At 28.9% G+C, this 72,089-nt stretch overlaps 3 protein-coding genes across 3 annotated transcripts in view; all 3 read right to left on the bottom strand.

Annotated features, from left to right (window-relative positions):
• Osi16 (DUF1676 domain-containing protein Osi16) overlaps nucleotides 1–1,367 on the bottom strand; it is a 12,108-nt gene extending 10,741 nt beyond the window's left edge. The window contains exon 1 of the mRNA XM_088258725.1: nucleotides 799–1,367. Within this exon, the coding sequence (XP_088114851.1) occupies nucleotides 799–1,360 (562 nt within the window). The 5' untranslated portion in view covers nucleotides 1,361–1,367. The remainder of the gene's footprint in view (nucleotides 1–798) is intronic.
• An 18,253-nt stretch (nucleotides 1,368–19,620) lies between these two features.
• On the bottom strand, nucleotides 19,621–46,125 carry LOC148310300 (uncharacterized). The gene is made up of 4 exons (XM_088258722.1): nucleotides 46,104–46,125; nucleotides 45,127–45,378; nucleotides 21,509–21,664; nucleotides 19,621–19,862 (listed from the first exon to the last, which is right to left on the bottom strand). Exons 1-4 carry the CDS (start codon nucleotides 46,123–46,125, stop codon nucleotides 19,621–19,623), a joined length of 672 nt encoding a protein of 223 aa, XP_088114848.1.
• A 2,635-nt stretch (nucleotides 46,126–48,760) lies between these two features.
• LOC148310299 (uncharacterized) lies at nucleotides 48,761–59,645 on the bottom strand. The gene is made up of 4 exons (XM_088258727.1): nucleotides 59,365–59,645; nucleotides 53,611–53,816; nucleotides 50,195–50,397; nucleotides 48,761–49,497 (listed from the first exon to the last, which is right to left on the bottom strand). Exons 1-4 carry the CDS (start codon nucleotides 59,622–59,624, stop codon nucleotides 49,306–49,308), a joined length of 861 nt encoding a protein of 286 aa, XP_088114853.1. The 5' UTR covers nucleotides 59,625–59,645; the 3' UTR covers nucleotides 48,761–49,305.
• Between the last annotated feature and the right edge of the window lie 12,444 nt (nucleotides 59,646–72,089).

Here is a 72,089-nt window from a genome sequence, read left to right as displayed (position 1 = left end):
CTGACGAACATCAATCATAGTGATTTTGATGTATCTAATATCAAATTGATGAGATGTTTGATTGTACCACACATCAAAACGAGATTATCAGAGTTCAGACTGGAAAAAATTACAAGAAATTATGTTTACAATTTCATCAGGGTAATATGATCTTTTGGCCGCCTCCGTAGTGTAATGATCAGCACACTTGGATACCGTACTGGATGTCCCGGGTTCGATTCCCAGGGGGAGGGGTCAAATAAATAAAAGTAATATTTCACTCTAATATTTATTCAATATAACCCTGGACTGGTACCTGAAGTGTAGGAGTGATCACCTAACCTTTATGTAAGTAACGATCAAAATACTACGTTTATGATGCAGTGCCTTATGCACCATTGGGTGCCATAATGGTAAGATGAAGAAGAAATAGAACAGAATCTTTTTCTTAAATAAAGTCTTTTGATTTAAATCGACTACTTCACATATATTTTTCTATACCAACGCATGTTTGCAAATAAAAATGAAATTATCTTGTATATAGAAATTAAAATCAAGTCATAAATCATATTTTGTAAAAAAATATATGATTTTAATTTTATCATATATTATTAGGTTTTTAGTATATGTTTCGTATCATTTTGAAATACAAGCCTATTTAAAATTATGCTTAAATACGATATAATTGTGATACAATATTTTACTCACAACCTTATGAAATTCTTAAATTTTGCTTCGTTATTTTCAAAATCCTGTCTGATGTACTCTTTGCGACGTTTTAGAAGCTATATAAAGATTTAAAAAAAAAATAGTATGTACCTTTCATCATCAAGGCAGCTGCCATCAGTCCTCCCATTCCTCCCTTCTTTCCGCCGCCGCCGCCGCCGCCACCCCCAAATCCACCGCCTCCTTTCCTAGCCTCCCCTAACTTCTCAATCGCGCCATCATCGACAAGCTTCATCCTCAGAGCGTGGCTGTCCAGATAAGAGCTCAGTTTGTACATCAGGAAGGAGTCAAGCCTCTTCTCAGGATCGTTGGGGAAGCTCCTTGCTAAATCGGCCACGACTTCAGCGGTCTTTTGGTTGTTTCCTTTGGTTTCTTTGACCACTGATAATCCAGGAAGAATGCTGTAGTCAGGGTTTTCGGACATCCTTTCGATGAAGGAGACTATGTCTAATTTTAAACAAGTAGGGCTGTAGTTGCTGTCGCAGTCCTTAGCCAGCGATCGCTTCGTGAATACTTCGGCGCTGTCTTTCGTTTGCTGAGGGGTTGAATCGATGCCATTTTGGTAGGATGGTTCCTTCGTTGCCGCGGCCGAAGCGTTTTGAACTACGACCAGGACTGCCAAAGCGGCGATGATAACTTTCTGCTTCCAAGTCATCTTGGAATGTTGCACTGCACTGAACGGAAGACTTGACTCCTCTGTGGATGCTCACAACCGAATGATGGTGTGCAGCGGCCTGCGGTGTTTATATACTGATAGCAACGAGAGTAATAAGAGTTAGATTGGCGGGCGCTCGCGGAAAGAGGTGAATAAAAAATGACAATAGAGAAATGACTCAGCAATGAGATTTTTAATGTTCCCGCTGTTTTTTTTCGGACGAATCTTATATTAAGTATTAGCCGCACTTATCATCTCATCAAATTCAGATTTCAAATATTTAAGCTAAGTTCACACGCGAGTGAACGTTTTAATGATTGAAATAAAACTAAACGCTGCAACGTCGGGAAATATGGAGGATTACATTAAGTTCAATACACACATTACATTCAAAAGCTTAAAATATATTTGTACATTTTTAAAATAACTTTATTAAAAAAAACTTATTTGTTTTTAACCTCTTTTTATTTGTACTTTTCTCCAACCGGTTTTGACAAGAACCTTGCGATAATCAGGGTTAAACACTAAATCTAAATCATTGAAATATTTGTAGTTACATAAGTGAGACAAACATTCAAAAAACTTTTTTTTTCAATAGAAAAATACAATCTAATTACTAGTTTTAATTAAAAAAAAAATGATCTGTAAAAAACATCGAGTCTCTGGTTCATTTCCCGGGAGGTATTAATATGAATATTTTTTTCAACTATTTCCACATAAAATAACGCTTTTGAATTTATTAATGTTAATACAGATCAAAAGGTGAAAATACAAAGAAAATTGTGACTTAGAAAAATAAACCGATATACAATTTTTGTAACATTTACAAAAAGAGAAAATTTCTTAAGTAATTAATGTGTGTTAAGTGTGTAATTAATAATTAATTTATTATTACCAATATAACGAGCAATGATCTCAAAATTAATAGTAAAAATCTGAAAAAAATCATGATATTATTAACACAAAAAATATAGAATCGTCCAGCCGAAAATAAATTGAATAAATCTAATGACGAAATGAATATTTTTTTGATTTATGGTAAGATCGAAAAAAAAATCGCAAAAACGGTTTACGAATTTCATATTTTCTTTAAAAAAAAATCTTTTTCTAAACTGAAATTACTCATATCAAGAAGCATATTAACGTGTTATGATCGTTTTTCGCGATGAGTTTTTGCGAAGTTATGTGTAATGTTACCAAGTGTGGTGGAACCTTTATGCCGCATTTTTATTTTTATTTTTGGCATTTGTATGTACGCTAAAAAAGCCAAAGATCTTCACTACACGCGGTCCAGATGCGGTAAAAACAATTATTGTCAATCTCTTGGATACTTGCTGCACAATAATTATAAAAAATAAAAATAAATAAAACATCAGACGCATAGTGAAAAACCAGGAAAATTGGAACACGGTAATATGGAACTAAAAAATAAAAGTTGGTTCTAATACCGCAGCTAGCGGCGCCTATTATCGACATAAATTTAGATTGAAACTTGATATTTGAGGCCATTCAAATAAAATCGGCAAAATTGAGCTTCTGTAAAGAATATTCGTTTTAAAGCTGAATCAATCTTCCAACTTACCAAAAAGAGGCTTTTAATAGTGGTCTAGTTTTGGAAGGAGTGGTAGTACTTAAACACATATACACATAAAATTAATAAAACATACATTATTATCAGTTGCAGTATGAATTATTATGTAATTACAGTATTGTGAAGAAATTATGTGATGGATATGTTAGGTATCAAGGAAACATTTCAAACGTTGCTTGAAGGTTTTCAGAGAAGGTTAATTTTTCTTCATTTTATCTACATAATTAAAAATTGTATATATGGACTATCCTAATAAAAACGTGGTTCACAAAAACGTATTTGCTCTAGATTGATTTATAATTTCAAAAAATACTTCATTATATGTCAACAAAAATAAGTGTACGAAACTCTATGAAGTAATTGACCATCAAAAGTAAAGCTCAAGATATTATCTCTTCATTCGAATGAATATATATAAATATTTTTTTTATTATTAAAGACAATAAAAATGTTCAGTGATAAACTTAGCATAAAAAGTTGCCAATTGTATTTTATAAGCATTGTTATCATAGTGGATGGTAAAATAACAATCTCATTATCAGTCATCGTTCATTTTGTGTGATCGAACGAAGAATGATAAAGAGAGTTTCATATAAAGTTTCATAAATTCTTTAATTTCTTTAAGATATCTAAACAGATGTACATCTATATTTTTTTTTTAAAATTTGACGTACATTGTTTATTTCACCACATTACTTTAGTACATATTCGATCACTTAGAATAACATCGCCTCATTTAGCAACCCTTATAAAAACATTTCAATAAATGATTATTTATATTTAGTAATTTATTAATTTAAAATCAATAATTTCACCTTGAAACGCCACAACATTAATTTTAAACATATCTAAAAATGGTTTACAAAACACGATATTAGGATGCAGTACCTAACCGTAAATACGCGATTCAAGTGAGAGTTTTGTTCAACCACAAAATATCTGAAATACTCAAATTTCTTGTAGCGTTTTGTTTTTTTTGTATTTCACTACTGCTAATGACGCTCATCAATTCAACGCTCATTCAATATAATTATTGCTTATAAAATTTTATTTGTATGATAATACATTCCTTGATATCTTACTTGAAAAAATGTGTTTCAATCAGTATTTTAATATAACTAATAACCTTTTTATTCTAAGTGAAGTGTATTCAATATAACAGACGATATCTCATAGGAGATAAAACAGACTAATGGGTCTGAACTTTTAACCATGAGAAGTAATAATAATTAACATTTTGAGTGTGTCCAAAACTTGTTCACTAATTGTGGCTGGGTTTCTCCACTTAGGAGTTATTTTTGTACATTTTGTTGACATCTCAACATAGATGAAGAAGAATATGAATGTCCAAGTATTTACAGGGCTTATGACCTGCAGCTATAAGCAGGGGAAACATTCACCTTTCTACCCATGATTGATAACCACACTAATCAAAATTTTAAAACTCCTAGATTTATTGATCAATCTCATGACAAATACATATGAGTTCAAAACAGCCATCTATGTTGGACTGAGGAGAGCTTTTCTTAGGGAGTGACATTTTATTTTTATGCAAGGTCCCAATCCTGGATTATATTCACATACTATGATTTCAATGTAGGTTATAATTTCACCAATTATTTTCTTTACAACAATTTGAGTGTGACCAAATACTTGTTAAAAAAAACATTACTTTCCATTTATAATCAAAGTTTAAAATATAATAAAAAAAATTAATAAATATAAAATAAATTAATAAAATTAAGAAACCACTCCTACCTCCTCTTCAACCGTCAACGTCCCAAGGACCCAACTCAAAAATTTAGAATTAGCTTCACATTCGGTGTTTGAAAATGATGCGGAATGCATCGAAACACGTGTCATAGTAGATTTTTAAGAAATAGTGGTATTTACTAAGTAAAACTTCGATTAAAAATGGAAAGGTTTTACCACAAAGTGACTGCCGAATCAATAAATGAAATCATTACTGTCATCTACTTAATAATATTTTATTTAGCAGAGATACATTCGGAGAAAATCAAGATGTGTTGACAAGTATTTGGACACACTCAAAATGTTGTGCATATCGTTTTTGTTAGTGAGGAATAATAATTCCATTTTAATAATATACTAAGTTAATTTTATCCACTTTCTCCCAAGTTGTAGCGAAATCTAAGTTATGGCGTTTTGAAGGTGGTCCATTTTTTAATGAGCGTTGTCTTAAACCTTTACGCACGATGTCACCTCAAGAAGAGCAAAGAAAACATTGTATTGAATTTCTTTTGATCCACTTACAATTTTTAGATATAGAGAGAAGTTAATTAATATTTTTTAGACGCGAACACAGATTTCCAGCGGCCGTGACGAAATTTGAAGACAAGAGCAATGAGCGAGATTTTTTACGTAACAAAAAAGGTGATTTATTGTTTAAAAATAATTACATATAAATTTAATAACAACATTTTGAGTGTCTCCAAACACTTGTTCACCAATCTGGATTATCTCCAATTAAAGGGGTTATTTTTTTTTAAATTTTGGTGATTCAAGTACGTTATATATTCAATGTTTTGAAATTAGATCATAAATATAGAACTTTTAAGAATTTGAGTACTGTGGTTGTCAATCATGGGTAGAATTGCTGAATGTTACAGTGTGTAAATTGATAACTTAAACTAGCCTATGATGGTCGTCTTAAAAAAAATGCACAGTCTTCCATATTCTTCTTCATCTATGTTGATATCAAAAATGGAAAAAAAATGTACACGTGCTTTAAACTAAATTAAACTGAAATAACCACCTAGAAACATTTCAACATGATTAGGCAGAGACAATTGTATGCCACATCAATCTGTCTTTGCAAACAATTAAGCCTATTTCACATTCGTACATTCAGTACATAAACCCTGATGATGACAAGGTTCTTGTCAAAACCGGTTGGATAAAGTGTACCAATAAAAAAATTATTAAAACAAAGTTTTTTAATTTTATAAAGTTTATATCCTTTCCTTATTTCACCATTCAAACATTTATCATACATCGTTTTACCACACATTCACCTAAAAGATCACACTTTGACTACATTCAGTCTTCTTTCATGATTTTTCGCCACTTCCCTTCACTTCGATGCATGTAGTTGTGGAAAAACCCAATTTCAAGATAGATCACTTGAAATCGTTTTTTGACTCAAGTACCTACCGACACGTCCATCTAGTATTTATGGATTCAATACGATTTTTTTTATATCGCTCTTTTTATTATTATTCGATGTGTCAATTTATGAATGAATAAAATGCTTTTATTCTGAATCTGAAATTTCAGGTAAAACACAATTTCACAATAGGTACATACAAACACACTACAAAAATGTGCAATTTGTTTTAAAAAGAAATCGAAAATCAAAAAACCATGTAAAAAATTTCATACACTTATGGTTTTCATATATTTTTACATATAAACAAATTTAAATAACGATTTGTTCAAAATCTTAAATGTCCTTGAGTACCTAATGCACCCATTTTAATACAACGTTGCATGAGAATTTGCGCGTGTTTTTAACGGTGACATGGAAAAATATGCTTTATTAAAAACAGTTTTTTGACAGCAATACCACGTCATTTGTTCAACGCGATAGCGACAGATGCAATACTCAACATTGCTTAGTGCGGACAGCTTGCTTCTTGACAGCTGCTGCCACATTTTCGTTTGAATTGTTTCATACATTTATTTTGTATATCTTCATCGCTTACAAGCATTGCTAAATAAAACACATTTGAAATAAATGCTTGCAACGTTATTTCTTTTCCATTTACGTAGACAGCAATGCATTGCTGAAGAGCTAGTTATTTAAATAAATAAACATTTTTGAAAAATACTTGTATTTTTTTCCTTCGTGTGTATTAATGGATAATTTTTCACATGTGTTCTTCTTCTTTCTCTAAACCTTATCCACACCCAGTGCACGGGGTGTTACCTGTTCGTAAATTGCATGAATAATATGACAAGTTATTTATTGATTCGGCATTAACTTTGTGGAATGAGATGATTATTTTATTAAAACTAAACACTTGAATATACCATTTTATCGAGTTTTATTTTTATTTACGACTAGTTTTGAAAACGACGGATGTTTTCTTCTTCTGGTACAAATTAAAGCTTTAATTTGTACTAGAAGATGAAAACATCTGTCGTTTTCGAAACTAGTCGTAAATAAAAATAAAACTCGATAAAGTGGTATATTCAAGTGTTTAATTTTAATAAAATAATAATATGGCAAGTTAATCAGTCTACTTTCATCCTTCTTTTTTCACTTTTACACACTAGGATTGGGGCCAAGACTCCGTTGTGTACTGCCAGTTTAGCTTTTTTAATCTTACTGTTTTCATTGTAAAATTCTCAAATAAATAAATAAGAAAGGAAATTATGCATTTTATTCTAATTGCAATAGTTATATGAATACTGCATGCAAATAAGTGGGGAAATAAATCTGTGGGGAGTCTAAGTGTATTACATTGATAATGATAATGTTTACAGATACCGTTTATCCCATTCCCACGTACTCATCTTTATTCTTTATCTCCAGTTCATACAAAATGCATTTGCATAGAAATGATCATTTTAATGCACGTTTTTAATTTTTTGTACAAGTATAATGAGGTTACATTAATTTCGAGTTGACAGCGTTGAAAGTGATATTAAACAATTTCATTCTCTGTGTTTGATTCCATAATTCAATACAACAATTGAATATTATGATATTTTATTTATTGTTTCGGCATTAACTTTGTGGTAAGACATGTAACAATGATTAAAGAAAACACTTCGTTTTATACCACTTCAGTTTTATTATAGACTACATGTTTCAGAAGTTAAACTTCCATCATTCAGGTCTGTAAAATAACTATTATTATTGTTATTATACAGACCTGAATGATGGAAGTTTAACTTCTGAAACATGTAGTCTATAATAAAACTCAAGTGGTATAAAACGAAGTGTTTTCTTTAATCATTGAATATTATGATGTTATTTATTTAAATTTAGGAAAAAATGTATACATTTATGAATTTATATTTGCAATTAATATTTTTATTCAAAGACCCACTAAGTCACCTTATGTGCCTTGTTGGTGGAACTCTTTTTGAAATATATTGTTTTATTTTTATTTGTATTATTTTGATCAACGTATTTTAACATACTATATGTAGAACTTATTTTTACAAACTTTTTTTAAAACTTTCTAGTAAAAGTTTTATACCAATCATTTTATTTTGCCTTTGGTCCCTATTTTTGTTTGGCCTCTTACCTCTACTGGCGACAAATTGAAAATTATCATCAAAAGCTTCATAAACATTAAAAATCATGTTTTCAGGCGTTTTACAGTATGTAAAATAATTCGGATACGACTGGCATACAATAAAATAAAAAGGGTACCTGCTAAATAAAAGCTTACTCAAATCAACCATGGATACTGCCGCGAACTCACACATGAAGTGACGTGAGAATTATATGAGTAAAAATTGAGTAATGTTTATTTTAAAAAAATGAGTACTTTTAGTTATCAATCATGGCTAGAATGGTGAATGTTACAAATGATTAAAGTTATCACTTAAACCAGGGTATGATAGGTCGCAAGCCCTGTAAAAATTTTTTTTCTTATTATTTTTTTGACATCTCATCAAAGATGAATAAGAAAATGGAAGTCTGGGCATTTACGGGGCTGACGACCGTCATAGGCTGGTTTAGCCCCGTAAATGCCCAGACTTCAATAATATGAAAATAACTCCTGTAATTGGAGATTATCCAGATTTTGTATTTGGACATACTCAAAATGTTGTAGATTTTTTCTTGTCATGTTGAGATGTCAAAAATGTAAAAAAAAACAACTAAGTGGGAAAACAATCTGTGAACAAGGATTGTTGCACACCCAAAAATGTCAAAATAATTTATTATTATTATTTATTTAAGTATTTTCATTTATGCTTAAAAATCGAAATAATATCGTGCTTAAAAGTGGCATGAAACAGTTATATATTTTTAAATCTTATTACACAAAGTTAATGCCAAACCAATGCTTTGAATGTTGGTAATCATTAAGGATTTAAACACTCAAAATTTGACATAATTAATAATTAATCAAACAAAATTTTGCTTGAAATCTGTCATACTTACATCTCTAAATTATACATCAATTAACGGTTATTAAGATTTTATTGGAGGTTCAGAAATTTTTATAGTTCAATTTCAAGTAGATGACATTTTAAGTACATATTTTTGTTAATTAAAGATAAAATTGTGTGTTGATAATTCTAATTATTACAGTTTATCTGAATAAATACAAACCGGTTCGTTGTATTTTAAAGTTGTTCTTCAGATGCAAGGTGACAGGGGTCAGCAACCTAATATCTAGCGTTTTTGTTTTAAATATAAAAAGTAAATATTTGTATAAGACCACTTTTGAGTTTATCAATGTAAACAAGACTTGTTTCGTGAATTACTGGTGATTTCATCAATAGGAAAACAAATGATTCTGACTATCAACTGTAGATGAAAACATCTATTGTTTTCGAAATTAGTCGTGTTTATGTTTATAAACTCAATGATGAACTCAATCATATTATTCCATAGTACGTTATTCCAAAGGTAAAGCCAAAATAATAGTACTAAAAAAAAATTCATATTATTTTTTGACATCTCATCAAGATTAAGAAGAATATCGAAGTCTGAGCATTTACGGGACTGACGACCGTCATAGGCTAGTTTACTTAAGTGATCATTATACACACGTGTAACATTCACCGATTCTACCCATTATTATTATTGTTATCTTGGTCGTCAGCCCCGTAAATTCCCAGACTTCCATATTCATCTTTGACGAGATATCAATAAATAATATGAATCATTAAAACTTACACCTACAATTCGCCTCAAGCACCTATTTTCATAATATTAATTTCATTCAAACCCTCATCTGCATCCGATGATGCATAGGGCACTGCATCATATAAAAGCAGTGTTTGTCTTAATCATTAATACATGAAGGAAAGGCAATCAGCTTTCCGCTTCAGGTACCAGTCCAGGGTTATATTGAATAAACATTTTTAAAATTATTTTTATAATAAGTAAGGGTTTTTTTAAATAAGTAACTAGCTCTCGTGCCAGCACTGTGTGACCACTGGACTAATCGAAGGTACTAATATCTTCAATAGTTGATAGATATGGATCAAAGGTACTCGGAAATATTTTTAAAAACTAGTTCAGTATTTCGTAACTCGAGAAAGGTGGTATTTTATACCGCATTTCTCACTGACAAAAAAATCAGGTCCATCGCGGATGAAGGAAAAATATATGCGTGAATGTAGGTTAGTATCTAGGTATGTTAAAATGGTATACCTTCATATTTTTCTTCCAAAATCTCCATAATAAATTATTCATGATTCACAGACTGTGTTTTGAGATGCAAATAATTATGGGTGTATAATTTTAATTATAAAATAATTGGGCAAAGAAATATTATATACAAAACTAATTAAATGAAAGTGTTTTCATTAATATTTTTACACATGGCTAACGGTCTGTCAATACAAGCTTAAGAAGTTATTTTAAATACCGTATTCATAAAATAAAAAAAAATGTAAAAAAATCTAAAACACTTTTTTCGCCAAAAATGATTATGGCTCGGTTTGAATGTAAACATCTAAAAATGATTTCAAAATTTATCCCATTTCTTTTCGTCAAATCGTTCGTAATTTGGCACATTTATTTTATTTTGTTCTCTTATTTTCATTTTTTTTAAATAAAGGAACAAAGGGGAAAATATTTTTTGTACATTTAAAGCATTGTTTACTGTATGGTTTGGTAATATTACAGTCTCTTTATCATTCATAGTTCTTTTTGTGTAATACTTCTTAAAAAAACACTAAAACATAACTATTTTAATTTTGATTTTAATTTTTGTATTGTCAGACCGTAACAATTTCATTTTAACATACATTGACCTGATAGAATGATTATTCCAAAACCAGTAGTCACGAAGTAGTGTTTTTTAAAGTGGTATCACACAAAGTGAATGATAAATGATAGGAAGATGAAAATGCGGTGACTTAGTGTATTAAATATTTAATATAGAACAGGAAAATTTTGTGGCAAGTTAAAATTATAAAAAAATATTGATTATGCATATAAACTTGTAATCTTTCATCAATTTTATATATTTGAATTTAAATATATTATAAAATAAAAACAATGTAATTTTTTCCACATAAATTTTATTTAACCAGCAACCGGGTTTCGTCGTTAGCGACATCATCAGACTGGTGTGAGGCTAGATTTTATGTTATATACACAACAAGGTTAGTTGAAAACCATGATTTTATATAATTTTCTGAATTTATTTGATTTTTTTTTAAATGTCATGTTGATAAGAAGTGACTGCAGAAAATGTTGTTGTTTCAGAGAATACAGGACTTCCTCATACTAATAAGCAGTAGAGGAGGTCTTCAACCAACATTTTCAGAATTAAATATGCATATTTTATTTAAATTCACACGCTAAATTCATTTCTAACATATTATTATTAAATCAAATCATGCTTAAAACCTTTAAAATAACTAATGTGTGATTTTTATTACAATACAATACTTAAACTGATTAAATTTTAATTCATTTTATCAGAAAATTATACAAAATAATGGTTTTCAACTCCTGTTTTGTTGTGTATACAACATAGAATTTTTTCTAGCCTCACACCAGTCTGATGATGTCAGTTACGACGAAACCCGGTTGCTGGTCAAATAAAGATCCACAAAGAAATGTCAGTACAAAACTTAAATCTATGAAAAATAAATATATACCGATTTTAAACAGTTATTTCGAGACAACATTGAGTGTGTCCAAATACTTGTTCACAAAATCTGGATTATCTCCAATCACTTTTGAGTTTTTGCTCAATAATAAGCTTCTTTTCATCTCAGTAATAGATGTCTCTAGTGAAGTTCTAGTGATTCAAGAATAATGTTGCAAAATTGGTTCATATATATAGAACTTCCAAGAATTTGAGTTGTGTGGTTGTCTATAATGGGTAGAATTAGTAAATGTTACACGTGTGTAAAGTGATCACTTAGACCAGTTTATGACGGTAGTCAGCCCCGTAAATGCCCAGACTTCAATATTCTTCTTCATCTTTGGTGAGATGTCAAAAAAAATACTATGAGTTATTTCGAGAACTAGTCTCGTTTTGCTAAAACAGCATGGCAGTATATTAAGAGCCTCTGCGAACATCCATCCACCTAGATAATCAACGCAGTTGTGTCCGATTAGTTTTGTTCATTTTATTTTGGTACATTTGCGAATCCAGAACACTTTCCAACGGCATCTGTGAATGGAGTGCCTCGATCTCCAGTGAAAGAAAAATAAAACAGAAAAATGCCACTACAGTTTTTTTTCATTGTTTGAATGAAAGTTCCTATCGGCTCACTACAGGCAGGTGTAATTGCGCGCCGTGGAGAGGAATCACGAGGCATTTTGTGTAATATGGGGAATCATCCAATAGAGTGATGCGCTATTAATGAGGATAATTTAAGGCGATTGATTGATGCTGGGAATCGAACCCGGGACCTCCAGCACGGTAATCTAGCGTGCTGACAATTATACTACGGAGGCGGACATATATACATTCATAAATATACAAACATATTTTTTTTGGGTGACCCACCAAACCACCTTACGTATCATGTCAAAAGAGTTGGTTTTACATACTTTAAAAATATATATACTTATTTGCCTTTTCAATGCGCAGAAAAGAAAAAAAAACAATTTATACAGTATTATCTCTCACTCATTTCTATATTTTTCCTTTATTCCATTTTTTTTGCCCTCTTACCTCCACCGGCAACAAATTGAAAATGTTCGGAACCATACATGTATTTTGAAGTGTTTCTTCTTCCATATGCATAATACTTCCATATTTCATTCTCTCAATCAAATTTTTAATGATAAAAAAATAAGTTTCAAAATTAGAATTGAACTTTTATCAAATCATGGGAAGTCGATCTTTTGATAATTAATTGGGAATTTTTTTTTTTATACCATTGGCGAGAATCAAAATAGTATGACAATATCTGTTGAGTAGATAACGACTATGCCTGTCAATCAAACGCGTTTTTTGTCAAAAAACATTATGTTATTTACTTCTGTGATTTTACTACTTTTTTCTATAATTGGGACTTTGATATCTCAAAACGAATCTGACCCAAAAAATTGTTCGTTGCATTTTCAAGTGTGTACTTTTTAAAATAACTCTATTTGAACGAACACATAATAATGTATTTATAATGTGTATATCAAATAATTCATTAAGATACCATGAACAGACTATAATTAAAACTAATCATCTTTGAGTTTTTATGTGGTGTTTGTATTTCGTTTTCTCAAATGTAAACACGAAAACGACTTGAAGTATTATTAGACTCACATTAAATCTAGTATTTATGTTTTAATAAAATTAACATGAAAACCAATTAAACATTCTGGTATATCGTTGTATTATATGTTCATTCACCACAACATAACGTAAATAAAACAATATAGATATAGTAAGTAGAACATAATCCGGTAAAATATTCTTGTACAATATCACTCACTCCTTTCAACAACGTCATATATAAAAAATCGACAATTTTCAGTTGTGCATATTTTCGGAACGCCCAGAAAATGTACTATATCCCAGCAAAAGCGGCATATTTTAAACTTAATATTTACGCGCTATAAGTGATTTTTTCACTCTAATATTTATTCAATATTACACTGGACTGGTACCTGAAGTGGAGGGCTGATCACCTTTCCTTCATGTGTAAACGATCGAGATAACACTGCGTTTATATGCAGCACTGCCCTATGCACCATTGGGGTGCGGTAAGGGTTTTATTACTTTATTATAAGTATTAGTGATTTTTACCCTCATATTTGTTTAACATCGCCCTGGACTGGTACAAAAAGCGCAGAGCTGATCAACTTGCCTTTAACGCTCAAGATAACGCTTCATCGCTACGATGCAGTACCCTATGCACCACTAAGTGCGGATAAAGGATAGAAGAAGAAGAATGTTTAAAAGGTAATTTGTATTCATATCTTAAAATAGTGATTAATTATTATACAGAAAAATATATTTTTTTATGATAAACCTCTATAATAATAATAACAATACTAAAACAATGTCAAAAAATTTGCTCCATGGGCATCTGAAAAATACACATGTAAGTAGTTAGAAAAGCATTAAGACAATAAAAACACTGTCTCGAAAGTAGATTTAGATATGTTTGAGATAAAATAGTATCCATAATAGCTTAGTTCATTGTTCTGTGTGCATTAGTAGAAGAGTGGCACGTGAGAAATAATGTGCACTCGCTTTTTTATTTATTTTGAATCGTAATTTCATCCTGTATCACAACATGTCATTCGACCTTTACGATTGATCATCATTATTACAATAATATAAAAACCCGTAGAGTTTTGTTCTAATTTATTGTTTATTGTATTTTAAATGTGCTCCGTATAAGTCGCTTAGGTATTACTTATACGAAGACATGGGATGTTCAACGTATGAAGAGGTAAAGAGAGTTTCGGAAAATATATGAGAATGGCAAAGAAGATGTCATTTGTTGCTGCAGACCAACCCACAGGATTGAGACCAGGGAAGTAGAAATTTTCTTCAAAGAGCAAGAGAAGGCAAACACTTGCTGACTGATATCAAGGTCCGGAAGGTGTTTTATCTGGAGCATGTGCTGAGAGGAGAGAAGTACAAGCTATTGCACCTTATTTTTGCCAATTTTTTTCCCTCATTGTGAAGGATAGTGACCCCCTCTGGAACCTCGGATAACACTCCGCCATTGGTCTCTGCTGATCATAGAAGAAAAAATAAAGGGTAAACGAGGTATGGGCAGAAGAAATATCTCCTGGCTCTGGAATAAACGAGATTGGACGGGGATCAAGACTGTCGAGGCGCTGATCAAGACTGTGTAGTGTTTACTTACAACATTTATATTTTCTGGCGTTTCTCATGTGTGTGATTACAATCCAGGATTCGGACCTACCATACTAAAAAAAAGGTTTTTGCTCAATAAAAAGCTTTTTTTCATCTCACAAATAGATGTCTCTAGTGAAGTTCTAGTGATTCAAGAATAGCGTTTCAAAATTGGTTTATATACATATATAAAACTTTCAAGAATTTGAGTTGTGTGGTTGTAAATAACGGGTAGAATTGGTGAATGTAACACGTGTGTAAAGCGATCACTTAAACCAGCCAATGACGGTTATAGCCCCGTAAATGCCAAGACTTTCATATTTTTCTTCATCTTTGATGAGATATGAAAAAATAATATGTTTAGTGTTGCCCAAGAAAAGGACAATTGCCTTCAAGTGATAGTCGACATCCGGGAGACTTGACATGATACGCACAGAAGTTTGTTTAAAAACAAAATTATTTTGAAATAGTGGATTTTAGATACTTTAGGTTAATATTGATTGATTTTTAAAATTTTAATTGACATAATTATTACTAAAGCGAAACATGTTTTATAAAAAATTATAACCATAATTTACTCTTATTACAATTTTAATAAAAAAACATAAAATTTTAGTGCGTTTTCTAGGTAAAAGACTAACTAGTCATTAAACTCCTTCCCCGTGGTAGGCAGAAAGAAAATAAAGCCACACCACTCTTTGGGAACTTCTTTTTACGTCTTTACAAACATTTTCCCCTTCTTTCAAACAAACGAATATTGACCTTTCTATTTATATAGATAAATTAACCTAGTGATCAATTACATAAAATATGGAATCTTTTGTGAGTGTATTCGTTTTTGTCACGATGTGGATGCTTTTTTTAAATACGCATCTGTAGGTTTAAAATCCACTTTTACATACACATAAGCGACCGGAATTCGTCTACCTTAAGGATAGCCGTGCAGACCATCACCAAAGAAATGGATTGGTAGCTGGGAATCGACATCACAGGAGGCTAAATCCCTCTTCAAAATAGGCCATAAGGCCTACACCAAGAAGAAGGAGAAGACATGAAAGCATGCATAGGAAACATCATTTATTGTGACAATAAACGAGGTAATTACCTTACATTATATCTACATTAATATCAGACTCGCTGGGAACCGAATCTGAACCCCATGCTTGTAAGTCGAATCCCATAAATGCTACACAAAGGAGGCGGAGGGAGGTGGTCAGTGAAAAAAGTGATTTGTAGATTTTTATGAATGTAGAAAGCGGAACAAAAAATGTATCAAGTTTTACATACTCGATAACATCAACGCAAGGGCAAGGCTAAAACCTGAATAAGTAGCCATATCGCGGATGTTGGCCATTGGCAATTCATTATGTACGGAGTAAAAGTCGATTTCATTTCGACATTGTTATAATATATTACTTTGGTTTATTCTAATCGTTCCGCTAATTATTTATCTGCTATTATTTCAAGCTATTATTTCGGAGATTCGTTAAAGATATTAGAGAAATTTTTGAATAAAAATATATTTATTTAAGGTATCTCAGGTGAGACGAAGCATCCATCGTTTTAATATGTAAGAATATTGAAATCTGAGCATTTAAGGGCCTACGACTTGATATTTCACTGTGTTATGTTATCACGTTTTACACTGTGTAACGTTCACCATTCTGCTAAGAATTGAAGATTTTTTAATATTATTATTTTTTTTTCTTATATATTTTGAATTTATTTTTCTTTATCAATATTGAGATACGCTTCCGTAGTTTAATGGTAAGTGTGTTTAGCTACCGTGCTAGAGATTCCAGATTTGCTTTCCAAGAGGAGTGGAAATAAATATAGGTGATTTTACAATCGAATATTTATTAATATTACCCTGGACTAGTCACTAAAGCGCAGGAGTCACCTTGCCTTCATGTAAGTAACGATCAAAATAAAACTACGTCAATACGATACAGTGCCATATCCACTATTGGATGCGGATAAGGGTAAGAAGAAAAAGAAGAAGACATTGAGAGGACAAAAATGGACTAATAATACTCCTAAGAATTTGTGAAAAAGTATTAAGACACACTCAAAATGTTGTTTAATCGTTTTTTCTCTTTTCTTTATTTATATATGATCTGTCTAACCAGCTCACCAAATTTTTTTTTATCACCATATTACAAATACCTGAAATCTTGTCCCAAATACCCTTTCCTTCTGTTGTGAAATTTAACTGTCTTCAACTTTATATTAGAAAACTATTTTCAATGAAACGATGATTACTATAATCTCTTGAATGTTTTCCGCAGATACTTTGTGGCACATTTCATAAAAAAGGTATAAAATTAATTAACTTTGTTTTCACCACTTTTTAAAATTAATATAATTTAACCTACCGGTTTCGACAGTACCTTGTCATCATCAGGGTTTATTTTTAATCAAAAACATTAAAATACTCTAACCAAAATCTTCCACACACTCCATAAAAATCCTAAATGAAAAACCGGTAGGTTAAATTGTTTTAATAAAAAAAGTGGTGAAAACAATGTTAATAAATTTTATAAAAATTACTAAAATCATTCATAATTTCACCTGACAGCTGACCCTGCTAGTGGGGTGCGCTGCTCGCTTTATTTAACATTCACCCATTTCCACCTCTTTTATCATACCCCCGCTATGATAACACGCTACTTGTTTTGAGATATCGGCAATAGTACTACGGATAACCTGAAAAGGCTTTAACGCGCACCAGATTAAGGTTGTGGTGAAATGTTATATTTGTGTTTTCAATCATAATTATTTTGTTTTTCATATACATAATAAAATCTTTTTATATAGTTTACTTGTTTTGTTAATTTGCTCGTGTAAGTTTTTTTTAATCATACAAATGTACGATAAATACAAAAAAGTTAACATAACATTTTAGGTAAGTTCAAATTCTTCTTAACAAGGATTTGGACCTTGTTTACAATGATTTAACAAATATAAAATCATCAACGATTTGCAAAAATAAATTTTCATACTCCTTATAAAAATAGTTCCGTTATGCATAAGTCTTCATCCTTTTTTATATGCTGTTATAAAAGAGAGCTTTTTTTCGTAAAATTAAAAACTGAATTTAACGAAAAATAAAGTTGGTGCATTTTGTGGTAAGATAAAATTTAAAAAATGGTTTTAATAAAAGTAAACAATACAAATAAGTTACCGAGTATAAATGTGCTTTTAAAATTTTGGACAAACAAGAAAAGTTTCAGTTTCAACCTACTGATAGTCAATGATTTAACCTCATTATTAAAAAAAGGAAAACTAAAAAAGGAAAATGAATAATGAATAAAGAGGTGATTTTATTTTTATTTTCAAAGTTTATGCACGTGAGTTCTAGTTTAAAAAATATTATTGTTAAAACAATGTAAGTAACGAAATAATATTAAGTATGTAGGCACATATATAATCAAAATACCACTACCAGTTTATTTAAATTACAGTATGTAATAGCCACCATGATTTGTAATAATGGGAAATAATCTGCATCAATTATTTTAAATTCGCAACGCATCTTTAATAAGTTAATGAATCACCATTTAATACATGTATTTCTATATACGTTTAAAGCCGTAGCTTTGATTAATATATTTAAATAAACAGTAAATATCTGTAAATCAAGAGTAAATGAGATCAGTTATATATTATCAGTAAACATATCTTAGGTTGTTCATAAATCTTTTTCAATTATTTTTAAAAAGGTTGATTTTTTAGAAAGAACTGGGTTGATCTATCTCTTTTCGCACACAAACGTTTATTATTTATCGAATAAAAAAAATCTATTTCCTGAGTCTTCTTTTGAAACGTTATCTAAGTGAATGAATTTGAGAAGTTTTAGAAATAAATAAAAACACCTCATTTTTAAATTTCTTTATTAAAGTTTATTTAAAAAATATAAATACTGTAATACTACCTTTATTATTAAATTAATCCTATTAAAATAAATATATTGAGGTAATTTTCATAGAAAAATATATTCGAAATGGCACATAACTCACAAAAAATTATATTAGTTACAATTGAAAAACTCTCGTAGAAAAGTATACGGATATAAAAAATACTCGTTTTATACTTGACATACAATATAGTGATATGAAATGTGTTTAAAAATATTTTTAATATTTTTTTAATGAAAACACTTAATATTAAAAAATATTTAAAATACTGTTTAAATCTTTAGCCACAAAATGAAATACATTTACGAGTATGTTATTAATTGATTGAAATATATAATTAAAATAAAAAAAACACATGTAAAATGTACAACATATTGGGAATTTAAGCGATACAAACTGGATTGAGGATGTATTAACTTTCTCATTAATTTTAACAAGTTCTTTGTACGTCTTGAAATTGGATAATAGACACTTAACTATTTTAATGAACCATATTTCTTATACATATATGTAGGTATGTTTAAACAAACCATAATAAAATGATTTACTATGGTTAATTTAAAGATATGTCATCAAATGAGCCATATATATATATCAATATTTTTTTAACCGAATTTATAAATATTGAAATTATAATAAGCCGTATTTCTTTAAATAAAAAATAAATCAATGGTTTTTCCACAGAATATACGATTAAGATGTTTTTTCTGCTTTAATTAAAATACGTTATTGTCACATAACTTTTTTTTTCAAGCATCTTTATGGCAAAGGATTTATCTGAGCCAAGGGCTGGTAGCCCGAATAGGCGGCATAAGGATCGATGACTTGGGCGGGGATTCCTTGGGGCGGCATTTGAGGAATCGGTGAGGGCTGGGCCTCTTGCCCAACCCTTGCCCATCGGTAGTCGTGATGAGGGCGGATGTCAGCCGGGAGCGGTGACGCTACGATGGTAGTCACCCTGTCTTGGTTATCATTACCGAACGATTTTAGAGCTGTGAAACCTGAAAAAATTCAAGGGTTGGTGAGGGAAAATGTAGGTAGGTGTCTTTTAAAAATACCTTTGAATGTATTAACAATTTGTTTTACAGATTGAGATATTCAATTGAACTAAAAGCCTGATCACACTTGTTGAGTTTTTAAGAGCTTATTTTAATTTAAATTTCTAATCTCAGAAACGAGACATCAGTTAGGAAGACATATGCTTAGGAATTTTTTCATTGATTTGGTATTAATTTTGAGGAATAATATGGTGATTTAAATGTAAATCTTTATTTTATAAATGTTAGTTCGATTAGGTTCGAGAACTACAGAAATTTTTATCAGTATATGAAAATACGTAGATAATATAGTTTAGATTTTTGTTTACAACATTTTGAGTGTATTCAAATACTTGTTCACAAAGTTAGATTATATACAATTAAGAGTTATTTTTCATCTCACATCGTAACATCAATAAAAATATGGAAGTCTGGTCATTTACAGTGCCAACGACCGTCAAAGGCTACAATGGTCGTAAGCCCTGTAAATGCCCAGACTTTCATATTTTTCTCCATCTATGTTGAGATGTCAAAAAAAAAAATTGTATCTAAAATATTGATGAAAACATCTGTAGTTATCGAAACAAGTCATGGTAACATTCATAAATTCAAAAGTGGTCTTATATGAGTTGTAATTTTTTACATTGGAATAGTAAAAAATATTTCAGTTGCATTAAAATTCTCTAGATTTAAATAATGTAAGTGTGATACATATATCATGCTCATGCTGTTTCATCAAGTCATTGACGTGCTGTGATATGTGAGAAGAGCAATCGGTGCAATGGATTTTGCTGTTGAACAATCAGTGACATGACATGAATTGGTGCAAAAAACTGACCTACGCCTCGTACCACTGACTTATCTGGTGAACCCTATACACGTCTTCTATGTGAGGGTTCATAGCCGCTGAAAATTTTAAAGTGTATAAAATCCAAATTAATAAAAAGTCAGGTCGTATACATATCAAATAAATCTTCAATAAAACAAATCATGTTTTTAACATAATATTTTGTTAGTGACTAACTAACCATCACGCCACTTCTCCGCAGGGGTAGACAGAGAGTATCTGTCTTAATTTTTTTTTATCGACTCTTCCACATTAATGCATATCCTCATACATACTCGTCGATTATTCCTACTCTTGACCTGACCACAATCAAATAATTGAAATACTTGATCGCGCCAAGTTTTCCAGTCTTCCTCTGCTTCTATTATCGACCAGTTTCGCTTCAAATTTTTTCTTTACTTTTCTTCACTTATTTTATTCGATTCACATGCCCAAATAATTTTAACACACCTTTCTTAATTTTATCGATAATGCTTATCTCAACCTTGGATTCTTTACTTTTATCACCATTCCAACATCTATCATATATCATTTTGCCGCAAATTTTTCTGAGAGATCGCATTTCGACTGGATTCAGTCTACTTTCACCCTTCTTTTCAAACATAATTTAATATAATAAAAGCTATTTTTTTTCTGGGCGATCATTTTTTTGTGATTTTCAGGACGAAATATTTTTCAATCCAAAAGACGTCGTTTGCTTAATGTTTGTGTGTGATTTAAGTATTATTTATAGTTTTCTCAAATATTTGATGATTTTATTTACCTGAAATGATAATAGCGATGAGACCAGCAGTAACACCCTTTACTGCTATAAGGGTGATAGTTGACAGGATAGCTGGTAAAATAAGAGCAGCCTTCAGCTTCATGGCTAACAATAGGGGTAGAAGGTATTTCTTCAGTTTCGATTTTCCTCTTCTTTCTGAAAAAAAAACAAAATAAGTTAAAGAAAAATAAAGAATGAAGTTTTTTTGGTCTTACTTAAAAATCCAGTACAGTTGTAAAAAATATTAAGTTGCCTGGTAACAGGGATTACGATATGTCAATATCTGGTTCGTGTGATCTCCTTGTAAACTTTCATTCAACATTTGACATTTATCTCGTGATTGACAAGCATGTTATTTCGAAAGTTGTATACATCTTACTTTTTTCCATTACGACTCACACAACATTTTGAGTGTGTCCAAATACTTGTTCACAAATCTGGATTATCTCGAATTAAAGGAGTTATTTTTCATATTATTTTTATTCATCTCATCAAAAATGAAGAAGAATATGGAAGTTTCATCTCACCAATACATGTCTCTATTGATTCAAGAACAAGATTTCTAAATTGGTTCATATGTCTAGAACTACCGAAAATTTAAGTAGTGTAATTGTCAATAATGGGTAGGATTGGTGTAAAGTGATCACTTAAACCAGCATATGACGGTTGTCAGCCCTGTAAATGCCCAGACTTCCATATTCTTCTTCATCTTTTATGAGATGTCAAAAAATAATACGACTAACACATATAAAACACTTTTCTTTCAATACAACTAAAAAAGATTTGCCATCCATTGCTGAAAATTGTCTGCTGAATAATTTTAGAAAACATAACCTTTTGCATTTCAGATAATTTTGCAACCAGATCTTTGTTGTGCGAATGTGAAAATGCTGTAACCTAATACTTTTATTTTAATCCAACTGAGCTTTTTCTCCCATTTCTTCAATCTTATTGTTTTTGCTCATTAAAAATATTTTCTCACTGCCCTATTTCACTTCACTTTCAGCTTCATAAGATTGCCTCCGTGGGCTGAATTCAACACCAAACATTTATATCGTGAAACGTTATAAATGCTCTGTAGATGAACACGTATTTAAATAATGTATGTAAGTAGAAACATATGTAGTTTCACAGGTGATCAAGAGGAAATTGTATTATGATTGATCATCGCATTTCGGTCTGTAACTACGTGAGATAATTCTATTTATTTTGACTTATCGTGAATTGAGCTTGTTTATGGCCTAAGTACGCTGGTTGGAAAATATTTATGTATCTAGTGACCATTAGTATTATCAGAACAAATATATCGATCAACTTCCATTCTGATTGAAGGCGGTGAACAATTTGGTCGACATACTTTAGATACATAGTAAAAAATAACGGAATGTGTCTTAAAGAAATAACTTTGTCATAAAATTACAATAAAGTGATATTAAAACAAAATTATTTTGAAATTACAAAATGGATAATCACAATTTAAGTGCCAATTTAATATATTTTTTTTTTAAATGTTTTAACAACTATCAGTTTTTATGCCAGAAATTAAAAATTATTTCCAAAAAAATCGCTTTTCCTTTTACAATTTTATTTTTAATTTTTTTTTTATAGAATATACATAACTTGTGCACGATCCATCATGACATATAGGACAGGATGCAGAGAGGACCCCGCAGTAACAAAAAATGCGCTAAGAGTGTCAGAAATGAAGACTCTAATTAGGATATCTGGCAAGAGTAAGGAATACCAAGATAAGAAAAATATGCGAGATCTAAGACGTCGTTAGGTGGGGAGGACGACGAAGGAGACAATGGTATACACATGTGAGGAAAATTGTACCATCCAGAATCCCACAAATTGTACTGCACGGCTAGATCCAAGGTAGACGACTCTCGGGCAGACCACCAAAGAGATGGATTGACAGGTGAGAATCAACATCAAGCAGAAGGCCAATATCAAGCAGAAGAAGAAAATGTTGTTGAATAAATGTAACAATTATTTTATTTTCTTGACTAAGGGAGATTATTTTTATTGGTGCTTTTATAGGTTGTTTTTATGATGTTGTAAAAATTGAGCAATATTAATATTTTTACAAAAGTAGAGGCGTCATTTTTTTAAAGTGCTTTTTTGTGTTGCGTTTGATGATATTGAAGAAATAGAGCAATTATCTTATTTTCTTCAAAAGCGGAGGCGTAATTTTTTCCTGGCTCTTTTTGTGTTGTAATTGATGATGTTAGAGAAATAGAGCAATTATTTTATTTTCTTTCAAAATGGTAGCGTCATTTTTACTAGTGGGTTTTTACGTTGCGTTTGATGACTCGTATTAGAAAAAGAGAAGAATTAGCTATCTTTTTTTAAAAGTAGAGTAGTAATTTTTTTCCTGATGCTTTTAATATTGTTATTGATGATATTCGAGAAAAAAAAACAATTATCTAGTTTTATCCCACTTTTGAGTTTAAAAAAATCAAAAGTATTTTTGTTTTATTGATGTAATGAGTATTTACAATAACAACTCGATATCAGTCTTAAACAAATGTTTTATTTTAATATTTATATCAAAATGATTAAACCCAGGAGAATAATAAAAAAATCCCATATATTTTTTTTCAAACAATTTTTTTTGCAAAAGTCCTTACAATAAATTGTACTCAAAAAATGAAAAATGATTACAACAATTGTTGGAAAATCTTTACCAGCATATAAATGAAAATTCGCCTTTCTATTTAATTATGAGTATTAGTACTTTATATTTTTTAGTCGTTAGTATAATTCATGCAAAAATTCTAAGTGAGAGTGCTTTGGTGATAAAAAATATGCAGTTTTCCATTTGGAGGTTTGCAATTATGATACAAATGAAACATAACTTATTGCATATTGCCATTTATCTGTAACCGGCGTTACTACTTTTACTCATTCAGTTCCTGTTAATAAAAAAGGGAGAACTTGTTATTACTGATTGAAATCGGTTATACATTAAAAATGGTGAATTAATCTATGTATTTAACCCAAGATTACTATACTTTCGTGAAAATTACGACGCAAAATGACATTTCGCTCACTCCTTTCAAGAACGTCATAAATCAAAATACTTGATTTTTCAGGAGAACGTTTTTTAAGTTTGAAAATATAATACAATTTATTAAAAATAAATATCAAGCCACTTACTGAAATTTTTACTGTGCAACATATCATTTTAGGTAAAACTAGAAGGTTTTTTCTCCATTTAAAAAAGATTTAGTTTATTTAAAAAAAAAAATAAACAATACCCTTTCTTCAAAATGCAAAAACAACACTTTCTGCCCTATAGCGGGTAAATATTAAGTTAAAAATATGCCTCTTTTTCTGGGATATAGTACATTTTTTGGGCATTCCGAAAATATGCACAACTGAAAATTGACATTTTTTGATTTATGACGTTCTTGAAAGGAGTGAGCGATTTGCTGTAAAATACAATGTTTGCGTCGTTCCCGCGTCCCATGATCCACAATACCTTCCTAATATACTTTTAATTTGTTTTCGTTATCGCGTGATCTAGAACATTTTGAGCGTCTAAATACTTGTTCACTAATCAGGATTATCTTTGATTATAGGAGTTATTTTTCATATTATTGTTTCATATCTCAAAAAAATGAATAAGAATATGGAAGTCTTGGCATTTATTGTGTAAAATGATCACTTAAACCAGCTTATGACGGTCGTAAGCCACGTAAAAGCCCAAACTTCCTTACTCTTCTTCATCTTTGTTTAGATATCAACAAAAAAAAATACATTACGTCATCCCATTAAATCAAAGAATGTTATTAATTCGTCTAACATAAAAAAATATTATCTTGTTTGTTACCGTTTTATTTTTATGTCGTATTATTTACGAATATTTAGTTACTAACGTCACTCGTAGGATAATTTAGTAATCTAGGGTTAAACTCTCCGATATAAAAGCACTCATGTTAACTGAAATGTTTACAGATCCGATTAAGTATAAAACGTCGAATATTACTTTTAATCATAGGTATACAAGTCCAGAATTTCATTCAAGTCCAAAGTTTAATTAAAGCGTTTAATGGATGATCAAGCGTCCAATGTAATTGCGATTTTGAATCAAGTGCCCATTTCAGGAATGTGACCGGAAGTTCTTCTCACGTTTAATCGCATATTCTATCTAATAGCTTACAATAAATATGGATGTGGAACACGTCAATGAAAAGTTCCTTTCATTTTTAATTTAATGGTTTGTTAGTAAGAAGGAAAACCAAAACAAAGAGAGAAGGTATTCGTGGTTTTATTAAGCCCACTTTTATTTGTTTTTTTTTAAATTATTATTTTTTATTTATTTCTTAAGTTAGCTTATATTAAAACTAATATAAACTATTATATACATTTTCATCATTTTTATATATTTACATTTCCTTACAGTAACTTAGACATTTATTAATTTTTCAAAACATATTACATACATAAGTCATATTTGTATAATATTCCCGATGAGTAATTTACATTTCTCATTTTGGGACATGGGATTAAGGTTAACAAGACTGGAACACAAATAATAAAGTTACAAAGAAGATTATTAAAAAATAACCTAAAGTAATAAATGGCAAAATATAAAAAACAATAAACAGGTACAATAAATAGGCATAAGAAGCATATTTGAAAGAAATAAATGAGGAAAACATAAGGTTAGAAGCATATTTAAAATAAACAAATGAGAAAATACAAAAAATTAGAATATATAACAAATGAGAAAATATAAAAAACACAAAGTAAAAATAAAATAATAAAATATGACTTAACACTACATAAGTATATATCTTTCCATAAAGTATTTTTTCAGATCATTTATTTTGGATCCCCGAATGGGTTCTATTTTATGTATGTCAGGCAGCTGATAATTTGAATTTTTAAAAACGTTCCCATTGTGATTCATTTGTCTTCTTTCTCTCTTTCACAATTTTATTTTTGTATAAATGTCAGACCATGACAATTTTATTTTAATGTCATTTAAATGGTGTTTGTAATGTATTTTTCACATTTACCTTCCCTATCTTTACTTTTCTACCTGCAGACCAGACTCTTATTGCTGGTTATTTCTTTAAAAAAATGTTTTGTTTTTTTTGCTTTTGTTTTAATATTTTTTCAATAATCCACAATGCTTCCAATTTAAGAGACTTTTCTGTATGTTGAATTGTAAGGAGAGTAAATGAAACAAAATACATTACAAATACCCGGACCAATCGATTGCTTTTGTGATGTCTTTTTAATATTAACTCTCTCATTCCTTACTTCCTTACCTACACACAATCTTTATAAATACGAAGGTTTTTTAACCGTGAAGAGATCTTTTAAACATAATTTCACCACATGTTGAAAATATAATTACAATTTATTTATAGAAAAATATAAAACAAAATTATAATTTTTATGTTCAATGGTATTTAACAAGTGAACGATGAATGATAAGGGGAGTGGTATATTACCATACCACATAGTTAACAATGATTTTACTTTACAAAATATCAACAAAAAATTCATCATTATTTGATTTTTTTTTTCAGTATAACTCTAAAATATATGATGATATATAATCACCTAAACCGGTCAATGAAAGGTCTTTTAGCCTTGCACGTGCCCACAATTTGTTTCCTTTTCGAAAAGTATGTGTTTAGATACTAAAAAATATTAAGTTCCATAAAAATTACATTGTATGCTCACATTAGACGAATAGCTTAAGATTGTATGTCCTAAAAATGGTATAAATGAACCAAAAAAATCATTTCACTATTCCAAATAAAGTCATTAGGGACTATCAAGTTAATAAATTATTTTAAAAGTATACAACGTATACTAAGCGATAAGATGAACGTCGTTTTTTGAAGTGTGTCAGTGAATTCACGACTACCTTTTTTCTTTTTTCTTTACAAGTCAGCCAGAAAAATAAAACAGTAGAAACGGCAACTGAGTATAGATGGCGTCAGTTGATTTTCTGTTTTTCGCCCACAGATGTCTATAGCAGTAGTAGCTTTTAAGGTTTTGTTGTATTTCAAGCGGTTGAATTTCATTTAACTTGTAATCCTCGGTTCAGCCTTGGTTTTAACCAAGAGTTTTAAAACGATATCAGTTAAACTTGTTGTCAAATCTTTGGTTTATTTTTTTTCGCGATTTGATCATAGAGAAATGAGAGAATTCAATAGATTTTATTAATTCAGATCGTGGTTATGTTTTTTTATTCAAGTGCATTATCTAAATATATAAATGTATAATATGGTTTTTTTGCAAAAAATAAATTTTTGCTAAATAAATTTAGCAAAAAATAAAAATGAAAACATTCAAATTGATTCAATCCAGATAATGAAATGTAAGCCAAATATCAAAGTTTGAATCAAACAAAGCATAATAATAAAATATGGGTCTAAATTAATCATAATGTAAATGAACATTTAATGAACCATTTTTTTCTAATTTCTGAATGAAGAAGAAATTATTCCGATGCAAGTACGAAAGTCTAACAATAACACAACTCCTTTACTCTTATTTTTTTAAAGATTTATATATTCTTCTAAAAAGTATAAATAAATGACACCCTCTTGGTCACCATTCGGACTCATATCCGCATCCAATAAAATGTTTATTTTTAATGTAAAATATTACGTTTTGCCTTACTTATAACGTCCAAATCAAAGACAAATAGGTCAAACATCGGATCGATGTGATGCTCACAGATATCCTTAAAAAAAGACGCCCACGATAACGGACATTATTAAACTAACTAACTTACTAACCATCACGCCGCTTCTCCGAAGGGGTAGGCAGAGAGAATAGAGCGCCACACCACTCTGTCCTTGCAAACATTCTTCGCCTCTTCCACGTTCATGCATCTCCTCATACATACCCGCCGATTGTTACGACTCCTAACCTGACCACTTTCAAGTATTTGGCATACCTGATCGTTCCACGGACATTATTATTTAATGGGAAATGAGAATGGCAGTATTAGTACTGTTTTTTGGGGTTGGAAACTCGTAATCGTATAATATTCTGTAACTAGGACAAGCTTCTGCTAATATTTACTCATTCTGACTTCTTGAAAGAAAAAAACGTATTTTTTTTTCAAATATCAATGTGTATGGAGAATGGAGCTATATACTATTTTGAATCTGTTTATAGCTTTGTTCAGTAAATGTATTAAAGCTGATCAGTTAAATGCAAAGTTCATAAAAAAAAGATTGAACGAATCAATGATAAAATAAGTGATAATTATTAGTTTTTTTAATATTTCTAAATATTTTTCACGATTTAAAGGGTTTGTTTAAAAGCATAAAACTGGGTTTAGAATTATCCCTCTCATAACATCGCTATTTGGTTAAATGTCGTATCTCACATTAAAAAAATGAAATCACAATTAAGAACTGTATAGCATTGATTTTCTAAAACATTTGTATGACGCATTTGCTTTATCATGTATTTTTTTGCATGTTTCTGTTTTATTTTGTACTGATTTATTATATTTTTCTAGTAGATATAAATCTATTTCGTTCTGTGTTGCTTTATAATGTACCAATTCATAATTCTAGCATGTATATATTTTGTGTATATTTTTTAAATGAAGTGTTTTTGTTTTTTCTTCTATTGTCATGTAATTGCTTAATTATGTAATTTGCTTTATTTGTCATATTTTTGTATCAACACCTTTTGAATAATAAATAAATAATAATAAAACCCTTATCCGCACCCCAATGGTGCATAGGGCACTGCTTCATATGAACACAGTGTTATCTTGATTGTTTACACACGAAGGAAAGGTGATCAGCTCTCCGCTTCAGGTCGCCAGTCCAGGGTAGTATTGAATAAATATTACAGTGAAAAAATCACTTATATTTATTTTACCCCCCCCTGGGAATCGAACCCGGGACCCCCAGAACGGTAGACGAGCGTGCTGACCATTACAGTACAGAGGCCTTTTAATTAAGTAAATCAAAATATACCAACAGTAAATACGATGCTACATCCATATAAGTTTTTACTAAACTGTATAGAAAAATTGAGAAAAATTTGAATTTTAAAATTCAGTTACCAAGTATTATTTACATTCAGTTATTTGATAGAAAAAAAATCAAATTACATTTTTTTCGTAAACGCAGCAACGTTTTGTTTGAAAAGTATTTCATATAATAAAAAAGAAATCGTACATTCTCGTACATACAAGCATGTTTCTTTTGACCAGTACATTGATAATTTATGAACAGATAATTTAAAACATCAATTACTATTCACTCGTATGCTAGAATCTACTTATGTGAGTCCACTCCTAGCCCGAAACGAGATTTGAATCCAGTTTTTTTGGACTCCCGTGTGGGACCCTTGGGTGGATAGGCACGCTGGCCCACTGACCTACTAAGGTTCTATGAATATTTAATCACAAATATAATTAAGTGAAGCCTTATTTTATGATGATTTGTATACGCCCCTGGTTCACTAACGGTTGCGCCTACTTTGATATCAATAGAATTTAAGCGTTCGTAAAAGGATATTTATTTTTATATATTTTTTTCGTAGGGAAATAAAAAAAAAACAGAAAATTTTTATATACGTAAAAAGATTTTTGGATCATACAACAAATTGCCAGAAAATAACGTTTTATGAACGACTAGCGAAAGTATGTCGAAAATGGAGAAAAAATCATTCTGTTTAAAAAAACCAATCATGAGTCATTTGCATGTTTTTAGTGCGTAAAAATGTTAAATTTGATAGGGAATAAGGAAGATCCCGTCTGGTGAAAATTTTTTTAAAAAAAATTTTCATTCATAATAAAAAAATAGAGAAAACAGAAGATTAGATGCCCTCTGAACTTTTTTAACATTTTTTTTATCCATTTTACAATCAGGGTAATACCGTTTTATTCTGATACAGTATTATAATTCTTTTTACTGCCTTGAGAATTTCTTATTTCCTACCACTTAACACCTTACAGAGTTTTTTTCGTCTTTCTATTAGTTCTTTACAGTTTTAAATTCTTGGTTTGTTTAATTTTTATTTTATTTTCATGTTTAATTTTTTTTTAAATAAGATTTTCGTGTTTAATAAACCTTTTTTGTAATCAGACTAATTATGATGTATTTTATAAAAACAAGAAAATGCGGCCTACATTGGAAAAATATTTACTTTACCTAGTAAAAAAAAAATAACGTGAAAGTAATAATTTCAAATATTTATTTTTGTCACAATTATTGAGTTATTTTTATGTACATAAAATAATGTAATCCAGACTAACACAACTTTTTTTACAGTGTTATATTTTAAAGTTAAAATAAAAGGGTAAGTTGTTATATCAATATCATATCGCTCACTCCTTTCAAGAACGTCATAAATCAAAAAACTTGATTTTTCAGGAGAACGTTTTTAAAGTTTAAAAATATAATACAATGTATTAAAAATAAACATCAAGCCACTTACTTTTTGAACTTTTTACTGTGCAACAGATCTTTAAAGGTAAAACCTGAAGGTTTTTTTTTCCATTTGAAAAATATTTAGTATGTTTCAAAAAAATAATTAAACACTACCTTTTATTCAAAATGCAAAAACAACTTTTTCTGCCCTGTAGCGGGTAAATATTAAGTTAAAAATATGCCTCTTTTGCTGGGATATAGTACATTTTCTGGGCATTCCGAAAACATGCACAACTGAAAACTGACGATTTTTGATTTATGACGTTCTTGAAAGGAGTGAGCGATATATGGTAACCTTCATTACTTTCCTAACTCTCATAATTACTCACGTATATGTCAAATTTAATGCGTTGGTAGGAAGATATATCCAAAAACGTTTATAATACTAATAATTTGATTAATAAAAGTTAAGTTAGTTTTTTTAAATAATTTTATAATTAATGTAAATTTTAGAAACCAATACTCAAAACATAATTCTTGTGAAAGTAGTTGAAGCAGAAAGAAAGTTTTGTCTGCGTGACTAGTGTTTTGGTTAGTGCATTTCACTAACGTGATTTTTCTCCGTCTCAGGTTCGATTCCTAGGAGGGGTCGAAATAAATTCGAGTAATTTTTTACTCATGTATTTATTTAATATTACCCCGGAATGGTATCTTATTTAAAAGGTGATCACCCTGCCTTAATTAACAATCAATAAAATACTGCGTTGATCTTATGCAGTACCGCAGAACGGGGCTACTTGAACTTTGATGTGTTACTTGAGCCCAGTAAAAAATGAATTAAATACGTATGTATTTGGTCTACAATAATGAACGTATCGACATGATTCATTGTTTCCCATACAGGTGACACCTATTGTGTCACCTGTAATTTTCATTCAATTAACATTTAAAATTTTATATTATCATATAAAATTTGAATATCAATTCAAATGCTTAGATTGGCAGCTAGAATGTCCCTTATTAACAAAATTTAAATATTTATGCATCCATTTAAAATTAAGATGAAGTCTGGGTATAACAGACCTCAATAGCAAGGTAGAAGAAAGCAATTGAGATTTTATGATGCAATGAAACTGATTAAATAATGAAATAGAAAATCGCCATACATCTTCCTCGAAAGACATCTAGAGGAAGACCAAAAAGTTCATGGATGTTGTAGAAAGAAAATATGATTCAAAGTTATGGTCTAGGTCACGTTACCCATGATATAAGGATCTATAACCTAAGGACCCTAACCTAAGGACCTAAGAAAAGCTGGCCCCAAAAGTCTAGAAATACGATAAGTAGGGATGGATCCAGAAAGAAAAATAAGAATGAATGAAAAGCGAAAAAAAAAGAATGGTATACATATATTTATTTGTAAAAATATAAAACTATTCGTCATAGCAAAAAAATGGTATTAAATTCATTTTTTTTTTAATTAAGGAAAGTTATTTTATTCATGGAAGCATGATAATTTTTAAAAGGGGTAGTTATTCTGAAATCAACGTTTATTTAAAAAAAATAAAAATGGAAAAAAATCTACATTAGCTCTGCAAACCGCTCCGCTGTCGGGAGCCTACTGACATTATAACGGTAAAGTATTTTCTCTTATACACCTGTTATTTAGAACAAGGTGAACGTCTCGCCAGAACATTCACCTCAACGTTGATTCGAACAAAGCAGATAGACATCGAGACAAAAAGTCCAAGTTTGAAATAAGCAGTGAAAAAATCTCTGAATAATCAGTTCGTGCTTTTTGGGAAATACTTTGTTTTACGTGCCAGTATTTTGGCTTTTGCAGACGGCCGTGTTCGAAAGTCAAGGTGGGGGTTTTCACTCGAAGAATTTTATTCAGGTACATAACCGGAAAGACTTGTGTCCTAAATTTAAAAAGCATTGACATTGACCGGAAGCCGCTTGGTATTAAAGCATGGTGGGATTTTTATAAACCTCTTTCAAGTATTTGTTCGACCTTAATTTCGGTATCTGTTTAAATTTTTAATGAAAAAACTGTATGTCTTTAATTAAATACAGGACTTTTAATTTTAATGTATTTAAATAATTTAATTTATAAAATAATAAAAGATTGAATTGTATAGAAAATTAAGGACTAATTTTATGATTTTTTGTTTAATAAAAGGAAATATTTAAAAATTCTTGAAATTAAGTTTATATATTATTTATATGTTTTTATACATATTTTTTTAGTGTTTAAATATTAAATAAAGCCGAAACATCTTGTTTAAATGTTTTGAAATATTAAAAAAAATATTCAGGAAAAAAATACTTAAATAAATATTAATGGGTTTCCGGTTCTTTTCAAACATTTTTTTTATTATTCACCAAAATATTGAAATATATAATAAGCATAATGTCTATGCTTATCTTCTTAATTTATTTAACTGATTTTCATCAATGTTTTAAGTAATTATTAAATTTCACAATAAAACATTGAAATCATAGCAAAAAATTCTGAAAGCTTATATTTAAAAACATCGTTGATAATTTTTTACTAATTTCACAATAAACGAATTAAAAAAATATATAATTAAGAAATATTTTAAACTTGTATTAAAGTATTTCTAATTTCTCATACAAGGCTATTCCTATGACCTTTATGACCTTTCAATCAACAGTGCATAAGTTATTTTATTGGCCTGAAATAGAATCGTTAATTTTGTGGAGTCTAGGTGATCAGTTCATTAAATCAAGTAGTTTTATGGACTACTGATGATGTACTCAGAGTAAATGAGAAACTTCTATATAAGAAAGAAAATTAATAGGTCAAAATGATGCACTTTTAATTAAAAAGAAGAAAAGTATAAAGAATACAATGCCTAGAGTTTTCGGGGTTGAATACCTGTACTCTTACTAGTTTATGTAAGCTGGAAAAGTTACTACTAATGTCTACTAAAATCCTTTGAGGTCAAAAAGTTAATGGATCATAACGAAGAAAAACTTTTACAGAGAATAATTAAGTTATGTAAACAGTTTTCTTGAAACTAGATATTAAGGGAGTTATAAAAACCAGATGTCCTGGCTTAGAAATACAAGATATTGGACAGGAATACGAAGAGCGGGGAAGTTGATCATCAACCGAGGATAAAAAAGCTTTTTCCGGAGTGATCGCCAACTTTAGAGCGACTTGATATGACACCGGAAGAAGAAAAAGAAGAAGAATCTCTAAATGGTTACAATTATAAAAATAATTACTTTTCTAAAATAAATATTTGTAAAACTGTCCATTTATTATCTTCAAAATAGCTTCAACCAATTCATTATTAAAATCACTATATTTCTTAACATAACTGAATTGTAATGTCGACCAAATCAAAGCCAACAAAATTTTAAAGACAAATATTTTCATAGTACTAAAACTCATTAATAATAAGATAATAAAGTAATTTAATCTGAAATCACTCGAAATAATTGAGTTACAATAAGAAGCACGGTGATTGAAAAGAAAATTATATTGTATGTTATAGATTTTTAAAGTTTCCTAAGCTGAAGAATCTTAATAGAGTATTAAAAGATGAGGAAAATTAGTATATTGAAGATGTCTGAATTTTTTCTACAAAATCAGTAATATTTTCAAAGTTTTTATCATTTTTTTCTAAACTAGTCAACAAAAATATAAATGACTTCTTTTATTTTCTCATATCATCCTCTCACTATTTTTTTTATTATAATTCAATATCAAATTTGATCCGCCTCCATAGTATAATGGTAAGCGCGTTTAGCTACCATGCTGGAGGTCCCATGTTTGATTCACAAGGGGGGTGAAAATAAATACTAGTGATTTTACACTCTAATCTTTACTAAAATTACCCTGGACTGATTCCTGAAGCGTAGGAGTGATGATATTGCCTTCATGGAAGTAACTATCAATGTAACACAGCATCAATACAATGCCGTGCCCTACGCACCATTGGGTATGGATAAGTGTTGAAAGATATAGTTTGTGCGCTTGTGCGCACCGGAGACCAATTCTAAGAATGATAAATATTCTGTTTTAAAGCTAATATAAAAGAGTGACGAACGAATGATTAATTTCTATCCTCACAATACATCATTGACATCAATACTACATAGGATATTGAAAAAGTGTGCATTTTTTCATACATTTAATATTCTCATATAATGAAGAGGACCGGGAGCTTTCTTTAGAGTAAAAGAGACGAATGTCTTGTATCAGAATTTCAATGAGATGATGGTATTTCAATATGTTATTTTATCGGGAGTGAAAGAGAAAGCATACAAAGAAAGAGCCGGTGGTTTATCAAGGTCACAAATTCTTTAGACCCGGAAAAAAATATTTGAAAAAATAAGACTTCGTTAATTTTAAAGCATTCAATATATGGTGTGTTTGTAAATGCTTGAATTTTTTTAGTTGCTATGGGATTCAGCAATATCAGCAAACATAAAAAGGTTAATTTGAATTAAATATATAAATTAAATATAAATAAAACATTTATTTGATTTTAACGCGATAAATATATGTATTTATTATAATCTATCGTGACACGTATTTGGTAACAATATTGAATACATTGAAACACGTGTAACGTTGGATTTTAATAAATATTGGTAAATTAAAGTAAACGTTTAATAAAAAAGGAATGTACGATATTTTTATAAATTATTAATTAATATTAAATTAAATCAGATTTTAATTTATTTGAAGGAAATCCCTAATTTGTGGGAAAAAAAACGAAAAAAAAGTTAGAAAAAAGAGTATATTAACAATAGCTATGGTACTAGTAATGAGACAGACGCTTGAAGATAAATTATGGTAAAACACCCAGACATACATATTCTTATTCGTCTATCTTAAAATTTCAAAAATGTGTAAATAATGGCATGAAATATAATATTCATATTAAAATTCAATGGAAAAAATATTACTTTGACCTGAAGAGGTTTAAAATAATGTTTTAAAAGTAGGTCACAAAATTCTTCACTTTCAGGTCACACGGTATCCGAGCAAGTGTGTGTATACAAAACAGGCATTTTGTAGCCCGAGTGACCGTTTACAAAAAGGGCGCGGCGCTCGTTCTGGAATTAAATACAGTTTTGTCAACACGTGAATAACAAGGATGTTCATATTTGCACAATCCCACCTACATTTGTACACAAATACCACATTTAAAATACCGTCTACATATTTTTTATCCTAGAGATTTTGAACCGATTCTTTTATCATATTATTTTTATTTTTTTAAGTTCTTTAAACTACGAATAGTAAATTAGTCCTCAAGACTAACAACATTTTACTAAAGAAACACTGTTTGCTTTAAAACCGGTAGATAATTATGATATTTAAAAAAAATTGTCAGTTATAAAATAGAAAAATACAAAGTTTACACTAACGTGTTGATAACATAAAAATACACAGAAAAAGGATAGAATGAATTAAAAATAAGCGAAAAAAGACAGATGATAATTGGTTTTAGGTGTATGTATAAGTAAAGTCCTTTTGATATTTTTTTATGAAGTAAGAAAATATTAAATACAAAATGAAACCAGTATTATTATTTAAAATAACTTTAAATAAAAGTATGAATGATTTGATTGATTCATGTATAAAAATGAGTTTATTCATTTCATTTTATGATTATTTTGATCAGTTTTACTGATAAAATTTAATTTTTCAGTGATATTCAATCCTGAAAACTTAACCACATGAGTTAAAAAAAAATAAAGGCTCGTCGAAATGATATAAGACCTATTGATAGAACATTTTCACAGATCAATCAGTTACGGATTTCTGGTTTGACTTACTTATTGTTTATATAAATATGGATAAAATATGGTAAAATAATTTTGGATAATTTATGTGGCGCCATTTTCGTAAAATACTAACTCAAGGGCTAAAGAATTAAAATTATTCAAATTCTTCGACACTTAGAGTTGTTTTTTCTTAGATAAAGTTTTTCCTTTTGGACTGAAAAAATATAATTCATACACTTTACTTAAAACAGCAAAAACACACGCCCCAATGAAATAAAATCATTCATATTATTATATTTCTGGCTTCCATCCAAAACTAAGTTGTGCAAAGGGCACCGAATCGAATAGACGCAGTGTCAATTCGATCGTTGTAATATAAAAGCAGGGTTACAAGTCTTGTATTCAGAAACATAGGAATATGGTCCATAGAATGTAGATGACGAATGCGAGGGAGCTCGAGGTAAAGGATGTTAGTATACTAAGGGAAAGCAAATATATGAAAAATAGTTTTTTGGAAAATTATAATTGCAGCCATTTACAGGGCACACGGGGTCGCATACCAGCGCTGTTATTGTAAAGTACCCTCCAGAATTTTACTAGATTTTCAGCACTGTAATAAAACCTATTTTTCAATTAAGAAACTAAAGATTGAATATAAAATCTTTCTTTAAAAAGTATTTTGAAATATCAAATTTACTGCAACCCTTTTGCAAGGTGCCATTTCTACTTAAAATATGCGCTGGCTTGAATGAGATACACCTTTTTGTTGTATGTGAAAGTGTTCTTGACTGACCAATGTATCGGTATGTATAGTGTGCGACTCGAACTTTAGTTTGTTTACAGCGGTAAAGCAGTAATAATATTTAATAAAAAATATTTTCAAAACTAACTTACCATCACGCCAATTCTCCATAGGTTTAGGCAGAGAGAAGAGAACACCAGACCATTCTGTCTATGCACACAATCTTTACCCCTCCCACATTCATTCATCTTCTCACGCATATATGCCAAATGTTCTGAACACCTGATCTAACCTCTTTCAAGTACTTAAAATATTCAATCATATCAAGTTCTAATCGGTCTTCCTTATTACCAACCATAATCGCCTATTTGATTAATTATTCTGTCAGCACTCATTCGATCCACATGCCCAAACCATCTCAACATCTTTCTTATTACCTAGCGGTGATATTTATTTTTGACATTTCCAAAAATTACAAGATATTGTTTACGTTTGAAGCAATAACACTCTGATTTTTCATTTTATAATTAAAATATAATTTTGTTTTCACTGATTAATTAATCAGTCTTGAAAAAGAAGCGGTTAGCTTCGAAACCGGTAGATATTATAAACTAAGTTATAATTGAATATTTTTACTGATTGTAAAACAAAGCTGTATCTTACCATATATGTTTAAAGCTCAAAACGACCTTATGCCAGTGGTAAGTATGCGAGAGAGATAGATGAAAGATATAAAAGCAAAATGTATGTACCGCTGTTTTTAGTTCCTACTTTTTACAGGAAAATATGGCAATTTTATGATAAAATTTCTAAAATTCAATTTTTGCATGTAAACGTAGAAACAATCACGAAGCACGTATGCATGGTGAATATTTTGTCACTATAATATTATATTCAAAAATTTGTAATTTGAATATGATGTAAAAAAATTAAAATACCGTATTTTAATTTTTTGAAGAAGAATATTGAACTCAGCTAAATTGCAAAATAATTTAAATTTTTGATGGAAAATTATTATATTTGACGACTTTATACATTTCCGCTGTCAAAAAAATCTTCATCTCGTTGTAAGACGGACTTACAAGAGGATACGAGACGAGACAGCTTTCTATGACCTACAAAACATTCCTACAACTTTCTTCTGCTCGCCTGATACACGATCACCATAATTTCTATGTATGTGTATGTTTATATATATATATATATATATATATATATATATATATATATATATATATATATATATATATTTATATATTTATATATATATATATATATATATATATATATATATATATATATATATATATATATATATATATATATATATATATATATATATATATATATATATATATATATATATATATATATATATATATATATATATATATATATATATATATATATATATATATATATATATATATATATATATATATATATATATATATATATATATATATATATATATATATATATATATATATATATATATATATATATTTATATATATATATATATATATATATTTATATATATATAAATATATATATATTTATATATATATATATATATATATATATATATATATATATATATTTATACATTAAATGCAAAATTAATTCAAGAGATATTTTTAATAAGTTTTTGGGTCTTGAATTTTTTTGTCCTCAAATTAAAATTCTGCTTACAGACAAGTCTCTAAAATAATGAACTTCGGGGTTCAAATGTATTATTTACAAGATTCTATCATTAAATTTAAAAATGCATTTATTAAAGTTACAAATTGCTTGAATATACATATTTTTAAAATTATTTTGCTGTTTTACCTAAATCGAAGACTGTTAAATACGTATTTTTTATTTTATTTGTCTCACTTTTTTATAATGAAATAATTAAATATAAGAAGTGATAAAAATCCTAAAAATGAAACAACAGGAAAAAATGTTTAAAGTGGAGCCAAAAACAGGGTTGATCTAATGTACACGTATTGTCTTAAATTATTTTTACTTGAATTTTTGAGCCTTTTTTATTAAAAGTTTTTTATAAATATAGTCGAAATAAAGTTTCTCATTTATGTTATGTTAATTTTTTTACTAAAGACTTGCAAGCGTTACAAATTGACTTATACTTGTTTTATCATTTTGAGGTTATCTTGTCTATTTGATCGATTTTTGGGTGATTTTATTGTGGACACTTCATTAAAATATTATTATACATATCTTATATACTGAAGGGAAATTTAAAATCTAAATGTCAGTATCTAAGTTTTCAAAATTCAAACTGAATTTTATCGCACTATTGATTGTCTATAAAAGATAAGGGTACAGATTGTCATACGACGTTTCACATTTTTACTTAGATATTTTTATATTATTTTTTTGAAGAAGACGATAAAAAAATCTTAGGTTTTTACAAGTAAACGACATACGTATAGAATAATATATATGTACTTGTGATTCAAGCGCAGGTGTCGAAACTTGAATATGATAACCACTCTCTAGCTACGAAATTTCAATTTTAATGTTGAAAAAGCCTATCCGACTTTTAAAAATATTGCACTAAGTTTTATCTTCAATTTTCGTTATTTAATATTTGAAAACATTAATTCAATTAAAATAATACACATTAAAATGTATCGAAAAAAATCATAAAATTATGTACATTCATAATTATGTGAATAAAATGTAAAATAACAAAATACCTTTTATAAAAAATTAAAATAAAATCAGTTGAAAAAATAAAAAATGCTTTAACATTTTTGACCCCTACCCACATGAAATAGTATCCAAGGCACCACATCGTATTGAAGTGGTGTTCACTTGGTTTTTATATGAGTTGCATGAAGGCATGGTGATATTGCACTCTTATATTCATTATTATAGGAGTGGAATGTATTTTATGGGATACAGATGACGTATGTGAAGGAGATTTGTTTACTGTTTTAATGGAAATAAAATGGTCGAGGAAAAGTTTTTTTTTGAATTCAGAAAAATAATAAGATAATAGCAGCAATACTTTAAGCACTTACTGATGTTTATCTGTAAATCTACAATCGTTTTATCTATTTAAATGAATACAAAAATATTAAATCACTTTGTTACTCAATAATTTCCATGAAAAAAAAAATCAGAATTTAAAAATAAACAAACAATTTTTTTCTTTTCTCAGTCGATTATTTTTTTATGTATGTAAATGTATCATTTTAATTCTCAAATGTAATGTTTAAAAATTATTTGAAGTATTCTTATTTATACCATGTATTACACAATATTTTAATAACATCTCACCATTAAACGGATATAAAAAAATACTAGAAATCTAATAAGGAAATTTTCAATAATTGATTATTTAACTTGGTTTAACTAAAAGTAAATATTCTACGTTTTTTCGAATTTGAGACCTAATATTTTTTAAATAAAAAAATATAGATTTATCTAAAAAAAAACTAATATCATTCAAAATAATTTATCAATGTTCTTACTGATGAACCCAATTGATATTATTTTTTTAAATTTTATTCCGAATAAAATATGTGAAATTGTAAACAGGAAAGGCGCTTAGGTCATTTCGTAAAATGGTTTATAATGAGTGAGAAAATTCATCAGAAAACGGGATCTGTTGTTAGGCAACTTTCTCATCTGCCCCACATAGAATCAGAGCGTGCACAGTGAAAACAATAATACAACCTACCGGCTCTACTAAAGAAGGTTCTGTAGGTTGTAATGATCGGACGCACGATGATTTGGCTATATAAGGAAAAGGCTTTCACATCGGTGGCTATTACCTACGAAGATTTCGCAGAAGAAACGTCGCTCTGTTCGATTTCTGTATTTCCGCTGAAAGGCCACGATATATACATGTACATGATATAAAAAAATATAATTATTCACCCATTTAACAACAAAAATATATTTTATTTAAAATGAATTTTTATATTTTAAGTTTAGAGCTGGGGATGTACGTTATATTTTTTTTGATCGCCCAGTATTTTATTCTCACTTCTGTCTTTGATCTAATATACTAAAATAATTGAACTTTTTGTTTTATTTTAATATATTTCTTACTGAAAATATTTGTAAACAATTTTCAACAAAATACTCAAGACATAATACTCCAGGATAAAATGAATATTTTACAAATAATTATTAATTATATTGTATTTCAAATACATAATTAATGCTTCAGTAAATATCGAACCCCTAAGCTACTTGTCAATTTATTATGTTGACACATTTTTAAAAAATATATTCAAATCTTTCGTCGCTTTGAATCAATTTTTAGACTATACATTTAGAACATTTGAAAGAAATTATTAAAACTTTTATTATTAAACATATATTTTTTAAATACGACAATAATTTATTATATTTGAATGATAAAGTAATTGAGAACTTGATCAAGAGTTGGTTAATATTTGTTAGATCTGAATAAAATATCAAATTATAGTAATACATATCTACGCTTCAACTTTGTTGATTTTTTTATTCCTAACTAATTGATTTAGTGTAATTAGGGATGATAACCTCATACATATTCCAGACCAGTTTCCAGAATCTAAATTGATTTAATGGTGGTCAAACTCTGATCGGATATAGCATCCAGAGATTTAATTATTAAAAACGTTGTGCTATTTGATAAGCACAAACAAATAAGCGTCTCAATAATTAATTAAATGATAAGTATGCGACATTTTGAGTGTGTCCAAATACTTGTTCACAAAATCTGGATTATCTCCAATCACAAGAGTTATGTGGAGTAGTGTGGTTGTCAATAATGGGTAGAATTGGTTAATGTTACAAGTGTTTAAAGTGATAATTTAAACCAGCCTATGACGGTCATCAGCCCCGTAAATGCCCAGACTTCCATATTCTTCTTCATCTTTGATGAAATGTCAAAAAATAATATGAAAATGATAAGTAAGCTATCAAAAGGAATGCCACTGGATTAAAATAACTCTAACAAGGGGAGACATTAAAAGATCTGATTTTTTGAAAAAACGATTTAAAATATTTTTTATTACGTTTTTGCTTTAATTTAAAAAAATCCTTGTATTCCATACCTTGATTACATACCACTGTGGAAAATACAAACATTTTGTTATATTTTTGGTTTTTAACCCAAAGTTTATCATTGTAAGAAATTAATTAAAATACGTAGATACAAAATTGATCTAAATAAAATGTTTTAGATGAAGCATGTATCGATTTGATAGAAAAAAAAGTCTGAATATTCTAGGGCAGAACTATGCTGCCTATTATAAATCATTTAAAATGCATTTTTTAAAGTTGCATGTGTGTACTGTTGTTGGTTTTTTTATGTATATTAGTTGTAATTATGACAGATGTGAAATGTAAGCAGAAGGTGCTGCTATCATTTGTAGTAAGTAAATATCTTAATTAAATATATACATATATATATATATATATATATATATATATATATATATATATATATATATATATATATATATATATATATATATATATATAAATATATTGTATATATATTTATATATATATATATATATATATATATATATATATATATATATATATATATGTATATTATATATATATATATAAATATATTGTATATATATTTATATATATATATATATATATATATATATATATATATATATATATATATATATATATATATATATATATATATATATATATATATATATATAAATATATATATATATATATTATATATATATATAGTAATATATATACATATATATATATATATATATATATATATATATATATATATATATATATATATATATATATATATATATATATATATATATACATATATATATATATATATATATATATATATATAAATATATTGTATATATATTTATATATATATATATATTATATATATATATATATATATATATATATATATATATATATATATATATATATATATATATATATATATATATATATATATATATATATAAATATATATATATTTATATATATATGTATATATATATACATATATATATATATATATATATATATATATATATATATATATATATATATATATATATATATATATATATATATATATATATATGTGTGAGATACGTTCAAAATTAGTTTTTATCTTATTTTTAGAGAAAAAAACTTATTTATCAAATATCTAACTATTTTAGTTACTTTTAGCTCAGAGAATAGAATATCATCACACTTTGGTTGATATACAAATATAATTGAGGGTCAGATAAGACGAATTAATTTTCATTTTTGTACGAAAAAAGTCTGTAAATTTCTGGACTCAGGATCTGGCATTTGCCGCTAGAATATCATATTATCCGCAAAGTTGAATAATAATAATTCAGTATCTTAAAAAATAATAAATAATAAAGTAATGACATATCCTTCCAAATGTATTTTACTCCTGGAGGAAAAAATATGGAGCGCAGGACGTATCAGCGTATTTTTTAAAATTAACAATCACAACGCGTCTCTCCTGTAAAAGGTTCAATGACCATTTTGTTGTGGATAGAGTTCAAAGGGAATAAAAGATTACACTTAATCACCAAAAATATACAGACCTTTTAAACTGTATAATTTTTCCGTCCTTCATCTACATTTAAAGAAATATTCACGTTGCCATAATTTTGCTTTTATTTGAAAAAATAGTATTATTATTTTTCATATTATTTGAAAATTATAAGGTCAAATTGTTTTCTTTAAAGATCACTTAAGTGTATTGTTACGTTTGTTGATACAAATAATTGCGAAAAAAATACTGGATAATGAAAATCACTAAAATTCTATACTTTGATCATTTGGTAAAAATATTATTTTCATTTTATAAAGTTTAAAAAAAACATACTTAAAGACAAATTTAATTTCTTTATAAAATCTGTGTTTCATTCAGAAGGTATTTCATATTTTTATATTATTATTCGTTATTTATTTAACGAGTCTTTTGCATGCACCCATAGATGGCGTTAATATCAAGATTTATTTCATGGAGAGTCCGAATATCTTATATTTTAAATTCAATTTTTTTTAAAGGACATATGCATGAACACATGTATATTTTGAATGCTTTTTACATTAAATATAAAAAAATTGGAGATATAAATATATTTACATGTTAGATTGTGAATGCATTTCTATTATCGTTAAACTGTTTAAATCAATATGAAAATGAGTATAGTTAAAATTAGGTACTTAGTTTGCGACCGTATCGCCACAAGAAATGTGTTTACCATATTTTAGCGAAAAAATACAGAAATTTTGCGGCAATATATAACAATGACACTTAAAAAAACCTACTGGTTTCTTAGAATATTAATCAAATCTAGTAAGATAAAACATATTTATTTAATAAATATAAAAAATTCCACAAAAATATTATAATGATGGTGGTATTCTGTGGATTTTGAATTATTTATTAAATATAAATCAATACACTATTTTCATATAGCTAACTCTGCTTACGATTGTCTACTATACATTCCAGAGTAAAGTGATGTTGAAAAAATAGTATCTGCTTTTTGATATCATTTATGATAAAACCCTGTTGGTAGTCAAATAAATAAACAATTAAAAGCTTAATAGTCAGTACATTTACTCTGAGAAAAATAATATATTTACAAGAGTATGGTAGAAGTTTGAAGATCCAAATTTGGGAGTTAAACGCACAGTACTGCGTCTATCATATTAAAGTCATATAAATACCTTCGTCAATGCTCCTCGAACTGCTCTCCTCGCTAATCTTCACTTCCCGAGACGTGATAAACCGCAACACCCTATCAGTCAGACTTTCGTCCAACATCCTGGCTCCTTCCGGTTTCGTTTCCGACACTTTAGCTAATCTAACACCATCTACAAGCTCAATATCCTTTTCATCGTCGATTTTATCAATTATATCCTTTAATTTTTCATCTATACAGCTCTCATTTTCAGCACATTTGCTGTCAATTTTAAAATCTTCAGAAAATACACAAGATATTGACAGACACAGAAAGACAAAACTAGATAATTTAAGCAACATTTTGAAATAAGGGTGTCGAAGACTTTTAATTTTTTGATTTGACTGATCTATCACCTATGAATTTTGGTTGACAAATAATGGCGTTGTTCTAAATTCTTTTTATTTATCCAAAGTAAATGAGCACAGGTGTATAAATTAATGTGCTGCGAATTCAATATTCAAAGCAAGTGTAATATCAAATGATTGCTTTGCGTTTGGTGGCTGATTGCAATTCAGTGCATGTCTTCGTTCGGGATTCCTCAACAATCATAAACATGCGTATGGCTTTAAATTATCAAGTGAGAGTAAGTAGGGATATTGTGGCGTGTGACATAGTTGAAATATAATGTATAGTAATTTAGATATTCTGGGTCTTCTTCTGAGAGTTGTAAGAACTGCATTGACGTGTACAAAGTTATGCTGGGTCAACTGAAATATTTTCTGCTTGAATTTAACACGTTGCCGAAGAAAACAATTACTTTACATTATTTAAATTTTTTAATTTAATTTTTAAAACGTATATTTCCGGACACGCGTTGCTAGTTAAATGAAAAAGAAAGAAAAGAGAAACCGATCGTTACTAATGCGTTTAATCTCACAATGCATGTAGGTATTTTAGCAGCTGTCGAGTAACACGCCATACTCCGACAACAATCTGTAGTATTTCGTGTATTGCTGTTACTTTCAACAGATGGCGCTGCCATTTGGTTATAGCAAACGTTTTTTGTACTACAAAATAACACCTCTTAAAGGAAAAAAAATACCACACGTTACTGTTTGACAGTTCATTAAATTTAAAAGAAAAAAAAATACAAACTAAAAATATATATGGTATAATATTATAATGTTTGTGAAGTAGTGAAAAAAATAACACTGAAGTATCACCAATTTCGAAAAACAGTGATAAACGTCAGCAATGTCAGTATTATTATATTGCTATTAAGATTAACAGATAGCACTGCCATTGCAGTAAAAAATATATGTAATCTGTGATATGAAAACATCAAACCAATGTTTTATATACCAAGTAAAATTTTTAAATAAAAAATATACATATTTTGTTTATAATATTTACACCCGGAAGAAATTGATGGCAAAACATTTTCTTGTTACTTGAAAGTTAGTATATGATTTGATATATAATATTTAAAATTATTTTGCGGACAATGTTTAAAGATAGTGTAAATATATATGGGAATATCAATAAAAAAATCTGAATTTTGTGATTGGTCATTTGATCCACCCTGTGTACAAATAGAGTAGGATTTGTGAATTAGTGTTGATGGAAAATTTATTTTAGTATCTGATTTATGACTGAATAATAAGTCCCTATTGTGTATTCAGTTTAAGTTAAACGGATGTAGGTACATGCGTCCAGGAATTACCAAATCCGATCACACTTCTGCTAAAAGTAGGTTACATACCAATTTCACAACATACTATGCTTATTTATGAATGTCTTATTTTGACTATTGCAAACATTTGAAATAAAAAAAAATTAAAAGATGTTTATCAAAAAAATATTTAATGTTAAAATATTCTTTAAATTATATTTTTATAGTACAATTATCGTCAGATTCACCCTCGTCTATGGCTCCGAGTGCTGGACAATGTATAACATCTACTCTAGGTAACTAGAAACTGCTGAAATATGAATGCTTAGTTGGTCAGCTGGAGTGTTCCTTAGAGATAAAATAAAGAGTTCAAACATCCATGAAGTTACCTGGGTGTAACATACATCTTTAGTAAAGTAGAAGAAAGGCTATTGATAGATGGTATAGGCACATAGGACGCAGAGAACCTGAACATATTTTAAACTAGGGGATTGCTATGGATCTTCTTTGAAAGACATCTAGACGAAGACAAAAGAATTAGATGTTGCAAAAACATGATTCGAAGGCATAACCAAGATAACGTTATTCCTGACAGAAGTCCCGTTTGAACTGTGCTAGTCTGAAAGTTGGAAGATGGCCATCCACAATGACAAGGAGCTCAACAAGCTGGCCTTTAGCATGACGACCATCGCTCAGGAAGGCGTCCTGCCCAACACCTTGGCCATTCTCCAGCCCATGGGATCAAGAGGAAGGTGTTTTAACTCATCTTTTCCCCGCTCCAGACTCGACGATCCGAGCCGATTAACGACATTTTAATCCATTCATTTTTTGTATATCATTATCATCATCATCATCCTATTATTATTATTACTATCCATGTCTTTATTGGCGCCATTGAGGTAGTATTTTACGAAAATGGCACATTACAAATTATGCAAATTATTATTATTATTATAATAACCTACAACCTGAGGATTTGGAGAGCTGACCCCAACAGTCTACAAAGACGATAAGTTGAGATCGAGCCAGGAAGAAGAAGATATTATTAAAATGATTATTAACTTTTATGCCAAATATTTTAACAAAATTTAGTTACATCTCTACATGCTCACTCACCGAGATATTGGTATATCGGTTTGAAGCATATTCGTCTCCTTATTAAGATGATCACTGTACCAATATAAAGGTAACACTATGCATTACTACTTTAGCACTTTCCATATATATCTACTCAAAATATTCATCACATGCGTCATTGGTTGGGCCGAAAGTCAGGATTCATTCCCCTTAGTAATGAGGATCAAAACTGTTTTATTATTTTTATAAATGGCATTGAAATAAATTACTTTGATAGTGAATGTAGTTACTTTTTTGGTGGTATATTGATTGTCCTGACAAAGAGATGGTTATGTATTACACTTAAATGTCGGCAAGTAGTTACATAATAACGTTTTTCACATTTCCTTAATATTTATTGCTAGTTTGTTAATTCCTCTTCTCGTGAAAGAGATATTATTTACAATTTATGTAAAAAAAACGTTCAAAAATAAGTTTTTTCCTTTAAAATTGTTATAAAAATTTAATATATTATTTTCAAAGAAGATGTTATTGTTGTAGTTTTTTCAGTGTACGTTTCTGATAAATTGTTTTTTATTTAAAAAATACAAATTGTCCGATTTTTATTTGAAAACATATTCAAAACTATTCCAACTGTCTTTTTAGAATTATTATTAAAACTTGTTAAAAAAAGTAACAGTTTTAAAAAATAAAAAAAGGTTGTAGTCAGCGCTATATAAATGTAAAGTAAATTTGGGAAAAATAAAATGGGTTTGATTTTTTAAAATTTATTGAATAATTTAAAATAAATAATATTTTTATCTGTCGTCGTAAAAGCTTTTTATAATTAACAATTGATTTCTTAACAAAACAAAATATTTTTACAAAATTAAAATAATAAAAAATGTGTAAAAGAAATAAAAAAAAAAACAAATGACAACTTAAAAATAATGATGGCACGAAAATGCACAAATTATAAAATAAAAATATAAGGCTGCAGTCACATAATACTGGCATAAGGCATCTGTGGCACAAATACACTTTGGTTACAGAAGTCTTACATATTATCACAAACAAAATAAAATACTAAATAATAAAAATAAAACAAAAATATGAAAGAAAAATAAAATAAACAATGAAATGAAAAATTCTAACCTAATGAACAATTGACTTATTCGTTAATAATAAATTATTAGCCTTTTGAGAATTTGTTAAAATAATAAATACTTATTAATATTTATGAATAATTTTGTCGAACTCAACTGATGTGATTTTTTAACCCAGAGAACTTAGGTAATTATAATATTGAATTTCCAAAAAAAATAGATTTTACTTTTATTATACAAATTGTTTCTCTTGGATCATAAGGAGTCCAATGTCAGATTTTTATAATTAAAATATCGAACAATTAATGGCATTGTATTTTCCAAGTATTTTCTATTGTAGCTTTCATTTGTTGAGTTTTCGACCATGTTATTATTTCGTTCGTTGTAGTTAGGCCGCAACAGGCTTTTGGGCCGTGTATGCGAGATCCTGGGCATCCTTGGTCTCATATGATCTGGCGTAGGGGTAGGATACGGAGGCTTGGCCACCGTTCTGTCCCCATCCGGTTCCTGATCCGCTGGACCATCCTCCGTTTGAGGGTGGGTTGGCCCACGCGGTCTGGCTTCCACTGCTTCCGCCCACCTATTAGAAAGAAAAAAAATAGTTATACTTTTGTATTTAATTTTATTATGGGTATAAAACTAAACATTACAGTTTGTAATGTCACTTACACCTGAAATGGCAGGTTGTATAAAAATATAAATAAGCATACTTCCAGATGAGATACTATCTCAATAACTTCATATTTCAATTATTTATCAATGTTGGGATATTTATTTGAATCTTTATATATTTTTCATATTTAATAAACCCTTTTAAAATTTTTAATTAAAAACATAAAAGATTTTGGACAAGTACTTAAAGCACAGGAATAATCAAATTGCGTTCATAAAATTAATGATCAAATTAAAACTGAAACGATGTGCTATAGTGCCCATGTATCTACCATAGATTGGTGATATTCAAATACATGATAGTGGCAATATTTTTGGTTTTAAAAAATTATATTTTTTGTTATAATTTTACGAAACGTAAATAAATAATTTCATAAATTAACTTGATAGTCACTTAATGGCATAGTCTATCAATTTAAAAAAAAAAATCTTGGTAAATTCCAATTTATTTTAAAATAAAAATCTCGAGTTTGGATGCATTTCGCAGCATTAAAAATCATGAAATTGCATCGAAACACGTGTTATAATAGATTTTAAGAAATTTCGGTTTAAACTAAGTACAATTTAATTTAAAAATGTTAACAACTAAATGAGGATTTTTGTACCTTTCCAAGGAGTCCGCTGCTACCACTGCTGAACAACTTTTGCAGACCAAGGATGGAAGCAAGGACAAAGGCCAGTTTAGCGACAATTAGAGCCTTCGTGACCAAGAGAACCAGACCACCTCCGACAATAGCCACAATAGCGAGGATCTTAACTCCGACGCCTAAGAGGATTGGTCCCAGCATCTTCTTGATCTTACCACGAGCTGAAAAAAAATAAAAAAAATAAAATTTATATTTCAAAATATTGATGAGCAGTAAAACAAATAGCAAAAAAATGACTGAATCTCTCTGGTAAATAACCTCCAAATTAATTTAAAATATGAACGAATTATAGAAATACTTGATAAAATAAACGTTTTACAAATAAATTTAATAAAGTATTTGTGTATTTATTTTTTCTGTGAACCTAAGCAGCTCATTATTAGAAATGCGTATCAAATTGTGGTAGAGTGGGTTCGAACCGAGAAACTCTGACTCAAGAGTCCGCGAGACTAACCACGGGACCACAACCCGACACATATGGTACTGTGAACATTGGAAATATGTCACAATACTGAATTAAAACTGTTTATTTTTTTTGGTTTAGTTTTATTTTGATAAAATGATTAAATTTCAGGGCAATTAGGTGGCAAAGGGGAGTAAATATTTCATTAGTCTGTTTTTTTGTGTAAATTTTTTTCACACTACATATTTTTTCTCTCTGGTTTATTGTTAATAAATCAAACTGTGTTCCAATCATAACGAAATATCATTAGATACTCAATACAGTAACCATATTTTCCCAGATTTTACAGCATAAAGGTAAATATCATACACTTATCCCTTATCTTTTTACTATTCCAATACAGTGGTGTGTGGTATATAATTGGTAGACACATATTATAATAAGATAATATTATATGTAAAGTATAGAAAATTTAAACGGAATAACCGTAAGCGTGTAATTTCAGTCAATGTAAACGTTATTTACCCATTAATATCTCAGTAACGAGGTCCTTACATATTTCTTTGAATTCGAAACGAAAGGCAATTTATAACGGTCATTTGTTCCCAGTAATACAGGTGTATCTATTACAAGAACCTTTAGAAAGTACAGCCTTGACCGAATTCTAACCCACGGAAGGCTGTATACTAGCTCCTAGGAATGCGGGAAGCGACTACTTTATAAAAAAAAAACAATCCTGAATCGATTAATCACGGTTCAAGTACCACAAAAAAGGGTCCATGAGATCATAGGGATACGGTGATTAAAATAGAATGGGTGTTACATAATTCTTATAACTAACTAGTAGGAATGGATACTGGTAATGTGCATGGAAAGAGATGAAAAAGAGTGAGATGATTAAAACCGGTATTTCAGACAAGATAGTTTGTACTTCTAGGTATAATTAAGAAGAAATAAATTGAATTATCTAGTTTGTAAGTAATTATTATAAATGTAATGGAATTAAAAGTATTTTTTTTGACATCTCACACACATAAATAAGTATTTGGACACTCAAAATGTTGTGAATAAAAAGTATTCTTAAAGTTCTTTTAACAATATATTTTTTTTGTAAAAATAAAATTTGTTTACTAAAATTAAGATTTTAATCTAGCTTACATTCTCATCTGAAAAATAAATATAAGCATTTTTTTACTGTAATTCTTTGAATATTTCTAGATGCAATACAATTAGATTTGTGTATATCAATATACTTTGTATATATATTAAGATTAAAAAAAATATTCCTATTATATGAGGCATTATAAAATAATGCCAAATGTTATGGGTTAATTTTTTTTTAGCAATGATAGGAGATCATCTCTTGTCTCTATAATGAAGTGGTAAGCGCATTTGACTACCGCACTGGAGGTCCCGGTTTTGCTTCCTAGGGGGTCAATATGAGTGTTAGTGATTTTTGCTCTCATATTTTTTTTCAATATCACCCTAGACTGGTACAAAAAGCGCAGCGCTGATCGCCCTCCCTTCATGCAATTAATGGTCAAGATAATAATGCTTCAAAACAATGATGTGCCCTATACACCATCACCTTTATCATACAAGAACCATCATTATTCGATCATATACCATATTATAGAAGAATGGAGTAGTATATAATATTTTTTTAAAAACTCAATATTAATAAGGCTATCTTTTATTCGCAGCTACAATCAAGTTAATTATATATTACCGGTTCATCTGATATCTTTCTTAGAATAACAGAATTTTAAAATAACAAAGTAATCAGTGGGATAACTGAAGTGTTAAGACCAAGTGTGGGTTTTAACAAAATTTAACAGATGTAATATACGAGTGCAAATCAGAACATCCACTTCGATCATTATTGTTTGAATGGCATACTTAGCCTTCAAACCCAAATCTCATTTCTTCAAGTGAAATGATCTCATATAGATCTCTACTTAGTGGGCGGAAAAGATCATACAGTGAGAAGAAAATTAGCGAAATGTACCGCTGTTATTTTTTGCAAACGAACAAAGTATGCTAAATCTTTAGATTAGAAATCGGTAATTGGTGTATGAAAAATCGGTAAAAAGTGTTGGAATAATTTGTCAACTGGTAATTTCTCTTTGAGCATACCTAGGCAAATTAACGCACGAAAAAACAAATATACTGTTTTAACAGAAATATTACAAATATAATGATATTATTTTTAAGCACTGTTTTCTAAAACCAAGTACTCTTATATTTTCATCTAAGAAACAACAAAGTGATTAAAGTTTTACTTCCATTAGGTTGAAAAAAACGCATAAGTAAATGATATTGCTGAAATTGCCGGAAAAGAGTGATTTCAGAAGGCCTTGAACCACAAAAATAGCGCTCAATGGAGATCTCTGTCTAGGAGTGGTTGGATGCGGGTAAAAAAGAGATAAATGGTGAAAAGGGGAAAAAATGATTCTTAAATATTATCTTAAGTAATGCGCACATTTCTATTAAGAATGTTTAACCATTTTTGTTGTTTTTTTATGTCTTATAGGGAGAAAAAGAGGTACGTAAGTATTTTTAAAGTAAGGCGCATTGTTTTAAAAATATGGAATTATTTTTTCTTTTTTTAATGATTTGTAGGGATAGAAAAATAAACGTTAAAATCTTAAAAGTGAAGCGTTATTTTTTTATAAAATAAAAATCGTATATTGTTATCTTTTGATGTTTTATAGGTAGCAAAAGAGATGCATTAATATTTTTATAGTGATGCAAACATTTTTTACAAATATAAAATGAATCGTTTGATGTTTTGTAAAAGTGAGAGGGGCACTAAAATATCTTTTAAGAAATAAGCATTTTACTATGCAGGTATTGCAACATTTTAAAAGTGAAACGATCATTTAAATATTTTAATTTAATTTTTTTATTCTTTTTATACGTTTTGTATTAAAATCAGTTAATTTTCAGGTAAAATAAATGTTATATTTACCTTCATTGAAGGTCCTGGCAGCTGTGGCCACTTCCTCGGGAGCCAGCTTGACTTGCAGACTGTGCGACTGGAGGAAGTTGCCTGCAGCATCCATAGCCAGCCTCAAGAGACGAGAAGACCTTTCGATGGGGTCAGCGGGAAGAGTGCTAACGATGTCACTCTCGGATTCTAGAGACTTGCCATCTCTGATGGTTGCTGAGGCATCCCTAGAAATAAAAAACAAATTGTAATTTTATAGTTTTTTCATCTCTCATGGATACATAACAAAAAATATAAATACATTTATGTCATATTATTTTAATTCAACAATTTGAGATTCATATTTCAATCATTGAATAGCAGTCAATTTCATCGAATTTCGTATCGATCACGCCTTTTAAAAAATATCAAAATACCTACCATTTGAACTCCTCTTTATGTAACAGCTGTTGTGCATAGAAAGTGCATTTAGAAACATTCGAACATATGATTGATTGTTGTATTGTATCGTCATATTTTAAATACATATATCTCATTAACCAAAGTATTCAATGCACGGTAAAACTACGAACCTTATCATAAAAAGTGAAAAATAATATAGTTTATATTAAAAAGGGTTTTTTAACTTCATTTTGAAAAAAAGTACTTAAAAAACCCCATTACTCATGGGATGACCCAAGATAAACATTGAGGAACTAGATTCAAATTGATTTTTTTCATCATAATAAAATAAAAGAAATTTAAATTTGATTATTAATATTTTTACTATTAGTTATTAAAACGTTATTCTGATAAACCTGCCCCAATTTACTTTACGTTATTATTATAACGATAATATTAAAATAAATAATAAAAAGCCTCGTTTCTTGACTAAAACTTAAATATATTTAAGTTTTAATCCACCTTATAGAGAACGGTGCTAATATTTACACAAGATGACTCTGCATATATGAATAAACTGGAATGATTTAAATTTTAACATGTATTTTTACATGTTTGTAAGACATGATCAATTGCGTAATGAGTTTTAATAACATTTAGTTACTGTACCGTTTGTAAAACCATATTATATTATAACAAAAAACACGCTGAGCGTGATGAATATATTATTAAATTCATATTATTTTTTGACATCTCATCAAAGATGAAGAAGAATATGGAAGTCTGGGAATTTACGGGGCTAACGACCGTCTAAGGCTAGTTTAAGTGATCATTTAACACACGTGTAACATTCACCAATTCTACCGATTAATGACAACCACGCTACTGAATTTCAAATATAATATGAAAATAACTCCTGTAAATGGAGGTTATCCAGATTTTGTGAATAAGTATTTGGACACACTCAAAATGTTGTATATTAAATTCACGCGATTTAAAAGTGAGTAAAAATCATGAATAGTATCATGTAAATAAATAAGTTAAGATTATGTGAGGAATTCTAAGTTTGATACATAATTTGAAACTTCCAATGTATGGGAGTCTTTGAGGGAACACCTCAATACACCCATGTTTGAAGTATACTCGATAGTTGTACAACAACATGTTCTGTTGCTAACATAATAATCTCATTAAACAAAATAGGGTAGTGTTAACATTTCAAAGATATATTGCAAGTATTTTAACCGTTCTTTTAGTAGCTGACAACTAAATTTGTCATCAATATGTGTTGAACACGTATTGATGACGTTTGATGGTTCTATTAAATATTCATTGGTCATTTATACAATCTTTAATTCATTATTGTTGCACAATGACGTACATAAAACGCATTAATAAGCTAGTAAATATCAAATTATTAAATATTTTCTTTTATTAAAATACGTAACGAATTTCAAAAGAAAAAATCAAAGTTCCATTTTTTTAATACTTGAATGTATTCTAATATCTCATTTTATACAATCAAAGAAAAATATTTTCAATGATTTATTTAAGAGTCACTTTGTACTAATATTTATCTACTTAAATTTTAATTTTCACTTAATAAATACTACTTTCCTTGTTTCTCTCCTGTACTGGGTTTGATTCCCAGGAGTGTTAAAACAAATAAAGAGATTTTTACTTTAGACTGGCACAAAAATAAACAGGACAAAACATTGTTTTTATGATATAAATGATCAAGATAAAACTTCATCGATACAATTCAACATTATGTGTGGGTAAGGTTTGGAAGAAGATAAAAATACCACTTTTTCTTAAAATCGATGTTACATGTAATTAGATTTATTTGTAATTATTATAAATCGCGATTTTTGAAAATGATGCTGATTGCATCGAAACACGTGTCATAAAATATTTAAAAAATTAGCATTTACCAAGTAAAATAAAACTTCAAATAAAGAAAACTTATTATAAAAAGTTTATGGTTCAGTGAATAACAAATTTATTAGAGTGCGAAAACAAAATAAGTACATTTATGTGCATTTGTTAAGTACTCTGACAAGAAAGTGTGTCGAACACTGCTAATATTTATGTAAGTCTTCGGAAAACATTGATTTAAGTGCGAGGGGTATTAAAGGGGTCATGTCGAGTTTATCTGGATTGTTTAGTAAGTGAAAATAGTGAAATTGGTCCCAACAATAAATGGACTTGGTACATTCACGACAATGCACCGGAATGCAAGACAATAGCCTTGGATTTATTACCGACGTATGAATTTGCATGTGTAGTGACTTAAAGGAAGTGTCTTTTGTGCATTATTCTGACATACACACCTTTTTCTCTGTACTCTATAAGTTATTTAAATCTATGTTTCGAACAATGTGCCTTGTTATACAAGGCATTTCTATGAAATTCAGAATTACTAATAATATTTTTAAAATTAATATTCAAGTAACAAGATTTTTTAAAACTAATTTGTTACACATTATAAATATTAATAATGAAATTAAGGAAAATAAAATTATTTAGAAATTATAGAAATTATCTAGCAACGAATTTTTTGTTTTTTTTTTAAGACATTTTTACTCTCACTGTTTCGAAATACTGGTGAAATATTATTTCATGCTTTCATCTCTGCAACAACAAAGACACCCTCAAAGAAAATATGTTACGAACTAGTAAGATCGCTCTACCCATATTGTAGCCAATTGAAGCGCGAGAAGTCTATCAACTAATTCGTCTGCAATGCACAGCTTTTTCAGATACTCTAGAGCCGTATTATGTATTGATTTATTCAACTAAATTAAACAGACATAAATTATTGTTATCCTTTTAGGAAATGTAATCCGAGAATATTGTAAATTAAAAAGAGAATGAACATCAGGTTGAAAACGGAGAACTGCAAAAATGGTAAGGGCTGTGGGGGATGCATTCCCGTACTTGTACAGGCTTGTATATGCTTATGTGTAAGAGTTCCAAAGTTTTTTTAAAAATTGATTCGGCAGTCACATTTTGGAAATAACCACTTTTTCGTTGGTAAATACCACTTTTTTCTTCAAATCTATTGATACACGTGATTCGATGCATTCCGCATTAAGTTTGAAAATTGTGCGGAATGCATCGAAACACGTGTCACAATAGAATTTAAGAAACAATGTTACTTACCAATGAAATTTAAATTAATTATTTTACATTTTTCAAATGATTTTATTATTCTCGTTAAACGATAAACGTTATGTTTATACTTTTATCTTAGCGACAAAAGCTTTTATCGAATGCTTTTCTGTTGTTACAATATAATTCACTCTGCCTACGCAAAGTTCTAGGAACAAAACATTCGCGTTTTTCATTGATGTTTGCAAAAAAAACAAACTATTCAATGTCAGAAGACTGTAACTGTAAAGTCTTTTTGTTTTGCAGTTTTGTAAAGACATTGATTCACTACTAAGTAAGAGTTTAATCAAATTAATTAGCCCAGTTTAAGAAGAAAAAAAAAACAAAAAAACGTAGCGTTCTCACATTATGAAAAGACATTCTGTTAAACATACAATATGAAACATTTTAGTGGATTAGTTGTCTGAATAATATCAAATTTCCATCATATTTTTTGTCGTTACAATTCTCGTCGTATTTGGCAAATTCATCATTTTAATTGTCAATTTAACCAAAAGTTTGAAAAATATTTTTTTTGTCATTTTCAAGTTTTAAATTTATTTATTATTAATTTTATTATTTCGTACTCCCTAATATTCATATTCGGGGATTTATTTATTTAGTAATTAAATGTAAAGAGCAGAATTAATTTTTTTGAATTACCTAACTGTCCAAGTGACTCTGAAATCTAGCTACGGCTTATGCAACACCGCTTATCATGACCCTACTCAGGCTTCAACTTTTTAAGTTTCATAGCCTGTGCCTACTCGTGAGTAAGTTTACTCTTTATTCTTAAAGTTACTATAATTTCATGTAATTCATTAGTGAAGATTCTAAGCAAAAACACTCGCCATATTGAACATAATTAATGTTTATTGCCTGGCTTATAAATAAAAAGCAATATCATCCAACCAGCCAAAACAGTGACTAGTGATACTGATGAAAGTTTGAACCTTCTCACAACTGTTTGAAATTACAGGGCAGATAATTCTTATGCATAATAAGTGAAAAAAAAAAACGCAAATCATATTTGGTTACAATATCGATGAAAAAAATTACAACATTAAATACAAGAAAAAATATTAAATAAACGTTTTAAAAATGTATTGCTTACAAAGCAATATATTGTATTTAAAAAAAATAGTATTTTTTGGTGTTCCTAGCACACTTTCGTTGCAACATTAGTGAATAACATATTTTACAAAGACAACTTTGAAAAAAAAATTAAAGCATTTGAATTTGGGGATTGTGAGTTAATTTTTTTACCCAGGGCTAGTTTTCATAAAAAATAGAATTCTTGAATATTTTTTTTTATTAAATTTATATGAAAATAATTTTAGTTTGCATGTAATAAATCAAATTGTACCCATTTTATTAAAATACTGTGTAATGAGATTATTCATTATCTTATAAATGAAATTGAAAGCTATTTAAAAATAAATCAATTATCTGCAATGCAAATTAATTAATTCTTAATAAAGACGTGCCTTGACTTTGTTATAAGGTCATCAGATTCTTGGAGAAAGTACCAATGATATTAAATACGTCATATTAAACATCGCTTGCATCATCGTGTATAATACTTTAATATCTAGGTTTCTGAATAAATTTATGTATTCTTAGAAAACAATTTTCGATAAAATATATCAAATTAAATAAATTTTTCCTGTTCTTCGGCAACAAAGTCTAATTAATTTATTTGCATCAAATATTTTTTGGAGTAAAAAAAACTATGTTTCAATCTCGTCACATGTTTTCATTTATTTTTGATGGCGATATGCATATTTTTATTAAATTTTATTTAAAAAAAATACAAGCATACTTTTATCTCAAATTTAATAAAAATCACAAATATTAATTTCATTTATGAGCTGGAATATTATTGATGAATAAATTATTTAAAGTATTAAAAATAGGCGTCATTAATAAAATACTATGATTAAATACAGTAAAAAACAAGGTTATTTCCATGCTCGTATAATAGTAACAACCTGTAAGTTTGATTTCTTTCATGAAAATTACTTTGATTTTTATTAATGGAATTGCCAAATTATTGCATGGAGTATTTGAAATAATATAATATGAACATATTTTTTTTAGTGGAAAACTTTGGTAAGTTTTTTAATTATATTAATTTATTTATAAATCTTTAACTACTCAAAAAAATGTAAAAAATAATTGAAAATAAGCATCCGTGTGTAGTATTTTATGATTTTTCTAATATTCAAGGATATTACTAACCTTTCGAAATGCACTCCAGAGAACAAGTTAATATCCTGCATCCTCGATGCCCTGTTGATGGCGGAAACTCCCTTGACGGCAAGGCAGGACATCATGTCGTCCTTGGCTCCGGCGCAAGACGTCAGCATCCTGGCGAACCTCTCCCAAGGAGCTTGGGGGATGACTTCATTGTTCTCGAGGTTCTGGTCCAACTCGTTGCTGCTGGGAGCCGCCGAGCTTAAAGCTAAGCACAAGAGCACGAAAGCCCCGGATTTGAACATTTTGACTGGGAGGAGAGAGGGTCCTTCTGACTTGGGGCGTGATAAGCGAATGATGCCTCTAGGAGTGAGACACCCTTTTTATATTTGGTGTGACAAGCTGCGGACACCTACAGACGGAGTAAGTAAACTGAGATACGGACATCTACGCATTGCTGCAGGGGTCGTCCACCAATGCCAGTAGATTAATTGAATACGAAACTCGATGTAAAGAAAATACAACCAAATAAAATAATAACCAAATAGTTTTTTTCCTAATAAACGCATATTTTATTTGACGTTCATGTTAGTCACCACAAACTCCCGGTCACTTTTCAAATAAAATATATGTGGAAAAAACTAAAAACGTAGTTGATATTTTATTTTATAAAATACAGTTCAACCAATAAATGACACTACAAAACTTATATATACTAAATACATTACAGTTTTTTTAATACATTTAAATGTCTTATTTTCCTGAGTATTTAAAAAAAAATATTTCGAAGAAATTGAATGTTGAATAATCTTATATTATTTATTGATTTGGTATTAACTTTGTCGATACTAAAATAATGTAAGTACCAAAATTAAACACTTGTTAAATACCACTTTTGGGTTAATTAATGCAAACACGAATGGTTTTGATAGCTACAAATGTTCTCATCAATAGGTACAATTAAAATCTGACTTGTTGACTAATTTTGCTTGTCGATGAGAACATACGTATGTAGTTCTCAAAACTAGTTTCTTTTTACATTAATAAATCGAAGATGGTCTTTTACAAGTTCTTTTTTTCATATTAACATTGAATTCTTTTATTTAAATCAAAATGTTTGATGAAATTTCACTTACCTAAAAAAACTTACAAAAATTTAGATTAAGAAAACAATTTTTAATAAAGAATTCGACCAATTCACTATTAAATATCAATAATTGAATACTAAATAAAACTCTTTTTATGCATTTTTATTCTTTTAGGTAGAAATAATTGTAAAAGTTTATGTATGTACTTAGGAACTATTTGATTAAAGTTTTGTACTGACATTTCTTGGTGAAACTGTATTTTACGTATTAAAATAACAACGACATAGTTTTCTACACGTATATTTAATTAGAGTTTGACGTTACCAATAACACTTAAAGAACACCAGTCTGAATAAGGTAACGACGAAACCTGGTCATTGATCAAAAAAAATTAACGTGGAAGAAAAACTAAACACATTTTATTTTCAACATTTTGAGTGTGTCCAAATACTTGTTCACAAAATCTGGATTATCTCCAATTACAATTTTATCTCCAATTTCTCATGTGTGTGATTATAATCCAGGATTTGGATCTCACATACTATATAAGAGTTTCTGCTTAATAAAAAGCTTCTTTACATCTCACCAATAGATGTCTGAAGTGAAGTTCTAGTGATTCAAGAGCAAGGTTTCTAAATTGGTTCAAATATATAGAACTTCCAAGAATTTGAGTAGTGTGGTTGGCAATAATGGCTAGAATTGGTGAATGTTACACGTGTGTAAAATGATCACTTAAACCAGCCTATGACGTTCGTCATCCCCGTAAATGCCCAGACCTCCATATTCTTCTTCATCTTTGATGAGATGTCAAAAAATAATACTTTTTATTTTCTTTCTATTTAGTAACATACAAAACGTAATAACTTAAGAAAAACTGCTTTGTAAAGAAAATAACAATGAATATCATTTACACAATAATTTAATACAAAGCTTCAAAAACATAGTGTGTGTTCCAATATTTATTTACCAAATAATATCGCACAGTATTTTATTGATGTTGTCATTGTTTTGCAGAATTACGCAAATATTAGATGAAAGGTTGACGATTTCTTGGTGTATGTTTTAATGTATGCGGTCGAAAAATCGTGTATCCGTCTTAGTCAGCTGAGAGTCGGTTTGATGGTACAGAAGAAAGTTTGTTGGTGATAATTATTGAACGATTGTTGTGGCTGACAGAGGAAGCGATTTTTTCTTCACGTGTTGTTGATTTTATTTTGTTTAGACTCAGTGACGTCATTAGGGGTTAGACATCCGGAACAAAACAGGAAGTAAACATAGAAAATTTTGGAAATAGTGTAAAATTTTCAGTGAGAGTTGTTATTTGACACTAGGACTTATTTTTTTACTTAAACAAAGATTTTGTTTTATTTTATCACCAAGAAACGCTAGAAAACATCCTTTTTTGATGTTTTATGTTTAGCTTATAATTTAAACAGTTAATTTTAAAATTATTATTATTATTATTATTTTTATTATTTTTAAATGTGAGTGTATCTAAATACTAACTCATATATCTAGATTATCTCAAATAAGGAGTAATTTTATAATTAAAAAAAAATAAATAAAAATAATTCTTAATTGGAGTTAATCCAGATTTGTGAACAAGTATTTGGACACACTCAAAATGTTATTGATTCGTTGTGCTACATTTTTTTAAATACCACATGTTATTGGCAAAACTGAGATAATGTATGTTTGGTTTTTATTTGAAAAAAAACTAGTGTTAATAATAATAAATAATAAAACCCTTATCCGCACCCCAATGGTGCATAAGGCACTGTGTCATATTAACGCAGTGTTATCTTGATCGTTTACACATGAAGAAAAGGTGATCAGCCCTCCGCTTCAGGTACCAGTCCATGGTAATATTGAATAAATATTACAGTGAAAAAATCACTTTTATTTATTTTACCCCCCTTGGGAATCTAACTCGGGACCTCCAGAACGGTAGCCGAGCGTGCTGACCATAACACTACGGAGGCGGACAAAAGTGTTAATAAAGTATTATTATTCAAAAGTTTTAGAATACAGAGTTTCGAAACATTGTAAATAAATAAAAAATGTCACTTACAAAGAAGATATATGTATGTAAAGATTCATCACTTACTCATTCAAAGTAACGGAGTAAGATTATGATGTGACATATATTTATTATCTATTCAAATATTTGCCAAAAATCCTCAAACAAGTAACTAACGCTTGCTTAAAGAATTTATGAACATACTTTGTAACTTGTATTTTTTTACTTTTTTAACAGATAAACCTGCGTAGTCATAAAAATATATTTTGTTAACTTAAATATTAGAATAAAAAAACAGTAAAAAAGGTTTCTTTGTTACTATTGAAATTTTAGCTTTATTTACATTCGATCTTTATGGTTACTGCTAAAGTACAAGCAATCAGTCAAACATATGTAGGGGATATATTGCTCACTCCTTTCAATAACGTCATAAATCAAAAATCGTCAATTTTCAGTTATGCATGTTTTTGGAATGCCCAGAAAATGTACTATATCCCAGCAGAAGCGGCATATTTTTGACTTTATATTTACCCGCTACGGGGCAGAATGTGTTGTTTTTGCATTTTGAAGAAAAGGTATTGTTTAATTATTTTTTTAAATATACTAAATATTTTTCAAATGGAGAAAAAACCTTCAGGTTTTACCTAAAAATATCTGTTGCACAGTAAAAAGTTCAATAATTGGCTTGATATTAATATTTAATACATTGTATTATATTTTTAAACTTTAAAAACGTTCTCCTGAAAAATCAAGTTTTTTGATTTATGACGTTCTTGAAAGGAGTGAGCGATATATCAAAAATCGTAATTATTCAGTTGTGCATGTTTTCGGAATGCCCAGAAAATGTACTATATCCCAGCAGAAGCGGCGTATTTTTTACTTAATATTTACCCGCTACAGGACAAAATGTGTTATTTTTGCATTTTTAAGAAAAATTATTTTTTTAAATCTACTAAATTTTTTTCAAATTGAGAAAATACATTCAACCTAAAAAGATCTGTTGCACAGTAAAAAGTTCAAAAAGTGGCTTGATATTTATTTTTATAACATTTTATTATATTTTAAACTATAAAAACGATCTCCTGAAAATTCATGTTTTTTGATATGTAACGTTGTTGAAAGGAGTGAGCGATATGTCTTCTTTCTCTGCTGCCCAGTAAAATAAGTTTAATTTAAAAAAATATATATATATTGTTTGACTACATTTTTGAGTTCATTAATGTAAACATGACTAGTTTCGAGAGCTTAAAATGTTCTTAAAACAATCTCAAATATATAGAAAAAATGTGTCAATTTTTAGAGTTGTTTATAACAGTTTTTTTAAAGGAAAATCTAGCAAAACATAATAAAATAGTTTGTATTTAACAGGTTGTACTAGTTAGGAAACAGCCGCTGACATTCATGTGAATCTTTATTTCATTTCGTTTGACCTTGCATTGTTTACCATTACTTTAAAAGATTGAAAAGAAAAAATGTTCAAATACAATATATATATTTATTTATTGATTGGGCGTTTAATTTGTACAACTTTTTTAAGTTAACTAAGTATGTTACAATGTATACATAAATACCCAGTTAATTATCATATTTCTTCTCTGTTCAAGCTACCAGACTATGGAATGAAGTACCTCTCCTTGTAAAAAATGCACCTTCTCTAATAACTTTTAAGAAACGTCTGAGACATTACTATTTATCATTATGATCCTACTGTCCATCAATCCTCCTTCCTTGGTTTTTTCCTCTTCCTCCTTCCCTAAACTCCCTTTGTCCTTTGACTTCCTTATTATCATCAAGTTTTAATTTACATTTTTTTTAATGTTCAAGTATTATCTACCCTCTGATTGCAAACAGCTATAATATATATGGCATCAAACGTTTTGATCATTATTACTAGTCTATTTCTAGTTGGTTGAAAGATACTGCTTTTTAACGATAGGCCCGACAATGTAGTTATTTCTTTTCTGTTCATGAAGCTTAAATAAATAAATAAAATAAATATAACATTATAACAAAAATAATTTTTTTGAAAATCATTTTTCATGGATATAAATTTGGCTTTTCTTTCAACTTTTTGTGATTCATGTTTTAATTTTACTGTCCACATCTATAATTAATTGGTGATAACTTTTAATTATATTTTTTACACATGTATTCATATTTAAGTTTTACAATTGTTTAAAATGATTGAGTCAAACTAAATTAAACAGACACAAAAGTTACCATGCTCTAGATACCAATTTGAAAAAATACGAGTGTGTTATTGTTAATTACCTCGGTATTTTCGTAAATCATAGAGTAACCTTAAACACCTTACGTGGGCTAAAAGAAAGTAACTGAAACAGGTTAATCCACCCTAGTCAATGAAGATAATGTTCGACTATTAAGAGGGGAGACGAGAAAAGAGGCAAGCATGTGCCTACTCGAAAGTTCAGAACAAATTTGTAATCTGATGTGAAAGGCTTTTTATTTTAGATGGGATTTCCATTTATGAATGACCTTGCTTATTACATACAAGGTATATGAACTATTGTGGATTTTCGTTTCTCCTAGCTTAAAAAACGATTTTAAAAAATATCTATTTTGGGAAAAAGTGGGATAATCTAGTGTGGCTAATCAGGAATTTGTGGATGTGAAAGACTGACCACTAAGTAAACTTTGGTGGAATTTTTAGACATCTCAAAATAGATCAAGAATAATATGGAAGTCTGGGCATTTACGACCGTCATAGTCTGTTTGTTACACATCTGCAAATTGGTTATATGTTATACATGTGTAAAGTGATCACTTAAAATCAGCTGTTGACGATCGTAAGCCCTGTAAATGCCTAGAGTTTCATATGCTTCTTCATCTATGTTGAGAGGTCAAAAAATTTAAAAATAAATAAATAAATAGCAAAAATAATATAAAACATACTTTATTTTTGTTGATCAAAGAAAATCGATAAATGACAACGGCACATATACTCAGGCTTTTTTATACATGCATACTTTGTGGACTCCCTTCTTAATAAGTGACCTAGAGAGTTATCCTAGAAAGCTTCCAATGGTCTAAAAGCTCGGGGAACCTTTAAAAGTTGTTTATGCTTAATCGCCTATCATCGTGGGCTATAAATTACTGGACCAACCGGTTCTCTGGGTGTACTTATGTAACTAAAGTTATATCATGTAATAACATACAATTTATTATAGTCATTGTTAAAGAGTGTATTTGGGATGATATCATAATACTTGAGTGATGGAGATGGGGTTTTGGTGTTTTAAAATGACTTAATAGCAGTTGTTATAAAAGAAAGGTCTACTTTTTTTCATATTTATGAGTAATCGTAGGAATGCCAACCTGGTTTTTATACCTAGGTCAATGTAAAAAAAAACAATTTGTTCGTCTTCGACATATACTTGAATGTAATACACCATATAAAAATGAAAACAATTTTATGATTAATTGGTTTGTAATGAACTTTGTGGAATAAAGAAATATGGTGGTTTTTTTTAATTAAGTTAGTTCAATTATTTTCTTAATATTTCAAGCATTTACTTTGTTATTTATCATTTTAGCTTTTATATATTTTTAACAAAAATAAAATGTTAGTAATATTAAAACTTTATATAAATAACTTAGTAATATTAAATGCTTTTTAAATAATATTGTGTTTACATGTTTAAACAAAAAATACTGGTTTCCTCAATTTTTTAAAGTTAATTTTTTAAAGACTACAGATATTCTCAAAATTATCTTAATTTTATATTAATGTAAAAATGTTTGTTTTTTAAATTTTTAAAAGTTTTGTTAATGTTTATATTTAAGTTATCCTGTTTAATAATAGAAAATAAAACATTATGAAAAATTCAAACCCTCAATTGTTTAAATTTTATTTGATTCGAAACCACAAACGTATTTCTTATAATAGCCAACATATAAAAGAAGTTAATTCATTGTGGTAAAAGATGTTATCAAACGAAATTGAGTGGTATTCCTTTTGCGGTTAAATAAAATAGTACTCTTAGTTTTTAAATTAAATTAATTTATGATTAGTAAAACTTTCACACATGCAATTATTGTATGCACAAAAAATATATAATATAAAGTGATGAAAAAATGACACACTTTTTAGCAACGTATTTAAAAAAACTTTATTCGAGTATACCTGAATTTGTATAATTCTTTATCATGCAAATCTAATACAACCAATATTTAATTTCGTAACAATAGTACATTTTTGTAATATTTAAAAAAAGTAAGAAAAAAAGGTTTAAAAAAGGAAAAGTGAAATCCCTAAGAGTCATTGAAACTTTCATTAAAAATACTAATCATAATAAATGATTTACAAAAAAGTTTATATGTTTAAAAGTTCAATCGGTATTCTAAATGTTTTTTAGAATCAAATAAAAACTTTGAAATTGAATAAAAAATATATATTTTTTTTGAAACGTTTAGGCATGCAAATGTAATTTTTTTTCGAAAACGTCTCAGTTAGATATTATATTCATACAAGTTTTGTCTTAACGCTCCTTAAATCTTATCTCAGGACCAAAATATCTTTAGAGGCAGTCAAATAAATATTAAAAGCGGTAAATAATAATCATCAAAAGTTTCACGAATCTTTGTGCAGATTTACATTGAAAACAAGGCCAAATGAAGGTCCAGAAAGCCATGATATAGAGAATTATTGTAAAAATTTTCCTTTTAAATAGTGTTACGAAAAATGAGTGTGGCAGATTCTGTTTGGTAAATTCATTAATAGGATACGTGTTAATCAACATTTAAACGAAATACTTTCCCGTTCACAATATGTACTCCTCGTTACCCACGAGATGACGAATTGATCAGCAAACAAAAGAAATTTCTCCGCACACATCCCAATCGTATGTATGCATAATACATTGTACTTGTTTACCTATGCACTGATGTACCAGTACTCGAATCTACAGCCTATTCAAAAACAAAGTAAAATATAATTTTTCATATTTAAAATGAAACAAATCACTTTTATTTTATTTTTTAATAATACATCTCTAAATTGAAATCTTGAACATGATAGAAGAACATGGATATGTGGGTATTTACAGGGCTTAAGACTTGTCATAGGCTGATTTTTGTGATCACTCTATTTGCGTGTAACATCATTCATTCTATGTACCATATTAAACATATTTTATAGGTTTTATTTATGCTTTATTTGCTACCTTTTTTTACAGGTCTTGGTACCATTTAAGGTTGAGTTTTGTATTTTTTTACTAGCGAATTTTTTTTTTCAATGTATATTAGATTCTTTTAAGAGTCATTTTAAATAGTAGGAGACCCTCGAATAAATCATTTTGAATTTTCATTAAACTTATCATTACTAATGTAGATATGAAATGTTTGAAGGATATAATATATTCTTGAATGTTTTTTTTGCAGCTCCTTTGCCACATTTCATAAACTTTTTTTTAAATAAATAAAACAAGAACTTTGTTTTAACCACTTTTATTTCCAGTATTATTTTTACAACTGGTTTCGACAATCATGACAATATGACAAGGTGTTTGTCAGAAGCCAACTTACTTGTTGAGAACGTTTGGAAAAATATTACTTATAAAAAAATTATAGTGGCTTAAAACAAAGCTTGTGCTTTTATTTTATTTTTTGATTTTTTAACAAGACAAAGTGCTCATCAAAAGGCAAGGTGATTGTTGAAACAAGTAAGAAAAATAGTACCTATTAAAAAAACAAAATGTATTTTATTTATTTAATAAAAAAAAATTGAATACACAGTTTGTATTAATCCAATACTAGCAAAAGGTACGTGGGCTTCTTTACAATTTGCGCATTCCTATCCTATAATTCACACTTTACTGTTGATTTGGCGACTACTACAAGAAAAGAGAAAAGACATTCGTATGTATGTACTAAACTAAATCGGGATATGCTCTGCAAAATTGTCAACTGAGAATGTTATTGTATAAATTAGCGATAGGTTGAAAATTACAATGGCAAGTTATTTTGGAGCACTGGAAACAATATACTTATTATTATTATTATTCTTCTTCTTCTTCTTCTTCTTCTTCTTCTTCTTCTTCCTCTTCTTCTTCTTCATCTTGGTGTAGGCCTTGTGGCCTGTTTTTAAGAGGAATTAGCCTCCTGCGATGTCGATTCCCAGCTGTCGACTCATCTCTTTAGTGGTCAGCCCGGGAGTCGTCTACCATGGGGTTGACCGTACAGTGCGATGTAAGGGAGTCTGGATGGTTCCATTCTCCTCACATGCGCATGTCATTGTCTTCTTCGTTACCTTCCCCGCTTAACGACATCTTCGGTCTCGCATATTTCCCTGATCCTGGTGTTTCTTATTCTATCTCAAAGACTCTTGCCTGATATGCTTCTTAGAGTCTTCATTTCTGTTACTCTTAACAATATAAGCTGAAAATAATTGCGACAAATATAAATCAACCAATGTTAATCACAGTTTAAAAAAATCAACTAATTTGAACCTTTTTCTCTGAATTTGGGTCGATTTACGTTTACGAAAATCAATATCCTTTCTTTTGAACTTCATTCGCATCCAATGGTGCATAGAGCACTGCATCGTTTTGACTCAGTGTTTTCTTGTTGAGTTTGCCGCACATCCGTTTAAGAATGCGATAATTCTAACTGCATTCAGTCTTCTTTCATCTTTCTTTTCCCAACTCCATGTTTCATTTTCATACATTAGGGTTAGAACCAGGACTCTGTATATTTGTACTTGTATGCAAGGCCCAAATCTTGGATTAAATTCAAGAAAACATGATTATCATTTTTTTATTTACCTTATAATTAGACCAATTATTTTATTTACAATATTTTGAGTGTGTCCAAATACTTGTTCACAAGTCTGAATTATCTCGGCTTAGGAGAAAAATATGGAAATCTGGGTGTTTGAAGTATAAACAAGTATTTAGATACACTAGGTAAAAATGTTGAAAACATGCTTATTGAAACAGTCACTACGTGACCTTAGTACGTATGTATACGTTATCTGTATTAAATATGTAAGTGCAAAATTATTATGAATCTGGTTAGGATATGACTTTTGAATATCTGAATGATAATTAATTTAACTGGTTATGATTTTAATGATATTAGAAACAACCAACATGATACAATTTGATTGTATGTTAATTCAGGAGCATTGTGATCTTAAAAACTGATGTTCCCACACACAATTTTAGTATTCTGCGTCATAATACTGTATGATACTTTTCAAAAGTCATCTTTATACGCATGTATGATCAATCGAAATGTTGCTGTTCGTCGGTTTTAAACCTTAAATTTTCTAAAGTAATTCACCGAAAGTTGTATATTATTGTAATATTAAGTTAAAATATGCCTATATTAGAGTGAAAATTCACATATCGCTCACTCCTTTCAAGAACGTCATAAATCAAAAAACTTGATTTTTCAGGAGAACGTTTTTAAAGTTTAAAAATATAATACAATGTATTAAAAATAAATATCAAGCCAATTACTGAACTTTTTACTGTGCAACAGATCTTTTTAGGTAAAACCTGAAGGTTTTTTTCTCCATTTGAAACATATTTAGTATATTTAAAAAAATAATTAAACAATACATTTTCTTCGAAATGCAAAAATAACACTTTTTGCCCTGTAGCGGGTAAATATTAAGTTTTTTTTTATTTTTTATTTTTTTTATTGGAAGGAAGAACAACAGTTACAATATATGATACATACAGAATACAAAAAATAAAATCATGAGTACCAATTATAGTTCTTCACAACTATACATAAGAGAGGTCTATATAAAGGAAGAGACATGAGACAAGGATGGGATAAAGAGAAAAGGAGATGGCAGTGATAGGAAAGGAAGAAAAGGAAAGGACAGGGAATAGAATTACTTTTTTAGGTTTATAAGATTTCGAACAATTTAGCTTTAAATTTTGAAAGATTGGAGTAGAACATATCAAGGTGTGTACAACATTCATTTGGTGTGTGGATATGGTGTGTGAACATATCAAGGTGTGTACAACATATCAACAAGGTGTGTACAACATCAAGTTGAAAATATGCCTCTTTTGCTGGGATATAGTACATTTTCTGGGCATTCCGAAAACATGCAGAACTGAAAATTGACGATTTTTGATTTATGACGTTCTTGAAAGGAGTGAGCGATATGTATTTGAACCTCCCGCCTGGGAATCGAACCCGGGGCCTTCAGAACGGTAGCCGAGAGTGCTGACCATTACAGTGCGGAGGCAGACTGTCATTAAATTATTTTTACTGCCTCAAATATCTATTTCATGTGTCATTTATGACGTCATGATCGACCCCAAAAATTACGTTGCTTAAAAATATCCGGTTGGTTCCAAAGTCGAGATATTCACTTTCGAACATCACGGATTTGCGATGATTAATAGATGAATACATCGATATCATTTCTTTTCTGTTCATCACTATTGCGCAACGCGTTGATTGTTATTCAATTGAAATATTATGCTTTCATATATTATAATATTACAATAAGACTGGTCTTTAAAAGAAATTCTTGCGTAAAAGTGTGTCTCATTTACATATAACCGAAATCAATATAAACGGAAAAAAATAAATGTACCAATGGCACAAAGTGTATTTGTTTATCTGCAAAATATTGTTATATTAATAATATATTTTTGTTACCACTAGTGACAGCTATTTCGCTTTAAATTCCTTTCCTATACCTTCTATGACGACCACTGCTGACAATTCGTTTGAGATTGCTGAGACAGTTTGTGGATTCCACATGCTCCAGGGAGCGAATATGGTTTAATAATACTCTATTTTACCAAAAGTACATAATTAATCTAATTTTAAAAACTTTCATTTTCATCGGTAAAAAATTGACGACAGTACTTTAAGAATATCGTAATCGACTATTACTTCTACTACCATCACGCTGTTTTACCGCAGGAGTATGCAGATAAGACTTCTGTTCTGACGTACACTTCTAGCTTACTTCACATTTATGTATGTAGTCATATTTGCCCTCCGATTACGTAGACGTTTGACACCACCAGACGTAAGTTCCTGATTGATCTGATCATGCCAAGTCTTTTTCAGCCGTGCTTGTTTTGCTATCTCCCGCTCACGTTTGCCTAATAAATTTTATTAGTCATTCCCTTACTATCCATTCACTCCACATGTCCATACCACCTCGATTTTAAGGTTTGAACTGATAAATGCTTTATTCGCCTGGACTATGATAGGTTTTGAGGTAGCGTGAAGTAAATATCGCTCACTCCTTTCAAGAACGTAATAAATCAAAAATCGACAATTTTGAGTTGTGAATGTTTTCGGAATCCCCAGAAAATGTACTTTATCCCAGCAAAAGCGGCATATTTTAAACTTAATATTTACCTACAACATTTTGAGTGTATCCAAATACATGTTCACAAAATCTGGATTATCTCCAATTACAGGAGTTATTTTCATATTGTTTTTTGACATCACATAAAAAAATATATATGAATATATCCGCTACAGGTCAAAAAGTGTTGTTTTTGCATTTCGAAGAAAAGGTATTGTTTAATTATTTTTTATATGCACTAAATATATTTCAAATAGACAAAAAACCTTCAGGTTTTACCTTAAAATATCTGTTGCACAGTAAAAAGTTCGATATGCGTCTTGATATTGATTTTTAATACATTGTATTT

The sequence above is a fragment of the Brachycentrus maculatus genome, unplaced genomic scaffold (assembly GCF_059751285.1).
Source record: "Brachycentrus maculatus isolate JH-2025_06_01 unplaced genomic scaffold, ASM5975128v1 h1tg000102l, whole genome shotgun sequence".
Classification (NCBI taxonomy): Eukaryota; Metazoa; Arthropoda; class Insecta; order Trichoptera; family Brachycentridae; genus Brachycentrus; species Brachycentrus maculatus.
The sequence above is the reverse complement of the archived record's forward strand: the minus strand, read 5'-3'. Positions and strand labels throughout refer to the sequence as shown.

Bases quoted from the DNA above. Each gene is read 5' to 3' on its own strand.
- LOC148310299 (XM_088258727.1), bottom strand. From the start codon at position 59,624: ATGTTCAAATCCGGGGCTTTCGTGCTCTTGTGCTTAGCTTTAAGCTCG. The intron at 53,817-59,364 runs GTTAGTAATATC...TTTTATTTCTAG, and splicing joins TCTGGAGTGCATTTCGAAAG to GGATGCCTCAGCAACCATCA. The intron at 50,398-53,610 runs GTAAATATAACA...ATTTTTTTTCAG, and splicing joins TGCCAGGACCTTCAATGAAG to CTCGTGGTAAGATCAAGAAG.
- LOC148310300 (XM_088258722.1), bottom strand. From the start codon at position 46,125: ATGGCAGCGCCATCTGTTGAAA. The intron at 21,665-45,126 runs GTATTTATATGA...TTTTTTTTTCAG, and splicing joins TTCGAGGAGCATTGACGAAG to AAAGAAGAGGAAAATCGAAA. The intron at 19,863-21,508 runs GTAAATAAAATC...GAATTTTTTCAG, and splicing joins CATCGCTATTATCATTTCAG to GTTTCACAGCTCTAAAATCG.